Source organism: Ornithodoros turicata, unplaced genomic scaffold (assembly GCF_037126465.1).
Source record: "Ornithodoros turicata isolate Travis unplaced genomic scaffold, ASM3712646v1 Chromosome42, whole genome shotgun sequence".
Taxonomy (NCBI): domain Eukaryota; kingdom Metazoa; phylum Arthropoda; class Arachnida; order Ixodida; family Argasidae; genus Ornithodoros; species Ornithodoros turicata.
This window is the reverse complement of record NW_026999372.1, coordinates 594,654-666,742: the sequence shown is the minus strand read 5'-3', so window position 1 is coordinate 666,742 and position 72,089 is coordinate 594,654. Positions and strand designations below refer to the sequence as shown.

The window sequence follows — 72,089 nt, the reverse complement described above, 5'->3', positions numbered from 1 at the left end:
CACCATGCCAAGCCCGAACGGAGTGAAGCATCTTCCCCGAATCGCCATAATCGGTAACTCCCTAATCAAGCTGGTACCCAAGTTCCTCAGCTCTCAAGACATCATCATCAAAGCCTTCCCAGGAAGAAAGATTCTGTATTTCATCGCCGTCGTGGCTAGCCTCCCCCAATATTTTGACGTAATTATTCTTCAAGCTGGATCCATCGATGTATAGGTGAAGCGTCAGTGTTCTCGTGTGTGGAGCATTTTGACCTGCTACTTTCGCACATCAAATCTTCCCGACCACACCTTTTCGTGGTATCATCAAGCATCCCTCCTCGACTCCCATCGTGGTACGTCCACCAGGACCAACGAGCCTTTATCATTGTTGCCAACTACAAAATCCGACTCCTGAACCAACATTTTTGGTACCTGTCGATCGTAAATAACCACGTAGGCTTCATCCGACACCGCAGCTTGGATCAGTCCCCATGGGATCTACTTGCGCTGGACGGCCATCATCTGAATCTTCGATGCGCGAAAGTCCTAGCTTCCCATTATAGGAGTGTAATGAAGCTGCAATTTGCTACCACCGCTGTCGCCTCTGCAAGCGCAAATCGCAACTTGAACAGTTTCAGCGGCTTTCATTACCGTCCCGAAGACTTCCCTCCCATCGGTCAGCCGTCTGCTGCCCCTGTTGTACAAATGGGAGCTCCAACCCTGGTCAATCATCCTTCTTCTGATACCCCTTCGTTTGTATGTATGTTCTTTTCATTTTTACCTGTATTTTCACCCTTTCCACCACCTTGTTACCCTCTCATACGAAAACTCCTTCGTCAACTGTATATATGTTCCTGTACGATGTTCATATTTTCGTTACCTGAAGAAGTGTAGTCTCGTGCACGAAAGTCTCGTTAGCATGTGTAAATAAATAAGTTGTTCCTACCGTTTAATATCACTCTTTCATCTACTCATCACCGGCAACTTGACATCGCCTATTTTTCTGTCGTCGTATCTTTTATAAATCACTAAGACCTTAGCTTATTTCAATTCTGCGGGAAAAGTTCCTGTTTGGAGGGATGAATTATAAATGTGTCCTAGAGCAGGAGCAATCGAGTCTATACCATATTTAATTTCGGGAGTCTTTAGTGCAAATTTATCTGCCTCGTCTCGCGTTCATGGTAGTCTCGCCACGAATAAAGCCATGAATCTATCAAGTATGCCGACGAAGGGTATGCGAAACTAAGGAAACTCGCCGGATGCACAGAAACTGCGCAGACATCCACAGTTCTGATATCGAATACGCTTGAACGTTGCTCGTTATTTCACGGAAATGGGCGCCTACTTTAGGACTGCTTATTCTTGTAAACTGGGTTGAGAGCTTATCGATACAGCCGGGACGTTATAGTCTGTGTTCTGGACGGCTACTCTGCTTCCTGCTTCTGAGGTCGTAGCAAGGAAATGGCGCCCAATTAGTGTTGCCATGCAGGGTCGCAATAACGAGTGCGGTATGTTAAAGTCAGTAAGAGAAAAAAAAAATCAACACTGTGTCTGAGCTCAGTGGCTGCGGCCGCCTTCATTAACAGGAATATGAGGCCTGGCATGCGAGAACCAGTGTTGTACCCGATAAAAAAGAATGGTTTCAAGTTACTGATGCTCGTTACTTGAATAACAAAAAAAAGCGAAATACCGTTGTCGATACTGTCGAGTAACCTAACGATGTACCGCTACTGTTATATAACAAGAAGTAACCCGGTACTATGCCCGACACCTTCGCTGAAATCCAAAGAAGTTCCGAAAGCACGGGAAACTGAAAACAGAACACTGAAACGGCGCTCCACTGAAAGGGATTGTTGTGTTCATTTGTTTTCAGGACTAGGTGGAAGCTCGGTACACTGTCAGAAATATTTTACTTTTTTAGGTTATAAATCGCCCGTGCAATAACTCGTGCCTTTTAGGGTATAAATTTATGCCGTCCGGAAAGGTATCTATATAGTTTATACCGTAGTGGAGGTATATAATTTATACCTTTTCTTCACATAAACTGTACCTCAGCAGAGGTATATTCTAATCCAGTTTGCGACAAAATTTTAGGAGAGGGAGTTGAAATAACATTTGATGAGAAGAAAAGCTTTTCATTTTCTTTTTCACCACACTCACCCATGCAAACTATTCGAGAGCAACACTCAAGTACGCCATTCGAGTTCCCCATATAACAAGAAATATAAAATAAAACAATATAAAAGATAAAAGTTTCAAAGAGGAATACCCGTTCACGCGAGTTTGGCAGTTTGGGTCGACCAAATTCAGACATCGACATCTGCGGGACAACGAATACTGATATACGGCTGGTGACTTGGCAAACTGTCGAGCATCCTTCGCCTGGCGGGCAACCATACGGGTGAGAACGGCAAGATTTAAAGGGACCGAAAAGTGAATATAAACCTATCGAAACTTTATGTTCAGCGAAAAGCTTGAACCTTCAAAAGTTCGAATATCAAAGAACTCCGCTGAAGTCGCTGTAGTTTTTCTGTAATCGAATTTTCCATAATTGCATGTCCAGGGACCTAGTAGGAAACCGTGCAGTCTGTCAACAATTGCATGACCCCGCGCCATCTGTCGAGGACGCATGTAATACGCGCACTTCCGGGCGCTAAGCCGGCGAAAACGAAAATGGCAGTGGGCATTTGTGACCACTTTCTACGTCGAGAATGTCGAGCCTCTTGAACATGAGTGCGCATGAATTTCGCATTCGAGAACTGTCGCTCACACAGAACTGTTGTTCGTGCGTTAGCGTGCTGGAAAGTGTATTCTTCGCAGCAGAAGACCCCTCGTCCAGAGATCAATCGGAGTCACATTCGTCCTCAGCAGTATCTCACCGTGCCGTGAACATGGACTGCATTGTGAAATTTCCATGTATCGGGGTGAAGCACTTGTGTAAGCCGAAACAAGCGCTGGTTTTTCGTCGTGCAGGTGTTCATGTGTGAAATGCAAACCGACGGATACTACGGATGGATACTACGGTTTTTGCTGCCCAGAGGTAGAGAATGCGTGTGAAAAGCAGACAGACAACTGCATCAGAACTAACGAATATTTCGAAATACTGTGCCTTGACACCGAAGTACTGCAAGTGTCTTTTACATACGTCCGAGAAACCGAAGAGCATGGCAACATACACGGCAGCGCCGTGTGGTCTTTACGTGCTACTTGAACGGCAAACTGGACGGAAAACTCATATTTCTGCAGGATATTCCGCTATACCACCTGCCGGCCATTCACAAGAAGGATATGGGGTGCTCCGAGAAACTACAATAGAAAGTACTCCACTGGATCTCGGATCTGCGTCATGCATGCTATGAGGGATGCTTTCCCATCAGTGCGCTGACCTGTAGAAATGTTATCAGCATATTTTCATTTCTTGTTTGCTGCAATTTTTTCTCATTGCTTTTTGTTTGCTGTCACAGCATATTATAATTACTAGTTTGTTCCTGGAGGGTTAAATAACCTGTGGGCATAGATGTGTTTGTAGGTTATACTCATGTCTCAATTGTATATGTGAGGAGTAAGTAAGATAATTTTCATCAGTGTCATTCGGCTGAACTGTGTTCATAACCTTTTAGTATACTTCTTAGTGACCACGTTTCCAAATGAAAACTAATAATTGAACCAAGATTGGGATTTAACACTTAATTAACTCTGTTTTGCCAAACGGAGTACTTGTAACTGATTCATTATCATGTCACCAACTAACATTTGTAAAGGAGGACTTGAAGGCTGACTTCAAGTATTATTAACCCTTGATCCGGGTTCAAAGTTAATCATGCACCATTGGTGTGCATAGTACTTCAAAATGGCTAAATAATTTATTGCATAAGTTCTCTGTTACTGTAATTGAGATGTACTTTTGTAAAGTACTTTTGACAGCCCTGCAAATTGAAACTCGCTTCAGTGTACACTACAAATGCATCGTAACATTTAATTGAAATATAATATAAGAGCAGAAGAAACATTTTGCCACAACTCAAACTATATCTTTCTTTTTTATTATCCAGGGATTTAGGAAACAGAGTAGGACTTCCTGCCCTCTGATGTTTTGACGTACTTGATAGAGTTGTAAAACCTGCAACAAAATAAACAAGAGAAGTATAAACAGCTTTGTCTTTCCCTTTTGAATTTAACGAGCTAGTTATATTTTACCATTTGTTCACTTTTGTATTCTCCGTTGGTGAAAAGATTACAGGAACAATAATGCTGCAGATCGAACAATGACCTGTCATCTTGATGAAGATCAGAACATTTCTTCAGGCATGCTAAGTGAGACAAAAGAAATGTACAATGAAGGTTGTACAAAAACAGCAAATCTCCGTCGACTAAAACTTTCTATATGTGGATGTCACCACATCGTGTAGTTTCCATCCAAAAGTAGGACTAGGCAAGGTTGTTTGGTAGGTTGTTGGCATGTTGATGTGCTATACCGTTACAGCACATCAATATTGGTGAGGGGCAAACACAGTAGACAGCGTGATGGCTGCAAACTCAAGTAAAGATTTATTCAACAGAACAAGAAACCGAAAGCATGAGTATAGAGAAAGGCAGTGCCATGCAGTGTATGGTGAACCACATTAATCTGTGAGAAGGTAGGATCGGAAAAGCAATAAAGAGAAATGACAGTTGCGTCCTAGGTAGGGGAACTCTGCAAATTTAGGACCAATATGATGTGGTAACCTTGCATGGCTCACTGCAGCTCTGACACACATTGAACAATTCCAGTAGTGGGGCTTCAAAGACAACGAACGTTTGCTGTTTCACTGGGCATTCAAGTGTAGAGTATGCATCTCTAGAAAATTAATTAGCGTTCCTTAGTCATAAAGTCATAACTACATCTCAACAGGAAGTATTCTTGTATCCTTCAAACAAGCTAGTAGTTCTGATCGGTTTCTTCTCCCCTTGTTGACGTCATACTAATGTTCTGCACCTGTCCAAAGACTAAAAAAAATGTCGCAAAGTCTGCAACACGTAGCAAATCTAGTGCTTCCATCTATGGACTTTGCATACCTGCTTTCAGCTATTTCTGTCATGTCAACTTGAGTGCCTGGATCACACACACACGAAGCAGTCTTGCGCCACTTCAACACTGGAAGGCCCCTAAAATTAAATTTGTTGATGTTGACAATGTTGAGTACGGGACAAGTAGGATAACATAAGTGAAATGGAATACGTCGTCGCTATATTATAATTTATACATGTGTGACGCCTGTACATACCTAAGACGTTGTGTTGAACCCGTCACCTCGGTGAAGCGAAATCAATGGGTACTGAGCATCAGTGTGTGCTTCGGACGTCTTCGCAATTCGCCTTCTACGGCATCTTCGTAGTCATCGGCAGCAAAATGAGAACAGCACACACGACACGACTGCTACATCTGCTAACCGAGTGTTTCGAACCACATTCGCTTTGGCGCACTCTCCTGTTGAATCTTGTGGTAGAAAACGCCCGCCGCCGATGGTGAACGAACACGATTTTTGCATCCCCCAACACCAAAACTACACCAGGCATATGTACGTCTCTCGAATAATTGACACAACAACCACGAACATGTCATTCACTTCTCTTCGCGCGACCAACACGACCACCCACGACGTAAACAATAAACGCGATAACACAGACGGCCTTGCAGATGGCGCGGCGGGTCGTAGCTCGTAGCGGCGAAGTAGCTGAATGCTTTATTAACGTAAAAGCTATGGAAGTGAGCGTCATTTTTAAAATGGCGTTTAGCTGTAAGATAATGTGCGTCAGCTTTGTTCTCTACAAAATTAACTCTCACGTGGTAAGGGTTGACCAATCCCTGGGAGCCCTGGACCTGAAACCCAAGTTGCCCTTTTTCGCCGTTCGCTGGCAGCACCGTCCATGTTCCGGCAATCTTCAAAATATTTATACATAAAAAATATGCCGAATTGAGAAGTAATGCTTTCTGTATCTAATCAAACAACGATGTTGTGCACGACAGTGGGCAAAAATATGGGGGTTATTTTTCACTTTTCGGTCCCTTTAATTATTTCAGGTACACATATAAGAGTCATAAACTCAAGCTATAGGTTGTAGATGCAACTCTAACGAAGTCTGTGTTTCTTAAACAAATTACTGTTTAGCTCAAAATGACACCGCTTCACCAAAAGAAAATTATGTGATCCAACACGTGATGCAAGTAAAGGTATAAAAACGATGAAGGTATAAACAGCCTGCAGCTATATCTTAGCAGGTATAGCCTCGGTTGTATGTTATACACGAGGTATAAACACGTGAGGATGGGGTATAAATATGTTACGTTATCCCTGCTTCATATCTCTTTTATACCCTTGTGCATGGTTGGAGGTATAAATCGGCACTTTGTACCTTTTCTATACCCTCCAAAGAACAACAGAAGGTATAAAAAAGGTACAATAGCCCATTATTATACCTTCTTTATACCTTTTTTTCTATCAGTGTAGGCTGTCCTCGTCACTCTCCGCAAACGAATATATAACACGCGGGAGATCAGAGAATGGTCGTTTACCTATTACCACTTAAAGGAAGGCTTCGGAAGGATGCGAAAAAATTAGGTGAGCATCATACCGTACACGAACAGCCTCCCTTGGTACCGAATACAACATTTGCGTTCATTTTGTGCAAGCAATTAATTCGTGAATGATGAAAATACCGGCCCCTTCACACAAGGAGCGGCCCCTTCGGCAGTTTTCCATAGAGATGTGCGTCGATGCTGTTTTTATCGGCGGCGACGTTGGACCAAATTTTTGGTTGGCGGCGGTGGTGTGAATAGGCGCAATTCGGCGTTACGCTGGTATCGGCGGCGGCGGCGGCGTGATCAGAACTCCCGCGCTTTTCGAAAATTAAATTTTCTGCGAAACGGCCGAAATATTAGTGGGCCTCATGACGGTGTCTGTTTCAGTTTCTTGATAGAGTGTTTAGAAAGGGCCTATCATACCTACAGAAAGAAAAATCTGAGTCTGGGAGCGGGAAAGCACAGACAACAAAACATTTTTTGTGCGCATCGTTCTTATGTTGACGTGCGTTCTCACGATGGGAGGTACGCAACTTTAACGTGAATACCGTCGACACTGAACCTTACGTTTGAAAAACGTTTACGTCTGCTATCCCAATTACGGCTTGGCTATGCAAGCTTGGCAGCTGGCTGCAGCTAATCAACATTTCACGGCAAAGGAATATGTTAGTAATCATGTCAAAAATAAAGGGAAAAGTGGGGAAAATATGCAGGAATATATTCATCTTTAGAGAACTTTCGCCATCGAGTTCTTTTTTTTCCCCCTCATTTTAACAAATCTCTTCAATCGCGTCAACTCAAGTCCGCAGCGTGTAAAGTGAATGTAACGTTTTTCACATAGACAGAAAGCGCATCTGACATTTATCTCATTTTACTGGTCTATTCCCGACTTCACCTGATACAATGGTAATCGCTGAATCGGACACAGAGAAACTCGCAGATTCGGTAAAGATACAGACAAATTACCATTGTACTTATCATTGTATTACCAACTTGAATACCATTGTAGTAGGGAATGTACTTCGTAATGAAATGGGGTAAATTTGACACGAAATATTTCCCCTTTCTGGCAAACAATATTACATACCATTTGCAAATTTCGTAGTTACATTCAAGAAATTAAATTTCTTTCAAGTAAGACGTCATAAAATTAATTATAATACATGGCAATAGCTCTCTACGAATAAATGTCGTTGATCGCATAGCGGAAATAAAACCAAAAGGGCGTGCTGTTTGAAACATACTGGCTGTATTGAAACATACCTGCTAAACACAGAAACGCGGAAAAACACAGGATTTTTCGTACACTCTAAATCGTTTTACACCTTAAAGGGTGTATATCAAAATGTTCGTGGCGCACACCTTTAAAGGTGTATTTTGACACTCTCGTGGCAATTAGGGTGTAAAGGGTGTAACGCCGAATAAAACTGCTGGGTTCGTGGCAATATGCTGATAACTGTGTATTCACAATTACCAGCATATTGCATATACTCACATTGAGGTCCATATATGTATGCACATTAAGGTGATTAAATATGTGTGTAAACATGCACAGCCGACATACAGGCAATCATTTATAAAAGTTCTCCTTTTATTAAACATAATGAAAAATACATGTGGATGTATAATGACTAGAAAACTTGAATGAGCTATGAGCTGGGAAGTTTAACAGTAACAAACTTTAAATATGTTGGTGGTCAACACTTTGTCACTTAACTCAGTGCCCTGTATTTTTTCAGAAGAGACGCTACAGCCACCCGGAGTATGGTTGCTCGTAGTCCAATTGCATGTTCAAAAAACTTAGCGTTTTCATGTGTTGTGCGCAGTAGGAAGCATTGAAGATCCAGTATGCCGCCAAAATGCTGCTGACTCCTTCCATTCCTTCGACAACGTGAAACAGGGGGACGTTCTCGACAACAAGTTTTAATAGGCTTCCGTCCTACAGAGAGGTCCCAGTGTAGGAGATGTAGGGCGTCGCAGGAACGTTCTCAGCCTGCGATGGTAAATGCCACAATGTCACTAACAGGCAAGCGATACAATGTGACCGGGCTGTTTTTCCATATTTTTATCACTTCACATGTACAGACTGCGTCTGGAACGAATACATGCAAATATCTCGTCCCCCAGTGTTTGCCTGTAATCCAACTTAATTTTATAACTACCCTGACCTCATTGTTATAAAACGCAATGCTTACCGACTCGTGAGCAAATAAGCTCCCCATGGCTCTCTTCTCTTTGAACATCTCAGCCAGGGCTCTTGCAACAAGCAAAGCTTGCAGATCTGAATAGGAGAATGGAAACAATACATTAAATCAACATTCTCAGTTGAATCATTCCATAGATGGAAGAGCAAATAATATGACCAACATTGTTAAATCTGTACATGACTTTAATTTAGCACTTATAACAGTGCAGCAACTGTATCATAATGTTGTGAGGCAAATAGTACTTACGCCTTTTACGCCTGCGATATCCCTGGAACCGGTCCAGATTGAGAATGCTATTTTTGATTTCTTCGGAACAGCGTACGTCTTTTGTTGCCACGATGTGCAGCACTTTGTATACTGCATCTTCTACGCCTTTCACAGCATCCTTTTGTGTGAGTAGCTCAAACTCGTGCATGAACTGGAAAGGCAAACCCAATGGCATTGGCCCCGTTTATAAGTATATTTACTTACCATTCTGAAATCCATGACATAAGGGTACTCCATTGTACAGTCTAAAACCTTGGCTGTTTTCATTTTCTTGGACCGCCCTTGAAAGCTTTCTCTCAAGTGCACAAGCATTTGAGAAATGTCCGGTTTTTGTTTGAGGTATTCATTTGAAAGCCACGATTCATGCTGACTGGTATCCGATGTATCAGATGTGCCGTGTGCATTATCCTGTGTAAAGAATTCAAGTACACGTGACAGAATTAGCTTACATGACTAGTGCTTACAGGTAGCCTGGATATGTTGTTGCGCTGCATTGTAGTAGTACTAGCTGTGTCCTTTGCAACATTTCTCTTCACACCATACTTAGCTCTGGATTGTTCTACCACTTCGTTGTTAGACAACTTGCGCCGCTCATTTTTGAACTTGTTCCTTAAGCCTATAACCCAAGAGTCCTGAAAACAATCAGCTTTTTAGACTGCATCGTATACAGATGCTGCGCCCTTCACAAACATTACTCTCAAGTAATAGTTCATTTCATTCCATCAGCAACTCACATAGCCACTGCCCTTAGTGTCGGCCAAGTTACTGTGCTCAGACACAAGTAGGCTGGCCACCTTGGAATAAAACTTGGCAGTGGGATATCTGCAAAAGTGGGAAAATTACTTTAAACATAATAGCAAACTACATGATAGACATGTGATCGATAGTGCAGATTGTTAAAAAGGGAAAAGGAGGGACATACAGAGTGCAGCAAATCATAGCCTGATACAGCTCCTCTATGATTTTTCTGTGCACTGATGGTGTTAACACAGCATCTTGAAGCTTCGTGTTCAGGCTGGAGAAGTCCGGGGCTGAATAACCTCTACCATCACGATCATCACTGGGACCATCAGAGTGGCTAAAAAAATGCTGAAGCTCAAGTCATATGAACTACATTACATACCAGATCAAATATAACCATGCTGTAGTCACCTCTCTGTGAGACTGGATGAGTGTATGTTTCCTTCTGGTTCCAAATGAACTGGGACGCCATGGAAAAAGTAGAAATGGAAAGCATGAGAAGGTGAAAGGATTCGTTAGTAGATGGGCAGCTTGAGACATGATCCTGTTTCGCTGCATCGAAGAAAGGTGAAAGGAAACCGTGTTGGCCAATAAAGAAATTCTGATATAGCTAATGCCAGGTGTGATCTGTTTGCAAGCGTATTAAAGATGTAATCATAAACATGATTGAAACATGAGAAGCCGGAATGCACTGAAGCTTTGCCATTAAGCAGTAGATGTGTCCCTGAAATGTAGCAGACAATGTACGTTATAAAAATTATTTACGAAGATTGCTTTCTGTTTTTTTGTGAACTATCATGATCTACGTTGTTAGAACGGAAAGAAACAATTCAATCATCTACCAATATGCTGTCATTCAAGTTACAAACCAGTCCGTTTTACACTTTAGTGACCAAGAAGAGGGCTCACAACATCCACCAACTGTGGAACAACTGAGAGGAAAAAAAACAACATAGCCACCGCTGATCAATTAACATTGATCCGATCCCATTTTCAAGACGAACGAAAAGTGTCTCGATATACTCACGGTTGCAAAGACAAATATTTGCGCCCGGTCTGGAATCAAGTCATCGTCCGCTAGGTCAATATTTCTTTTGAAAGTCTCGTCAAACACCTGTTGAAGAGGATACGATAAACTGATTACAGAGTTTCGGCTGCGGAGAAACAACGGGAAAGTGCGGCAATAAAACAATGACAGCCAGAGAGTCCTTGTCGGACTTCAACGTTTGTATTTACAATACCGGACACTTCCAGCAAAATTACACTGATCAGCACTCACATTCATCTGGCCTCAGGCCGCCGCTCTTGTTTTTATGACACGACTAAACTGCTGACGTGTGAAGTAGTAAAGCACGCGTAAGAAATACGTAATACCTGAAATCTGTCCGTTTTCACGTTGACATTCCGGGACAAGAGACTGCATGCCAGCACAGCGTCTTTCAAGGCGGAGAGACGCGGATCCTGAAGTGTTAGCTTCCGCGCTAAAGTTGCGCTTTCCACTACAACGAGACACGACACTGATGTCATTCGTAGAAACACGACGTCCTGTAAGCTGCACAGATCAACCTAGCAAAGTGAGAATCACGATAGCGGTTGCACAATATTTAGCTGCGTGCGTTCAAATTCAAGCGGTACAAATGATCGTCACATGTGAGCAAGAGAAACAGACTTAGCACAAAAACTCACGTCGATCCCGGCACATAGTACGTAGGGGGCGCTATAAGCCTCCTTGACTAAAATACGGATTGTAGATTTCATTGTAATTGCTTTCTAGATCAGTGAAATACGAGTTCAGTATTTCGCTTTTGGATATTTTGTAAATCACAAAACGTAATAGGCAGCGCTACAGGGAGCATACAAAATTACACAAAGTGGAGAAAGTGAAATTATAAGGACACGCCGAAACCAACATGGCCACATGTCACTGCCTATTCTTCACTTCTTGAAAGCATGATTTCTTGTCTCGTTCAATTTGTTAAACTGGCACCACCATGACAAATGGCAACGGAACGTCGTCATGCGCGGTATTTCTGTGGATGTGAGTGAGAGAACTGTGCCTCCGCCGAAGAGTTTACGACAAGAAGCTATGCCTGCATCTGATTATCGTTTGCGTTAACAGAAACATGAAAGCACCCTTTTGTAATTATAGTATCTTTGTGACTGCTGTTGTTCCTGCGTAGCTACATTGCCAGGTGATAGCACGCAACATACACCTGACCAACAAAACACACGGTACGTATTGCAAATACGGTTGCCTTCTTGGCTTCAAAGTGTTAGTAGAAGGATTCGTGATTGACGATCGCATGATTCGTGATTTGGGGAAATGAAACCTTTTGTGAGAAGTTCAATGACCATCTATAATTCAGAAAGTATATAAAGAAATTTGAATATGTAGTTGACTAAAAAACAAAAACGAGCTTTGGGGCGGAGTCCGTCCTTCTTCGGGCGCTATACATTTAACACTTGGTACAGATATTTATAATGGTGTACACCAGAGAAAGGGGATAACGAAGGTGGTGAGAAAGTACAATTTCTTGTTGGAGAGGATTGGGCGCATGGAAAAAAATCGTAAACACCAGTAGGCAATGTACAGTATGAGTGTCTTACATACTCCCACTGCACATCGCCTTATGTTTATTACCTAATTGCTGTTACTTTCTAAGTCACTTGCAAGTGCTAGGTTTTTAACATTATTTTTTCCTTGTTAGTTTCATCTCGAATTCCAACTATTTTTTACAGATGCCTAATGTAAGGTATTTCCAGTGTCCCAGATGTCATCACAGAGCCTTTACGTTGAGCTCATTGCTGCACCACCTCAGTTCATCTCATGGCCGCGAGGGAGACTGGGTTTGTGACCTTGGAAACTGCGCAAGAACCTATAAGTCCTTATCTCGTTTTCGAGCACATCTCCTGACAAGTCACAGTAATGAGCAGGCCCCCTTGGTCACTACAAGCAGCACGCAACCAGAATTTCCTCACCATCTAGACGCTACTGACACTTCTGAGGACAATGATGCTGATGACGAGGTAACATCTGTTACCGCCCAACAAAGCCAAGAGGATGCACAACCATCATCATCCCAACATGGCACGGTGAACTTGCATGCGAGTTCTCCAAGTGTAAACACTGCAAAAGAGTTTGCATTATTGCTCCTCAAGTGGAAAGAGGGAAGAAGGCTACCGGAGTCAACCCTCAACGAAATTGTGAATGACGTGTTCTCTTTTCTTCGCACCTGTGGGGCACAGCTTTTTTCAGCGCATGATGATGATGTCGAAGAGCACGTACGTAAGGAAATGGCTGACTTGTGTACTAAGAGTGGCCGTGAACGATTTTGAACAGCTACCTTTCCTTATGTGGAGCCTGTCACTGTGGTTCTAAATCTAGCACATGGGGGCTGTGAAAGCTTCCAGTATGTTCCGATCCTAAAAGTGCTCAAACATTATCTTGAGTGGCTTCACTACTCATTCATAACGGGCACCTCCAACTCCACTGAACACTTGAGTTCCGTGTTTGATGGGTCTGCGTTCACAAACCACATATATTTTCGTGGTGATCGAAGAAAGTTATGTATCCAACTTTATACAGATGAGTTTGAAGTGTGCAACCCAATAGGTGCACAAAGACAGAAACACAAGTTAATGGCTGTGTACTACACCCTCTTAAATGTGCCATCGAACTTGAGGACACTCCTCCCGCATATTCACTTGGCTCTGATATCCAAGGAGAAGCACACTGAAAAATACGGACTTGATGAAATTCTAGCGCCCCTACACCGTGACATTGCCCTACTAGAAACTGAAGGTATAAGTGTGTTCTCGGAACAACTAACCAGCAGTGTTTTCTGCATTTCGGGTGATAACCTTTCTAGCCACAGAGTTGGAGGTTTCAAAATGAGTTTCAGTCATGGACACATTTGTAGGTTCTGTATGGCTATACATTCTGAAATAAGGAACAAACACAGGGAAGTCGACTTTGTATTGCGTACCCCAGAATTACACAGATACCACCTTGACATGCTCAAGAGTGGCATTGCAACATTGTCTTTGTACGGGGTGAAAGCACCTTGCGCACTGCACACATAAGGATTTGACCCAACTCTCCACTTGCCACCAGACATAATGCATGACCTCCACGAAGGCATGATACCATTCCTTTTGCGTCACATTATTGTAGATCTCATTTCCAAAAAGTTCTTTACTCTTGATGTCCTCAATGAACAGGTACAAAACTTCAAGTACGACTAGTGTGACAGAAAAAACAAGCCTGAGTCTGTCTCCCAGCATTTCTTGTCAAAGGGGGGCGTAATGAAAGGGACTGCTTCTCAGAAATTTTGCCTCTTTCGACAGCTTGCACTGTATGTTGGACATACTGTTCCTCGTGAAAACGAAGCATCGCAGCTGTATATAGCTTTTCGCGAAATTGTAGGCCTTCTCATGAGCAGGCATCTCCCCCATATGCATGTTCATTACTTAGAACGTTGCATTTATTTGTTTCTTCAAGGCTTTGCAGTGTTGTACCCACAAATATCTATCCCCTGTAAAATGCATTACATTGTTCATTATCCGCGACTCATCAGGATGTTTGGTCCTCTTCTAGCTATATGGTGTATGCGTTTCCAAGGGAAACACCAGCATTTTAAAGATGTTGCTAGAAAACCTCGGAATTTTAAGAACATAGCCCTTTCATTAGCAACAAGACATCAATTTTATCACATGTATGTATGGTCGCAGCCCTTCATCCGAAATGCCACATCTACTGATGGTTCCAAGGATATACTACTTCAACATGCCCCAGAAGCAATCCAGAGTTACATTCATGACCGTAATATTCACGCAGAATCAATAGTCTATGTGAAAAGTGCAGTTGATAATGGTAATACATTTGCTGTCGGCTGTGTTGTTGCCAAACAATCGTCCGAGGAGGACTTGCCCGTGTTCGTTGAGATTGGAGGCATATATGTTATTAACTCTGATACCATTTTTCTTATACAAACATTAACTACAGTTGAGTATGATGAGCACTACCATGTATTTGTTCTCTCTTGCAATGGGGAGCAACGTGTTTTAAGAAATTTAAGCACTATATCGACAGATCTTCTAAATGTGCATACATTACCAGATGGCAGACGTGTTGTAAATCCACGCCATGCACTTTTGTAATGTTACTTCCTGTTTCCTTTTGTTGTGTATACAGTCGACCCACGTTTATCCAGACTTCATTTATCCGGATCCTGCGCTATCCGGACAAAAAAGCATGGGGACGGATTTCTCCCTATGTATTTCGCCCTCGTTTATCCGGACTTCAGCTTCCGGACTCTGACGAGAATTCCAGGAAACAGGAGTGACTAATACCCAACTATCGGCTTCAGTTATCCGGTCATTGTCCAGGAACAATTGGCCCACACCTAGTCAAGCGAGGTCGAGAACCGTGGTCGTGGCTTTCTTTTTACTGACACAAAGACGGTGTTGCTAGGAAGAATTTTCTCCCTTTCCGACTTTGCACGTTACACAAAAGTAATCCACTCAGCAGTCTGGTCATTTCAGGCTGAGAAGGTCCGCAACGAGGACCCTTGCGCTGCAATCATAGATGACGACATCGTCAGTGTCGTCGCTTCCGATAGTGTTCAAGAAGAATCTGGCGATGAAAGCTTGGATGGCACCAGCTGTGACGGTAGAAAATGCGCGGCCGGCACTGAGAACAGCGCTATTATTTTTCGAGCAATTTAATGCTAAATGAGCTAAATGTCCTTTTAGGATCACTCTGGATTTTCGTGTTTCACTTATCCGGTTCCCCCGCTATCCGGACATTTTCATAGGAAACGAAGTCGTCCGGATAAACGCGGGTCGACTGTATTTACTTTTGTTCATGTGACCGAAAATAAACATACTCCCTTTCTACACCCAGGCCACAGACTTATCACTGTATTTCACCTGAGGGTGTAGTACACCATTGTTACACCCTCAGGAACTCACGAAACGAAGTTGTAGGGTGTGAAAGGGGTGTGGTCTTTGTTAATACACCTATTTTACAACTTTAAAGGTGTGAAACGATTTAGAGTGTAGCGTACCTGCATCTCATTTCTTTTCTCACAGTTACTGAAACACCCTGCATGCAGTACACCCCCCGTATGAATTCCAGATGTACACGAACTACTGGCGCGTTCACATAGAAACAACCAAAACCAGAACGTTTTCTAAAAAGTGGTAAAAATAAAAGGTGTAATGCACTAGCGAATAATGGTTTTATTCGAAGAGGTTTTAGAACAGTTTCACATCACCCAAAATGTGTTTGATTCAATGTATAATATCACGCGTCAAGATGACATTTTGGGCGGTGTGAAACTGTTCTAAAACCTCCTCGAATCAAACCATTATTCGCTAGTGCGTTACACCGTTTATTTTTACCACTTTTTAGGAAACGTTCTAGTTTTACAAGTAACGAGTTACTTTCAGGGGAACTCGTTCTTTTTTTAGGTAACTTTGCCAGAGTAACTTAAGTTCCAAGTTACTTTTAACTTGCTTTTCACTCACGTCTACATATTTTCTTGCTTTCTCTCCGGTTCCTTCATGGCTTTTTTTTGTCATAAAAAGTGATATTCAATCAATGGCGGTATTTTATTCGGGAAGTAAGAACCGCTGCCATTGAAATGAAGCTGAACCATTGTGTGCCCACATGGAGTAAGATGCCAAGCGTTCGGATAGACCTCTACCACATAAACGTCATCATGACATTGGTAGACAGACTGAAACCGAAACAAAAAGGGGAAGGAGAGGGCTGGGTTCCACGTACAGGCACTTGTTCGTTGCCTCCCACTGAACGAAAAGCAGGACCGAGTGTCTCACCCCTTTAAGGGAGCCTATCGTAATCCCTTCAAGACCGTGGCTTTCGGACGCGATCTTGTTCACCTCTAGCTCCGAGCGTACTTCAATTCTACCAAATTTGTGGCGCTGTCGAACACTATGACGTCATTTGTTTACATACAGGGAGAGGACTACTGTTGGACATAGGCTGCGTTCCAATACCTCGCGCGCGCGAAGCCGCCTGACGAGGCAGCTGAGTAGACCCCTTTGCTTGTCACTATTGGAACAGGCTTGCCTAGCCGAGGCGCCTGTGGCGCCATCTCGTTGCTCACGCAAGAAATGCGTACGGCGCGAGCGCAGCAGGTACTAGCGTTTCCCGCTGTCAGCCATCCCGGCTGTCAGATGGTCAGGCGTATAACTAGACTGCATCGACGCGCACTAGGCGGTAGCCGACTGAACATGGCGGCACTTCCGGTTAGACCGCTAGGCAGTCGACTAACCGGGGTATTGTAACTCAGCCATAAACGAAAACGATCTAAGCCTGTTGCACTCCTGCACAGCCAACTCAAGGTCTAACTCAACTGGTCACGCGCGCTGCACCTGCGTAATGCTATTTTGTGTCCGAAGTAACTTGGAAGTAACTCGTTCTTTTTTTTAAGTAATTCATTTACTGCGAGTTACATTTTAGGCTGAAGAACTTTGTTATCAACTTAGTTATATTTTGCACATGGTAACTTAACTTGTAACGAGTTATTTTTGGCGGGTAATTTCTCAATCTATGCACACACTATCCCAAAGCAAGGAACAGACGTCTATCAGCGTTACACCCTCAATGAAACCACAATACTCCTGCGGCAGTAAGTTAATGCGAACCAGTTCTGAAGTAATTCCGTTATTTTATCCGTACTAAAATGTATAATTTTGTGACAGAAGTGCTGTAGTGAACAGCAATTACTCTCATACCCGTGAGTGGATGTATCCGTTGACTTTGTTTGTGGTTCACAACACCTTTTCATCGTGAGTACTGGCCGCACAGACACAAATGAATTTCATAGCAAGCAGAGACAAGGGAAGGTACTATCAACAATTCCTCAAAGCCCTAGCAAGATTCCTCGTGGTACTGAACTGGAAGAAAGTTGCAGAAAGTAACGACAACACCATTTTCTGAAAGAATGAGCCAGACACATTACTCGCCACGAAGTCCGCGAAAATCGAGCATCTTTTCCCCTTCACCTCTGGCACGCGCCAGTAGGCTCGCCCTCTCCAGAGACTAGTACGCGCGTGCGATCCGGGTTACTCCAGTTTTCGCGCGCTTTTGCATCGATGGTTATCCGCAGTTTGCTTCTTTGTTTGATCTCCTTACTTACATACCCCTTTCTTTGGAACATAGAACAAGAATCGGAACAAAAGACGATTTTCGCGTTGAGACGGTGCCCGGAGCGGTACCAACGCAACGGACTCTCTGTATGTAGGCCTTTTGAAATCAATACTGCGTCTGAAGAGCTTTCCTTCTTAAGACAAACGCTGCTTTAGTTAGCTAGCAATACAAATATCTGGGCGTCATGCGAAAAACGAGTAGAAGTCGACGGCAGCTAGCCCGGTCACACTGAAAGGCGAGATAAGCAGGAAGACCCCTGACTGGACAGCTGGTATGCCGCATTGCGTTGCATTTTTATTCGTCCTGTTCATTCTGTTTGCGTTGTGCCCAGTGCTGTGTGAACTGTCTCAAACTATGTGTTCCATGGGGAGCTGTTATTACCAAAGCCGTACTGCATTTTTTTGCCCCGCCATGAATTGGACGAAGTGAATTGTGAAGGATTGTATTAATTATTTAGTATTATTTATTTACATATTATATATTATATATTCATAATATTTAGTATTGAATATTATTTAGTCTGGAAAAAATGAGCACTGGGCACAGAGGGTTCCGATAATAGGCTCATTAACGGTACCTTCGTGTATCTACGGTATCAACGCAGCTTTGAATGCTCAATGTAGCTATCGTTCAATCTTTGATGACGGTCACGCAAACGAAGAACTCGAAGCCGTAATGTTTTTATACGACTTGGCCAAATTGACGGGCATTTTATGTCCGGATTACACCGTCACCATGACACCGAACGCAAGCTATTAATTTCCGAGCTGTACCGGTGAAACCCGGACAGGTGCGAACCCTGAATTGATACAACGTAAGAATACGTAAGCCCATTCATACTCATTCTAGCCTCTTTGTCTTTTTTTTCCCACCCACAGATGTCTACAAGGTAGATTCCCGCAATAAATATCTCCCTTCCAAGACAGGTTCCTCAGTCACGAACAACAATGCCTATTTTATGCAATTATTATACCTGTGACGGAAAGTAGATCACTCTTCTTAAAAACAACGGAACGGACCTGAACGGAGCACGTTAAAACAAAAGAAGAAACAAAAACATTTTCAGACAGCGGGATCTTTCGCATCTTTAATTATAGCGGTCTTTGCACCTGGCACACTTGACAAAAACTTGGCATGCAATTTGGCGTTAAGCCAACATCACCTTATAAGTGAAATAAGTATTGATCTTTTACGGAGCACATAGTCATCTGCGAACGAAGATCCCATATTGTTGTTGTTGTTTGTATTTATTTATTTTAATGATTGACAGTTACCCGAGAATTCTGGCAGAACTGGGGCCGGACAGTAAGGTTGCTCATGCATCAATTGGATACGCACACGACCTGACATGTGGGGTAGACTTTTATTTTATTATTGAACTGTTTTCTTCCTATATTTATTTTTGCGTAACAGCAGGCAACCTATTGTAACTTTAACACACACTTATAGTCACAGGTAGCACCAGCATTTCTTCCGTGGAGACATTTTCCCTGTCAAGCAAACTAAGTGAAAAACATAACTTGCCGATTCTCACCCGCGTTCTTGCTTTTTGCAGGGAGTTTGTCAAAACCACTGAAGCATGGGGTCGAAAGAAGGGATGTACTATACCATGAGGGTGTTTTCAGCGCGAGCAGTACCATTTTAGAGGGTAAACAAATTGGTACAGCGAAACCGAAACTGCCTGCTCCTGTCAGACATATGACACTTCTCCTGTCGTTTTCATAAAAGAAAAACAAAAACACCACTTTTGGGTGAGTTGAGATCTACTGAGTGCTTATTTGGACATTAAACATTACGGATTTGGAAGGGCTACGTCTCACAGCAAAATCGTCCAGTTGACTCAAAATATTGTATTTTTCGTAAACGCCGCCTCTGTACCCGTAACACCAAAGAAAATGACTTCCAGTTCCCTTATTTGATAAATATAATTTTTTTTAAATGTAAATATCTTGTTTATTTCTGAAACATTTCAGAACACGTTTCCCACCCAACGATAGAGTATGGGCAGGATATGACACACAAACACATATTTTAAACCTCCGATTTTCCTCTGTGTTTGTGAAGCCACGTAGTCGCTGATCTTCCATTTTTGAGCGTCATCCTGTGGCCGAAGCTACAGTTTGCTACAAAGGTCTGGAAAATGCAGGGAGCAATGCAAACGGAAAGGTTAAAACTTCGCAACTCGACAGCGGCGCGCCGACCGACTGAATCACCTGTGCTCCCCTCACCCCGGTTCTCCCCACCTAACCAAGTACCTCATCCTTCGTCATGTCCTGCGCTTCTCGTTTGAGGTCACAGTGACCGCCTCAGTCCCACCTGCTCACCTGGAACGGCCAGTTCCCCCGAAGAACATCAACATGATCACAGACACCAATCCGTGGACGACAACGCCACAGTGCCGCAAAACAGTGTGAACGCTTCAGTGAACTCAGTTGAGGCCACCATCACCTCCAGAACCACATCGGCTCTAAGTGCGCGTAGACAACCCACCAAGAAACTTCGGAACGTCACCAGGAGGTATAACACCAGGAGCTCTCGGTGACTGGACATGGACAATAACAGGTCTGCTTCCTTCCTCAAAGCACGTAAATTAATCGATAAGAAAGCTCGATTTGTGTCTTATCTTCATTACTATTCCGACTGCATAGCACAGAATATTGTTCCCAAAGGTTTGCTTGTTCATACGTCCCCAGCATTTACATTCCGCTCTCCTCGAAGTTCTAGAAGATGGTCTAGCTCATTAAAGCATGCATCCATAGAATTGTTAAAAATTTTGCGTACTGAGAGTTCGTACCGAATTAAGGATATTAACAACCAACTCCGGCAACTAGCACTAACACTACGGCCCAACGAAGTGACGGAACTGAGAGTCTTTGCGTCTGATAAGCTCTCCAAACTACAATCTGTAAAATCCAAGAAAGCTACACGTGACAAGCTAGACCTCACACCCGTTAATGATCTGAATATCTGCAATATTTTAGTTGATATTACATATCCCACGGCATGCTCAAATGACATAGTTTTTAATTTGTTCAGTGTCACGCTCAATCAAGCTGATATTAGTGTTTTGTCTAAGGGTCTTAGCTTTGTCCCCACCCCACCTTCTATTGATGAGTTCGACATACTCAATTATTTACAAAGCTTAGGTAGGAGGATGCATTTGCAGACATTTTTTCATGGCAGCGCAATTATCAACACGAACCCTTTCAAGAAGCCCTCCATTTGGACCCCTGACGCATCACAAACTACACTGTTAGAAGAAAAGGTATATAAAAGGTATAAAAAAGGTCTAGAGTACGACATTTACACCTCATCACCACTGTCTATACCATGTGTAAGGTATAGATCTCTGATTCTATACCTTCCGCGGCAGCTGAGGGTATAAAAGTACTTATATGTTACGATTATACCTTCAGCGTTTTGTATACCTTTTCTTCCGCAACATCTGGGATCACATTAATTTGTGACGGCGACTATATCATCTCAGTTAAACAATAAGTTGATTTAAAAACATAGTAAGTAATACAGTAGCATTCTAATTATATTGGGTAGTGACATCTGGAATCCAATTGTTTGATCCCAAAATAAATAAATTTACACTCCCTCACTTCTTAAGTTGCTTCCCGGGCGAAGGATGGTCTCTGCCATGTGTAGCCGCGGTGTGTTGTATATATGTATCTGTTCTCCTGCAAATGCTAACTGCTCCTGGAAATATTTTTCCTAATATTTGTTGGTGTTGCTTCTTGGTTTCCAATTTAATGCTAATTGTTACTTAATTTATTTCCTCTCCAATTCACATCTATGTTTTGTGAGTTTGTGCGCGAGAGTCTCCAGGTATTCTTTTTCGTTTTTTTTTTGTTTTGTTATCGTTCCTGTGGTCCTTTTTTTTTCATTATTTGTGGAAAGCTGCGCTGGGAAGCCGCCACTCGGATATGACGCTCAAACACATCGAATATTACCGTTTTCTTCAATTATACCCACAAGGTCTTCAACATATACCCTCAAGGAGGTATATCTTTATACCCTGCGGTGCAAATAATATACCTTCAGGGAGGTATAAAGATAGTATACCTTGAGGAAGGCATAGCGTTTATACCTCAAAAGGTATGCGCCCTGGGACAAGCCGTTTATACCCCAAAAGGTATAAATTTTTCTAACAGTGTATCCCATAATCAACACCTACATCAAGGCGGTCTATAACGACATCAATAAGCGACTCGGTGAGTCAATTAACGCTGAAAATCCTAACTTATCCAAAGCTGAGAATTGCTTTACGTAATCTTAAAACGCGGGATGACATAGTGATCAGGCCTGCGGATAAAGGAGGGGGAATTGTGGTCATGGACACTTACGACTATATTAATGAGGCGAATAAACATCTCAACAACACTACTTTCTACAGGGTTCTTGATAATGATCCTACACCCTTATTTTGTCAAATAATCAACAAAAAGATTTCTGCACTCGTCAATGACAATTTAATTCCACGCCACATAACAGAATTCATCAAGCCTAAAAACGTTAATCCTGGTTCATTTTATCTCCTTATAAAAGTACACAAGGAAAATAACCCTGGCAGACCTATAATATCAGGCTTTCACACACCAACAGAAAAGATTTCCCTTCTGATAGACCATTGTATAAAACATGTACCTCCGCTACTTCCTTCATACGTCAAAGACACAAATGATTTTCTCCTTAAAATTAATTCTATCAACAACCAGTTCTCAGATCTGACCAATATGACACTGGTAACCATGGACGTAAAATCATTGTATACCAACATCCCCCACGATGAGGGCCTGAACGCAGTGGAATCCTTTCTCCTTTCTTTTCCCTCCGACATCCTCCACACTTCTGTGGTCATCCCACTACTTGAATTGGTCCTAAAGTATATAATAACTTTGAGTTTAATGGCAGACATTTTGTCCAAGTACATGGCGCAGCGATGGGATCCCTCGTGTCACCTAACTATGCAAACCTCTTCCTGGGTCAATTTGAAAAGAGGGCCCTTGAATCCTTTCCCGTACAGCCGCTCATTTTCCTGAGATACATCGACGACATTTTTGTTGTGTGGCCAGGTTACAACTCTTCCTTGTTGTCTTTCTTTGAACACTTCAACTCCTTGCATAGCACTATCCAATTCACCTGCAACTATTCCAATGTTTCAATCAATTTTTTTGATGTCACTGTCTCCATTCGGTCTGGAAACCTAGTCACCGACCTTTATAAGAAACCAACCGATAGACGCCAGTATCTTCATTTTAATAGTTATCACCCCAATGTCCAGAAAAGAAATATTCTTTTTGGGCAATTCACACGACTCAAGCGCATATGTTCCAATACCAACGATTTCCACAGACGCGCTCACGAAATGTCTGCTGATTTCAGGAAGCGTAACTATCCCAGCAATCTAATTGAAAATGCTTTCACCAAATCATGCTCGCAGGACAGAGAGGCACTTCTTTCCAGCCAACCTAACGAGGAACACAGAAATATTACATTCGTAACCACCTACAACAAAGCCCTTCGTAACACGAAAACTATTTTTCAGCGCCATCTTAACATTCTACACAGTGACGAAAAACTTAAAGAACTATTTCCTCCTGCCCCCATTGTCACATTCCGCAGGTCAAGGAATATCCGGAATATCCTTACTTCTTCGCGTTTGCGCCGTACTACAACACCTGGTTCGTGTCCCTGCAATGGCACACGCTGCCAAATTTGTACTCTTATTTCTACCTGCACCTTGGTCTCCAGTAGCATAAACAACTACACCTTTCAAATTAAACAATATTTGCACTGTAACTCCTTTAACATTTGTTATCTAATAACATGTATGAAATGCAATGTTCAGTACATTGGTGAAACCTCTAACACCATGCGTCAGAGGTTTTACGGTCATAAATCCGACATTGTCAATAATCGCCCCACTCCCGTTGCTATACATTTTAATCTTCCCGGGCACGACATGGATACACACCTGTCTATTACTATTCTGGAATCTGGCTACACCACCGATTGCAAACGCAAAAATCGCGAGTCCTTCTTCATTTCTAAATTTTCTTCTTTAAAACCACGGGGACTAAACGTTCATGGCGATCCTCTGCAGTTGTTCAACCCATCATCCAGCTAAGCTACTTCATTCACCTTCTGTTCTTAGCATTCTTAACTCCATTTTCCCTTCAGCCCATAAGGTCCCACGCAGTTCAACAAAAGCTGTGTTCTCCTCGTACGCGGCTAGACATCCACCTGTGCCCCCGTTTTTTCACCACCAAATCTTTTGAACCACAATTCTCCGAATGTCTCATTTACCCGTACACTTTCTCTTTCCTGATTCTTATGTGACGGTTGCTCACGTGATGCATTGTATTACTGTCTGGTTGTTTACTTAGTTCTGGAAACCTGTTTTATTGTATCTGTTCTCCTGGTATATATAGTTGTGTCGCACTTAGTTGTGTAACCTGAAGAAGTGCAGTCTCTTGCACGAAAGTTCTTGTTCAAATAAATCTTAGTTGCTCCTAACCGTTTTTCATGTTACGTGTGTGATTCCCTCTTCGCGGGCTCCTTGACAGTGTTTCTCTTTTTTTTTCCTTTTTCGACGTATATAGTAAATAGTTGATGCTCTTAAGATGCCATACCAGTCGGGGAGCAACTCCGATTCACGGTTTTCCCGATTCTAGATGGCGCCATGCTCGCAGTCCTTATCACGCCGTTCGCCTCCGACTCCCGAAGTAATCCCCATTGTGCATGGTTGACCTCGCGAGTTTAAGGCGGCCCGCACCCTCTGAAGTTGTTTGTCGAGTGGTAAAGTGTCGGACTTTGCCACGAAAGGTCCGCAGTTCGATTCGAGACATTCACGACTTTTGCTTGTCTCCTATTGCTACATGAGTACTATATTTTTATTTTTTTGTTCTTATATATTTATGCTGCAATTATTGTTTTCACAAGTCACTACCGCCTGTACTGACTGATTATGGAATGTTTAGTTGCTCTTCGTATTGTTTTACTAGTGCATATTTACTGTATGCCGAGTTGCTGACGTACAAGTGTGATCGGATAGTACGGATGCCAGTATCTCGGAGGCTCTCAATTGGATCTACCAGCGGCTATAAATTAGGCTATAAACATTGCGCTTACAATGCCAGTCTTGAGAATCTAGTGCTCGAAACGGTATTCCCTTTTTTTGCACTCGCTTACATAATAATAATAAATAATAAATAATAATAATAATAATAATAATAATAATAATAATAATTTCATTTCATTTCATTTTTATTTAGAAATCATCAAAACATACATATACCAAACGGGCCCCCTAAGCCTGATGGCTTGTGACGCTGTGCCTGGCGTCGGCAGCAGGATTTACATTAACACAGGTTTCTACTGGAATACATATTCGAGGACAATTTATAACACTACAATAACGAGATTCAGTTAAAACAAATAACTACAGGTTCAAACAGAATTGCCATGGTGCGTATAGTATTTGTCTCTTAAAGCATGTATTAGCTCAGACTTTGCTGTGATATGAAAGAATTCTGGAGGGAGCCTGTTAAAGGTCAAAGGGATGTAATAGTTCCGGTGGTACGATCCGTACCTTGTGTTGACCCTTGGTACAATAAAAGGTGCCCTATGGTGCCTTAATTGTCTCGGCGTGTCATGCTGCACTCTGTAGTTATTCGTCCAAAAATATTTTAACAGAACAGTATATGTGAACAAATTCTGAAAACACGGAAGCCTGTTCAGGGTCAATAAATCGACCAAATCAGGACCAGGAGCGCCACACAAAGATTTTAAGCAGCCTTTTAAGATAGCTTAACCTTGCTTTTCCAGGTCTCGCTACAGTGACTGAACAATGTAATTCCGTACAGAAGGATGCTGTAGCCAAGACTATCCAGGATAGTTCTTCTGATCCTGATTGGAGTAATATGACGCAGATTGAACAGGATGCAGGATACATGCCTCAGCCTTCCGCACACATAGGACAGCTGGCTATTCCAAGACATATCATAATCAAACGTAATACCAAGGTACTTCACAGAGTTACTGTATGACAAGTAACTGCAGCTACAGTGAACACATCGTGACGAATGTAAAATGACTGGAGTAGGATCTAATATACGTTTGAGCGGGTTGTGAAAAGTTATTAGCTGGGTTTTTTCCTGATTAATATTAATTTGATTATTATAGAACCAGTCCCACACCAAACAAGTCTCGTTCTGAAGGAGCGCAGCCGCATCTACATGATTCACGTCAACTGATGCCAGAACCGTGTCGTCAGCATATTGAAATAGATGACAGTGTGAAACAACGCGAGCTAGATCATTCACATATAAATTGAACAGTAAAGGAGCGAGTATAGAGCCCTGTGGCACACCTGAACGAACCTGTACTAGTCTGCTACGCTCCTCGCAGATGGAGACGTACTGTGTCCTATTAAACAAATAATTTTCCAGCCATTTATAGATTCGACCACGAAAGCCGTATGCATGGAGCTTCTGCAAGAGGATAGAGTGTGAAAACGAGTCAAAGGCCTTTGTAAGGTCTAATAGTAAGCATATAACAAATTTGTTATTTTCAAAGGCGTTATACAACAGATCTGAGAAGTCCTCGAGCAGGGGCGTGGTTCCTTTACCAGCGATAAAACCGTACTGCGACTTAGAAAAGACATTGTTCTTATCACAAAACGAAGTCATTATCAGGAATACGTACTTCTCCATAATACCAGCCAAAGCTGGGAGTAAGGAGATTGGTCGATAATTTTCTATTTGATCTTTACGCCCCTTTTTGTAAATTGGTCTAATAATAGCCCGTTTCAATGAAGCAGGTATTTTTCCGGTCGCAAAAATACCATTGAGTATCATGAGTAAACTATCATTAATTAAGCGATAGTTTCGTTGTAGATCACAGATTCTGATACTATCACAGCCACGTGACCTAGACGATAGTCCGTTAATGATGCTACGTAATTCCGGTTCCAAGAGTTCGGGAAGCGCACATGAGTCTGGTGCATTGGAAGGGACGTCAGGAATTGTAGTCCTAGACATAGTATGGTTATAGATGGAGGCAAAGAAATTGCTAAATTGTTCAGCTAGTCCCTCCGAACTGGAGAAATTTGGCTTTAATGTCTCATCCAAGTTCAGCTTACTTGGGTGTCCCCTAATCTCATTAATCAGGCTCCAGGTCGCTTTGTGATTTCGTTTATATTCATCAAATTTATTGAAAAAGTAGTTACGTTTAGAAAGACGAATTGAGGCAGTTACTTTGTTGCGTAAGATTCTGAACTGCGTCTTAAGACTCTGGTCAGCTGGGTGCCTACGGGATTTCTTCCAAAGATGTTCTTTTTGAATTATCAAATTCAAGATTTCACTATTAAGCCATGGTTCAGGTCGTCGTTTATGCAACTTTTTAATCGTTGTAGCTGCTTCGTAGCTTTCCGAAAAATAGGAGATAAATTTGTTGAAAGCTTCAAGATGGTCACTACACCCCAACAGAGACTGCCAATCACAAAGACCAAGGTTGTTGTCGAAAGTCGCTATGTTGATGAACCTTATGAACTGATCAGTAGGTTTCTTTGATGTCGGTGAAGAGCAATGATAGGTAGTGGTCTGCAATCTTGTGCGGTATAACACCAGCCAAGAGTATCACGTCACGCGTCCTTACATTTATGTGGTCTAGGCAGGAAGACACAAAGCTATTACCTCTATGCTCTTCACGCGTTGGAATGGTTATTGTGGCCTCCATTCCAAACTCTGCTAGGATATTCAAGTAGTCTACCACAGCGGATTTGTTCGATTTCATGATATCGATGTTCATATCGCCCAACATAAATATATCACTAATTTGATCTAAGGCTCGACAAAATTCTCGAAGTTCCGACAGGAAGCTAAGAATGTTTAAATTAGGCGGACGGTATATAGCTACTAGAGAAAACGATCGGTGAGCGTCAAATATCCTTAGCGCCAAGCATTCAAAGTTCGTTGTTCTGGTCGTTAACCGTTCCACTGACCATCGTTGTTTTACAAGTACCGCGATCTCACCTCCCCTACGATCCTCACGTGTATGAAAAAAACAGTTAAAGCCTGGTGGTTGAATAATGAATGTTTCGTCCTCGGCAATATTTATTTCAGTTAAAACAATCACATCAAAAAGAGAAAGATCACTCCTTAGGTAACAAATAAATTCGCACCAGTGCTTTCTTGCACTTCTAAGGTTTACATGCAGAAACCCCAAAGCATCACGGCTGGAACATAAGTTTAAAACGTCTGACACAGAAGAGAGATTATCAAGTAATACAGTCATGACATTGTCAAAACTTATACAATGCGGCTGATATCGTCAGTCGAGATAAGACGCAAGACAGGTGCATCCTCGTTTTTCTTCACAAAGATTTTACCATTTTTTATCCATACAAAGCGATAACCCTGGGCTTTTGCTTTAACTCTAGCCTGCCAGAAGAGTTGTTTATTCGAGCGAGTTAAATTTTCATGAAGGAAAACACCTTCCGGGACAAGGCCTTCGATTGATAGACTACGAATAGACATCCTAGCCTTCATCCATCGTTCTCGAGCTTCCGCGTGCTTAAACTGAACAAGTATCACTGATGTTTTGTTGGGCTTTCCCGCGAGCCGATGAGCGATTTGCACGTCCTCTCTGTTAAATACTATGTGCGCTTTCTCGGCCAGGTCCGCCAGTACAGCAAGGACGTCTTCTCCGGGTGTAAAGGGTAAACCCTGAATTTCAATGTTAAAGCGTCTGCTGTACTGCTCACTGTATTGAGAGAAATATGCATGTCCTTTAACTCAGCAGCTTGATCTGCAACCCTTTTTTCGAGTACATTTGTCCTTGACTGCATCGCAGACGGAGCAGTTTCTTTATTACGTAAATCTACTAGAATAGTATCATATTTTTCAGACAGAAATGAGACTCTGTCGCGAATTTCGTCCACGGTTTGTTTAACTGGTAGCAGTGACTCCACGGTGGTCTTAATTGCTGAAAGTTCATCTACTTTGGATGGAAGTGAGAGAAGGCTACCAATGCTTTCTTTTAACGAGCCTAGTTCGCTCATGACTTTCGACAAGATAGCGCTTTCTACTTGATTGGGCTCTGCTGTTTTAGTTGAAGTAGACCGCGCCTCAGACGAGCGGCATGTTTTGCATTGCCATTCCTGTTTCTTTGCCGCGCTCATAGATCTGAAGGTTTTTTCGGCAATCCCAGCACATTGGGACCCTAAGTGGTATCCAAAATTGTATATGGAACATTGAAGAAACGCGCCGTCAGCAGGTAGAAGCTTCGAACAAACTAGACAATCGGACATAATTACAGTGCAGTCAGCAGCGGCAGTATCGACTTAGAAAAAAGAATACACAGAGTACGGTTGGATTATTACCTGTTGGAAGATATCAAGCTTAGCGTAAAACAGTCAAGAATCCGCTGCCGACTGCGATGCGTAGAAAGGCTGTCGACGCTTAAGAAGGGTGTCACAGTGCTGCCGCCATGCAGAGGAGATGACGTGGCCAGCTTGAAGGAACCGGGCGTATCACTGTTATTCACCGGGCTCGACGGTCGATAATCAGGAATTCCGTGTAACGAACTAAGATCCTGTTGGACGATATCAAGCTTAGCGTAAAACAGTCAAGAGTCCGCTGCCGACTGCGATGCGTAGAAAGGCTGTCGACGCTTAAGAAGGGTGTCACAGTGCTGCCGCCATGCAGAGGAGATGACGTGGCCAGCTTGAAGGAACCGGGCGTGTCACTGTTCTTCACCGGGCTCGACGGTCGATAATGAGGAATTCCGTGTAACGAACTAAGATGCTGTTGGAAGATATCAAGCTTAGCGTAAAACAGTCAAGAGTCCGCTGCCGACTGCGATGCGTAGAAAGGCTGTCGACGCTTAAGAAGGGTGTCACAGTGCTGCCGCCATGCAGAGGAGATGACGTGGCCAGCTTGAAGGAACCGGGCGTGTCACTGTTCTTCACCGGGCTCGACGGTCGATAATGAGGAATTCCGTGTAACGAACTAAGATCCTGTTGGAAGATATCAAGCTTAGCGTAAAACAGTCAAGAGTCCGCTGCCGACTGCGATGCGTAGAAAGGCTGTCGACGCTTAAGAAGGGTGTCACAGTGCTGCCGCCATGCAGAGGAGATGACGTGGCCAGCTTGAAGGAACCGGGCGTGTCACTGTTCTTCACCGGGCTCGACGGTCGATAATGAGGAATTCCGTGTAACGAACTAAGATCCTGTTGGAAGATATCAAGCTTAGCGTAAAACAGTCAAGAGTCCGCTGCCGACTGCGATGCGTAGAAAGGCTGTTGACGCTTAAGAAGGGTGTCACAGTGCTGCCGCCATGCAGAGGAGATGACGTGGCCAGCTTGAAGGAACCGGGCGTGTCACTGTTCTTCACCGGGCTCGATGGTCGATAATGAGGAATTCCGTGTAACGAACTAAGATCCTGTTGGAAGATATCAAGCTTAGCGTAAAACAGTCAAGAATCCGCTGCCGACTGCGATGCGTAGAAAGGCTGTCGACGCTTAAGAAGGGTGTCACAGTGCTGCCGCCATGCAGAGGAGATGACGTGGCCAGCTTGAAGGAACCGGGCGTATCACTGTTCTTCACCGGGCTCGACGGTCGATAATGAGGAATTCCGTGTAACGAACTAAGATCCTGTTGTAAAATATCAAGCTTAGCGTAAAACAGTCAAGAATCCGCTGCCGACTGCCAGAAATACTAATAAAAGAAAATAAAGATAATAAAAATAATAAAGAAAAATAAAAATGAAAGACTGCCGAAATAATAATAATAATAATAATAATAATAATAATAATATTTATTATTATGTGATATAATAATATTATTATTATTATATTTATTATTAATATTATTTTTTTATTTTACCCAAGAAAGCAAACTCCAAACATAATAAAACAGGCACGTCTAAGCCGAAAGGCTTGTGCCACTCGCCCTGAAGCAGCCAGCGGCATACAGTTTGACGGTATATGAACATATAAAGGTACTACATCCGATGATAAAGTTGCTGTAGCGCTTTTTTTAGTTTGTACTTCGATTTAAAAAAAATGTCGAAGGGGAGCTCATGAAAGTTACGAGGTACATAGCATTGCCTGCGACAAAGTCTATATTTTGTGCGTGAGAAATGCACAACAAAGTTAACCCGCCTGCGTCTAGAAGGGCAGCATTCGCTAACAGGGGTCCCAAAAATGTTTTTACAACATCCAATTTACATTGATAATAACTCTATTATTCATGCAAAAATGACATTTTGATATGTATATTTCTGGTAAGTAAGCATTATCAAATATCTGAATTCATTTACAAGGCGTTGGTGCAAAAGACTTTTCAAAATTTCCGTCGTAGAACAGACTTCTTATTATTACCCGAAAACTTCAGTAACATATTTGAAAGGCTCCTTTCCTCCATGTTCTCCCTTCTTTTTCTTTTACCTTACACCCGCTCAGAAAAATGATGTCAGTCGACAACCCCAGTGAAAGAGGACCCCTTTTCTTCTGGTGTACCGGGTTGCAAAACCGTACAAAGGGGGTGAAGGGCGATAAAGGCTTCGGGTCGACACACGGAAACCAACCAAAAAAGATATGGGACGGTCGAGCGGCAAGGCCTCGCAGCGGGAGTCGCGATATTCCCTACACTTTCTTTTTTGTCCTCCCTGTCCTTTCCTTTTGTCCCTGTCTTTCTTTTTTGTCCTCAACGCCAAGAGGAACGACTCGACAAAAAATAAAAGCACACATTGGAGAAAAATAATAACTATGGTCACCTGACAACATAACAGGTTCTTGTTTGAGTGTGGCAAAAAAGTACAATTCGGCCTCCTTATTATGTGGGACAGGATAATATATGCATTCCTTCCTTTTTTTAGAAGCGTAAATTTTTACTCCAGATTTCGTTGTGTTGAATGCTGAGGTCTCAGTTAATTAAATCTAAACTTGAAAACGTGAAATTCGGTCGTGGAAAAGCTGAAGAACTGGACACCATGTGAGCCAAGTGTATGCGTATTTTAGGAAAATCACTATTCTTGAAAAGCAACACAGATGCAATTACAAAACTGGGGTTTCCAGAGATGAATATGAGCGCTAGTTGCCAAATGAAGGAATGATGACGGAGAAGTCGTTTCATATCATCAAAGCTCGCCCGAGATGCCAGATTTTCTTCTCCGCAAAAAAATGTCCCCAGGCAGAACCGCCCCCAGGGAAAAATGTCCCCCGGAGAAATCGTCTCCGCAAGAACGAAAGCCGTTTGATCGAAGGCGGGACATTTGGTCGAAAGTCATTTGATCGAACACCGTTTGATCGAAACGGCAGCGGTCGTTTGATTGATTTTTTTATTGCTTCGTTTGGGGCAGATGCATACTCTAAACAAGATTGAACTAAAGTTTTATATGGCTGTTAATACAATATCTGTATATTTATACTATGGCGAAATTTCCTTCTTAGCATTCAGACTTCGAGTGCCTTTCGTGCACATATCATTATATCATTTCGAATCCCAGCAATGAAAAGGGTGCCCAGAAGAAGCACAGACTATTGGCTGGTCCCAACTTGAAGACATTTTCTTCGGTATGTGTCCTACAGCTACGGGGGATGCTTCCGCATTGTTCTATTCAATTCAATTCAGTTTTATTCAATTTTATTTCCATTCGGATGGGAGAGAGTAAAAAGCCAGAAGGCTGTGCTGTTCGTAAATGACCAATAAAAGCTTTCAGCAAATGACCAGTGGTCTCCCCTCTTTAGCTGAAAAAAAAAAGCAAGAAACAAACAAAAAAGGAGAGGACACTCATTGCCTCATGCTCCATATGTTCGAATCAAAAGTGACAGAAAAATAGGTGCTAAGTACACGCTGCGAGCTTCGAAGTACCTTCGAAAAAACATCTTTCGAACAAACGGCGTCGATCAACCGGCTTTCGATCGAGTGGCTTGCGACCAAGCGGCCTTCGATCAAACGCCTTCTCGAAACAGCTTAGGATTTCGGAATAACTCCTTGAACGCAATCTTTATGTATAAATGGACAAGATAAAATGAAAAGAACTTGACGCGCGACGATGTCTCGGAGCACGATTTCCGTCTCATAACGCTCTGATTATTACCCGGAAACTTCAGTACTATATTTTTAGACACTCCTTGGTTTTCACAGGGTACTTCACATTACACCAGACCTTTCGTTCAGCGTAGACACTAGTTCAGCGGAGAATCCCCAGTGGCCCGGAGCTTTTCGTTATCTTCCTCAGAAGGCCTCCCTTTGTTCGCCGTCCAAAGACAGACGGGTACAGGTTTTGAGTACTCCAACATGCAACTAGCAAGGATTGTCGAAAGATGGAAAATCCAGGGAACCGGTCTCGAAAAATTGGCCGTATCTCAAAATAACGTGATCGAAGTCCCCGTTGCTTCAAAGTTATTAAAAAAAATCATCCCCAACAATAGTGCGGATGTGTATCATTGTTACCTCGTACACCTTTTTCACACCAAAACGATGTAAAAGGGCTGTGCAGAAGGTGTTAGAAAGCTCTAACACCCATTTAACACCCTCCAAAAGGTGTTCATTTTTTGAGAAGGTGTAATAAGGGAGTAAAAGAGGAGTATACACAAGTTTCCACCCTATGTACACCACAAATACACCCAAAAGGCAGTTTTTTTCAGTTTACAGTGTGGTTGCTCATCTTTGAAAGAAAGCAGTTATGTGGCTTACTTAGCTTGCACGACCCGAAAGAAAGGTATATTTGGGTATTATGACCAGTGTCCCTACATGGGGTCCCATTATTTGTTAAATGTTCGGTGGCCTGGTTATGGCTTTTTAAGAAAGAGAGAGAAATGGGGATGTTATGAGAATTTTTCCTTTCCTCGAGGAAATTAAGGTCTTCCTGGAACGGAGACAGGATCTAAGCGAAACATTTGTACTGTTCACTGGTTAGTCGAGTCCACTGTATTGTCACCAAACAGGAGAGCTACCTATGGAGGTAGGCTACAGGAACACTAGTGTTGCGGGAAAAATTAATTCATGGGTGGCCTAGGCTCACTTCCAAATGCTTAAATACAGGCGAGAGATATCTACAAATGGTATGTGGTATTATCAGTGGTATGTACAATGATACTCACAATAACGTTCACAGCAAGAAGTCATGGAAGAAAACAAGGCCGCCCCCATGTCAAGGTAGGACAGTCCCCCCCACCGTGCACCGATGTACTCTTCAACACTCGACGTCAACTCCTCCTCGACCACTGCCAGAACGAGACATCTGGCACGCTGCACAAGCGGCAGAATGGGGACATTGCGAAGATTTCGCGTGACAGCGAGGTGCCACGGCATCCACAGCACCGTGGCTCCGCAGGAGGTCAGAAGCATGCGGATACGGCCATCCGCCGAACGAAGACCGGTCGGAGCGGCACGGAAGTCACCTAGCACCGGACGCGAGTTGCCTTGCGGAGAACTTGCCAGAAGGCTCTGGCAACGCGGCAGTCGTAGAGGACATGATCGTTAGACTCCGGAAGGCGGCAAAAGGGACACGTGGAAAATGCAACAATACCCCAGCGGCCAAGGCGGTCGCGCGTTGGCAGGACACGCCAAGCAAAATTACATTCTATATGTATTGGCATCATCGTGGAAGACCAGCCATATTGGCTGGCTCCCTTTAACGCAACAAACGCACTAGTCTACAACCCTCGCAACGCCAACACCCGAAGACGAGCTCACGGCAGGTCTGGGATTGATGTACGTGCTAAATGCCACCTCGCAACAAACCAAAACTCGCGGAGAGTTGCTCGTGGGACAGCAGCACGAAGGATATTACAAGCGGATGACATACCTACCATTCGTTTCTTCGAAGAGGGTCGCTGATGTTTGCCACCGCCTACCAAACTGGACGGCCCCAAGGACTGCTCTCTCCCTGTATAGCACTCTACGGATGCCCGCTGTGACCCTGTTCAGTACCTCAACGGCGGTGCGCACCGTGCACAGCTATGCAGCGTGCTATCCAGACCTGGTAGTTGATTTCTATCGCCAGCAGTACAATGGCGTCTATCGCAGGCCGGAACTGGAAGCGAGCTCAGTAACTGGACCGTGCCCCACCGAATGAACGGAATGCCGTAAAGCACTTCAGCCTTGTGCCACAAAAAATCCGGGAGCAGACAATTGCGAAAAGCGTGCTCCGACGTTTCAAAGGTAGGGCAGAAAGGGCGAAAAGGCCTGGTCAAACCGAAGCGGGACAACCTGTCCCTGAGGGGTAAAACGTCGTGCGCAAGACGACACTGCAAGCTTGCACGGCGCGCATCCAACCAGCCGGCCGTAATACGACGCGACGCGATCGGGCGAGGCACAGCCGAGCTCGCCGTCGGAAGGAGCTTCAGAAGAGCGGCATAAAACTGCTTGACGGACTAGACAAAGAAATCCTCCGACGGGAATGATGCGCGTAGGCGACGGACGTTCAAAACGTACTCTCTCAAGTGCGAGTCCACAAACTCAGAGCGCGGTCTATTCGGCACAAGCGGGCGAAACAGACGTGCGTCTGGACCTAAGCAGTATCGCAGGAGATCGTGGGCGGGGTGGCCAGGGTCACTAAGGCCGTTAAAAAATGTCTTTATCCCGAGCGCACTTGACTCTTATGTGAGGAACGCGCAAACCGCCAACCTCTTTCGGCTGGTACATACGTGCACGGGATACCCACTCAGCTCCGTTGCCCCAGATGAACCGAAAGGCCGTACGAGTTGCTGCAAGGAAAACCTGACGAGGAGGAAGGCAAACTGTCCCGTGATACCAATATTTGCTCAGGAACCACGACGCAGCCAGGCGAGCTCTACAGGTGATAGGGAGCACTAGGTCCCTTGAACCCGTGAGAACCGAGACGCGCTCGTGAACACGCAACCAAGAAAGAGAAGAGACCCCAGCCCTGTTATATGGTGAATACCAAGAATCCGCACCTCATTCCTAACAGGGATCCCGAATGGAGACGGACAGGAGGGAGTGACATTAATGAACAGCGCAGCGCTTTTTTCTCTGTTGATTCGTGCATTCGATACTCGACCGTATCTCTTTAAAATAACGAGAGCACGACCTATGGAGTCCTCGTTACTGAGCATTATGGAGAGGTCATCTGCATACGCGAAAAGAGGGAGGTTCCACGAGCCCGGCAACGGAAACATAACAGATCGAAGGCAGGTTACTAAGGTTTCTAGGAGAGGACTAAACACCATGGCATACAACAAAGCACACCGGTCGGGGACAAAGCACAGCCTTGCCGCACACCGGTCATGACGGGGAACGTACCGGAAACGCCCCCATTCACGCCGGCAACGGCAGAGGAATCTCTGTATAGGGTCTTAATCCAGTCCACCACTACGGGAGGAAAGCCAGCCACCTCCAGCACACGGAACATATATCCATGATGCACCCTGCCAAACGCCTTATTCTGGTCGAAAGACACCAGTACTGCGGGTTGTTGACGGCTGTGCGCCCAGTAGATAGTGTCATGCACGGCCTGTGTGTGCAAGTTGATTGACCGTCCAGGAACAGCAGAGACCTGACAGGGGGGAACTACAAGACCCAGGACTAAGGAAACTCTACGCAGAATTGCGGTCGAAACTATCTTGTAGTCCGTATTAAGTAGGAAAACAGGCCGATACGCATTCGGGTCCCGCTTCCTAGACGGGTCTTTGCATAGTAACGTTACCACACCCTCTCGCATGGACGGGCAGAGGAGGCCGTCCGCCAAGCAGCGATTGAATAACGCCGTCAGCGGGCCAGAGAGCGTACGCCAGAATGCCTTATAGAATTCGGCTGGGAAACGATCGGAGCCGGGAGACCTTCCAGTTCGCAGGGCCCTAACGGCGGCCGTATACTCGCCCAGAGTAAACGGGTCTGCGCTAAGGACGAAGTGCTTGTGACTCGGCATAAAGCTTTGCGCTTCGGCATCAGCAGGCAGTGGTCGCGAAAAATTGCCCGAACGGCTTCAGGACTAGCCTGAACAGACCTGCAAGAGGTCACCAGCTCCGCAACAGCATTTGGAGAGCGACGAAAAAAGCGGCCAAGAAGAAGGCGTGAGCAGCAGGACTCCTGTGACCAGCGCTCAGCTGCCTGCAACGCCGCAAAATGTTCCCAGGCACGCATCTTTAGAGAGGCAAGACGCATCAGAACGTCCTGGATATCATCGTCGTTGCCAGGGCCCCTCGACCCCTGATGATGCAAAATTGAGAGCATTTGCCGAAGGTGTTGCATTTCCTCTCGGCTCTCGACCACGGCTCCATATAATCATTGGCAGTTATCCAAATTTGCCGGTGCGACACAAGCTTTAAGAAGGGAAGCGTTAGCCAGTCCCCCAGCTTAGCGACACGCGGCGACGACGACGATTCAGTTTTAAAACCCTAATACCCGGCTTGCTTATTCAAGGTTTGCTGAGGACCTCCGTAGTCGACTGGACATTGCAGCTCGGACGGCTCGGGAGAACATAGCAGATAGGCGGGATGGCCCCTTCCAGGTAAGTGCGTGCTCCTCCGGCCTCACTTACAGGCGTCGTCGTCGTGACGCGGACGAAGAGAGTGGGCGAGGACACATCTGGGACCTGAAGTCTTACCACCTGCGAGACCCGTAGGGAGATGAGCCCGATTTGCAACCTGCCTCCCTACAGGACTTAGACCCGGATCTCGTTCCCGGACCTCCTCCAGCCGCTATGGCTTGCGTCCCCGCAGGCGGCGCACATAGCTGCCACTCTCTCTATCGCTAAGCATAGTGCTTGTGATCTAGTGCTTCATTAGTGTGATTTCTATTTCACAGTTTTCTGCTATGTTCCATTTAGGGAGTGCCTCTTCAGGCATTCACGGCTTGGGGTTTTTCCCCCTTACCGTTTCCCTTTTCTCCTCTCGCAGATGCAACGTCGTCTACACCACAAGTCTCGCCGTATTTCTCCGGAACCCCACTGTACACCCTTCCGCTCTCGCTCTCGTGGAGGTCATCGCCCAGATCCGGGTCCGCCCCAGCACCACTCGGTACCCACTTGGACGGTGGTGTCCCAGGGCCAGCCGGTATCCAGGGCATCCCGCTCACGGTGGGCTACCCAGCCAAGGCCTCTCCGGGGGGACAACTCCACACACACCCCGGCCTCGTTTCCGGGAACTAACTCCCTCCGAGCGGCACCCGGCCAACCCCGTGTAGCCCCTGACAGCGGAAGAGAGGCGACTACTGTGTCCGGTGTTCCAGTTCCCGGACGTGCATCGAACCATCCACCGCCAGGGACCCCTCCTTCTGGACCATACTGAAGCTGTCCTCACGACCACACGTCAACACTGCACTGGCCACACTGAGGTGCCTCCGTCGTGAATTGCTGGCAGACACCCACCACCCTTAAAGTACTCCGGTACCGCAGGCACCAGGACCCCCCCCCCCCACACACACACACACGCGCGCGGAAGACATGCTCTTCGATCTTCCTGACGACTTAATATCTGCATAATCTTAAGGGGGGATGTGATATATCCAATCAGCCAAGGCAGGGCACGCAGTGCCGCGGCGACCAGGAAGGGGGCGTGGCAGATGAACCGGCTATAAAAGCGCGCAGGGTCTCGATAAACGAGGTTCAGAATCGTCTCGACAATTGGAACGCACAATAAACCTGGTATGCTGTTGGATTGAGTCTGTTGTGTCGCTTGTTCCTTCGCGCGCGGAACGGACGCGGGCTGACGCCCCGAGGTTGTGGAAACTGAGGTTTCCACAATGTCGACTATGGTGATGGGGATACCACATTGTAATGGCGTATTATGAGACAGCTATTGAATTATTGATACTGTAAAGCGATTAATTATGTAAACAACCATTTTAACTCCGCTTCCCAGTAAAGTGGCGTAGAAGTCTATATGCAACGAAAGGGTAATGATATCACGATAAAATCAACAGTTGGGACGTCAGCCGATGTCTCTAAGAAAGTGACACGCTGACACCAGAATATTCCAGTGTGTCATAAGAAGCCAAAATGAAGATGTAAAGAAAGAAGAAAACTAAAAATTTGGTGAAATAATGACGACAATAAGTTTCACGTCATGAAGGTGGTCTGACTGTGAATGGAGGGGGAATGTGTACACAGTCAGCACCACCTACACACAGAAGACTGAAATATGATGCATTAAACTATTATTATTATGTTATGTTATGTTATTTCACAATCAATTTCCCGCGAAGATTCAGAATATAAAAATCCGTCACTGAAAGACGCGCCCTTCCAGGAGTTTTCCAAACGAGCCGCAAAATTCCACAAATTGGGATTTTCAAAGTATAGGTGATGTCATTGAGAGCAGCTGTTTGTCTTCTAGTATCAGCGTGAGCGTCCTCGCCCTTTGTTTGATGACCTGACATCCAAAATTGGTTACTCATATTTTTTTGTAGTTGAATAACGCCCGCTTTCTTTATTTTCTTTGTTGCTTCTAAACTAATCACTGAATCGTGAGCTTATGGTTGGAGTACACTTATGGGCGTTTCAGGAGACTCCAATGAGCCGTCGGAAAATGTGTGAGGCTCAGCTCAAGAGTATGACAACTACATAATTTGTCTTTATTCGGTTTGGAACTATATCTGTGAGTGCTCTGGAGTAATTTGATGGACGCAGCGGACTGCACGTCCCAGGCAACACACATGACGCATGGAATGGAAATCCAACGTTAGGTATGGTTATGGAATCTGGAATACAAAGCTTCGACTTCAGATTTACGTAGGTAACGCGTGAAATTTTAACGCGTGGCCAGCACTGCTTAGATATACCGCACTTTCGTCGCTCACCGACCAACGGCAAAGAGAAGAACTTTAGCGCTACTACGATTCTGTGTACAAAAACTGCGACAAGGAATGTGCACTGCGCAACGTTTTCTCAGAATCTTTTACGTCCAGATTTCGCCTGGGAAATGGACTCATCAAAACAAACTTGATTTCTTATTGGCGAGTCAACGGCATTTTTCAGTTCACCATTCCAATTCAAGAACCCGCAAATGATCGCAGCTCACCTGGAACCGGCAGACCTAAAAATTTAGACACAAAGCGCAAGACGTTCTGTTTTCTTTTAACGTTTTCCCAGAACGCAAGAGGCGATAGGGCGCTTTTTCACCGTTATAGCTTTGAAATATATATTTTCATTTAGCTAGGACACCCTGTACATGCATGTACACGTTTTAGTACATACTTCGAATGTGGTTAGTGCGTAGTTGCCATGTACATTTCAATTTCAACATAATTTCCTTTCGGATGGGAGTGATTAAAAAGCCTGAAGCCTTCAAGAAGACTCTGCTTCCAAGAATACATCATACAACATCATTTCAGAGAAATTACGCAGAAGAAGCACACGAAAAATAGAAATTTACTTAATCCCTGGAAATAAACAAACAGAATTCCCGTTTAGAAAACAAGGAAGCGTCTACTGACGCATCTATAAACTGATTAAACAAAGACGCCGACATGTACGGTATTGACTGTTACGGGATCACTCTGGTATACACTTCGCAAAATAAACTTCGAGAATAAACTCGTCGAAATAAATCACGAAAAAATCCACGGCGTAAAGATAAAGCCGTAAAAATCAACGTTTGCGATACAAACGCTTCAGATTCAAACTTTCAAAATAAATCGTCTCTGATTGGTCGACAGGCACGACAGCCTCACAGCAGCGAAGGCTTTTCGCTCCCGCATCTCAATATAGTTCCCCGGAGGACGAGGGTTTTTCCGGAGGGCTGGGAACGAGAGTCTGGACGAATCATGGGACGAATCGTTTACTGTATTCTCCGCCGGCTATCAGGATTCTGTTGACACTGCAGTTAATGATTTGTTCTGCTGCTCGCCTGTCAAATTTGAGTATGTCGAACTCTGAATTCGTGTCGTGTCACCAAATGAGTCCCCGGTGTTGGTTTCAGCTATGGTGGACACCTGCTATATTATGAACATTGTCGCGAACATCGCCATCCTCCTGCAGGGCTGCCTTGGTTGTGAAATCGTAGAGTTGAAAAGTGACGATCGACGAAAAAGCCTGATTCCGATACCGTGTGGATGTGTTGTGTTTGTGTGTGCTCCAGCCTCAGAACCGCAGAACCGTGAAATCGGAACCTGCCTGTGGTTTTCCTTGTGAGCCTACGTTCTGATAAACGCAGGGAACAGGTACTGGACAGACTCCCGAAATGCATTTCTGCAAATAAGCTGCATATGAATGTGAAGAAATTGTTTGTTTGTTTGCAAGAAAAAAACTATTCTCTCTCGGATGAATAACTTGAGTCAGCAGAGGTGCCCTAATTTTTTTTTTAACCAGCATACGGTAATCTCAAAGTGTAACGGAATAAGATTCTAATTTCAGGAACATCCACATTGATTCGCGCACCTTCCTAGACAAACGATTTGCCACGCAAGAGCTGCAAAAGATGTATCTAGACATAATACTTCAAGCTTTTGTTTTCACTTGTCTTTAAATACCATGGAATCGAAGAATTGCCATTTTCAGGGTTTTAAAAACCATGAAATTTTTCATATTTTTTATTCGCGTGGATATACACTGCAAATTCTGGTTATCAAATGTCGGAACTGAAGAAAACCAAGCGCAATAAGTAACTGAAATCAGAAGTGCGAGAAATGAATGGCATGTATGTGTTTGCCTTCCTTTCTCTCCTATGATCTTCACATTCAGAAATCCCCAAGTACGTTTATTAGCAGGTCAGTCTTTTTGCCAAGCACCCTCGCCAAGAAGAGGTCTCAAATTTACGGTACCAGCTACTTCATTGTATCATGCCCTTGCACCTATTCTTAGAGCTTATAAATATTGTGCTGAAATATCAAATTGCTGTAAAACTTGCATCCTGCACGACATTACATTAAATATGCTACTTGCAGTTCTGCAGCGGTGTTTCTTCCTCACATTCAAGTAGAAAGGCAAAAAGAACGCTCCGAGACATACTCTCACACAACCATTGTTTCGGAGCCATGTCCTCACACTAAATGGTCACGAGCATACTTTTCAAAACTATAGCTGCACCGACCTTCTATTTCAAATAATTAAACAATGCCTAATTAACAAGACCTAATTTGTACATCCACTTCGGATGTTGAACATGTCATCCCTTATAACTGCAAAAATATGGTTCCTCTAAGAATAAAAAAATCAGTCCATGGACACGCTATGTGCACCGCACCTACTAGAACTTAACCAGTGGTTGCTGAAAATATACTGGTATTTGTGTTTTATGTGATGTATGGCCCACATTTTCTTCTTGACCAGCTATGCCAGTGTGAGAGCTCCTACGCCAGATTAGCTAACTCCTACTCTTTGTCCTCCATGCGGTCACATATATGTTACACTACAAGGAAGCTATCTGGTACCATAGTACCAAACAGGTGAATTAACATGAACACAATCACATAGCAGAGTGAATAAGAACGACCATTATTGACTTGCTTCGTCGATGGCAACTGAAAGTGGCATATTTCTTTCCTCTGATTTTTTATTTGTTTGGTCCAGCTAAAAACATAAGCCATACACTGAGCAGCAGGGCATAATAAAACCCTCCATAAGCATCACTTTGCCTCTTTGGCTTTGGCAAGCATGGCTTTGCCTCCACAAGCATGACTTTGACATAATTGCTTTGTGCCGTGATAAAGGGTACCATGACTGTGTTTGCAGTACCATTTAAAACGTTGGCACCTATAGGGCTAGATTGCAGCCCCCTATTGCATGCAGATATTCTGATGGCTGCAGAGCTGTAAGCTGTTCTTCCTGGTGAAAGAACGCTTGAAGACTGCTTACGTTGTGGCTCACTGCCAAAGAGATACGATTGGAGAAGAAATTACTGGACATGACGCACAGTGAAGCGTGCTCCACCTAGGCCACAAGGAGGTACTATTGTACTACGATGTACGGTACTACGATGTCGGGCCAACATCGGTCCAATGTGATTTTGCCGACACCTCTGATATCGGCCCAACATACATTTTGCAACGTCCCCCGGAGTCGGGCCGATGTCACGCTACGACATGATGCCGATGTGGTCTGCCGCAGTGTAGCCGATGTCACACCGATTTTATTTTGCTATTCGTGTTTTGTATACGGTGTTTTTGAATTACAAAAAGAGGTAACAGAAAGTTATTTCGAAAGGACTTTTATTGTTTGGAACTCCTTTCTTTCCGACCGCCTTCACAGTCACCAGCACAAGCCAAGTACCTGCTGATCCGAGCTATAACTTCTTTATCTGTGACCGGGATCTTCAGGATGTCCATTCGCTTGTGGACGGCACCTTTTAGAGAGTAGAGAGTACAAATGAAAACTTTTCAGACAATATGATGTACCTAACCAATCTCACATGCTTAAGTTTTGTGTATCCTTTCTTAGTTTTCGCCAACTGATGTAGATTTATTTCACCATAGATTGCAAGATACTGCATTTAGGATTCCTTTATTACGTTACTCGTAAGCAGACGAAGGCACTAGATGTATCTTCCATGAGACAGCAATTTACACTAGGTTTCACAAAATCAGCAATGCTTACATTTACTCTCAGTATCATGCTGAAATAATTATCTCTGCCTTGGTCAAGGTGTAATGATCTTGCAAGAACTGACAGAAGAAATTCAACCAGGTACTTACTCAGGACACAAGAGAAGAGTCGTGTGCCTTTAAATGCTTTCTTGCCATTCCGGCCTTCTACAGTTATCTGCTTCTGTAATGCTTTCCTAGTGCACGCTTCCATAACTAAACGTACTGCGTCGTTTAGTGAGCCACCTCCAAGGACTGCAATCCGATCAACCTAGTGAGAATAAGAAGAGCTTTGGTAACTAATATGGTCCCTCAGAGAAAGGTATTGCACAGCCTACAAGGATTGTTATTTGCAACAGCTAGCCTGAACCAAAAACCCTTGTTAGAAGGAAATCGCTTCTTTCAAAATGTCGTTTTATTCAAAGTTTACCGCAAGTCAACTCGACGTGATACTAAGAAGTCAACATCTGTGGCAGACATTCCAGCAGACATTTCAGCATTGCACTTAGTATATGCATGGTGACACAATACACTTTCTGGTCATGAAACTCCCGAATACAATGAAGCTGATCACTTAGACGCGTTGTGTCAATACACACGCCTCCGTACACCCACATGCTACGTTACACTTACAAGGTTTTTCCTTGCGGGACAGTCCTGGAGTTGCTCTTCCAAAGCTTCCCATTCTTGCATATTCGAAAGTGGCTCTTGGAGGAATTCCTCCAGGACATCAGAGGGTTCTCCCAGTGGTGCTGATCCACACCGTGCCTCGAGGACAGCCATCCTGGACGAGATATCACGCAATGCTGCTTTGATCTCGACCTGCATCTTGAGAGTTTTTTTCTCGTACGCTGAAATACAAGGCATGTACTTAAGCATGATGCAAGTATAGGTGACCACAATAGATGCTAACACATTCAGGTGCCCTGTAACTCAAACCAGGAAAAGGATGCAGGCCACCTGGTGTAGATCCATGAAGAATACAGAGACACGGACACTGAGAACATGTGCATGTGTCACCTTCTGGGTCCGTGGCTCTGTCTTTCTCATGGTACTGTACAGGGTGTTTCACGAAAATCCCTCGGATGAATAATTCGTGAATAGGTGGCGCCATCAAAGAAATTTATTTTTGTAAATATCCTTGGGACATCGACCATGAATTCAGTGTATGAATTCAATAGTGAGCGGCTCATTTGCATACACTCACTAATTAGATAAACATCTGAACTTTTACTTCCCACACTTACGGTACCTCTGTTTTACGCATCGGGACCTTCAGTGAAAAATATTGCAAGAAAAAAACCGCATCAACATTTAGTGATTTTTTCGAGTAATTGGTTTCCGTTTACATATTGCTTGTGCGGACCAGTGCACCAATGAGCTCTTTGGATCAGCTATCCGGATGTCAATGTTGTGTTCATCCGCCTAGTTGACACACCATCAATTGTGTGTACAAACTGGTTCACAGCGTTCGCGGCGCATTCGTCATCATCCATGATAACAGCACGCTATCTCACCTACGGAACGACAGAACCGGCTGTGCTGTGTCTCAGTCGCCTTGAGAAGGAGTATCAAAGCATCTCTTGCAGCTGTTCCTAATCCTCTGTCACCCCCGTGTGTCAGCCAGGTGAATGAACACGAAATTGACAGCCGGATAGCTGATCCAAAGAGTGCATTAGTGTACTGCTCCGTGCAAGAAATACGTAAACCGAAACTGATTAATTACTCGAAAAAATCACTAAGTGTTGATGCGTTTTTTTTTTCTTGCAATATTTTTTGCTGAAGGTCTTGATGTGTAGAACAGAGGTTCCGAAAGCGTTGCAAGTAAAAGTTACGATGTTTAATTAGTGAGTGTATCCAAATCAGCCACTCACTACTCAATTCATGGTCAATGTCCCAAGGATCTTTACCACAAAGAAATTTCTTCGATAGCGCCACCTGCTACAAATTATTTAGCCAGGGGATTTTCATGAAACACCCTGTACACTGAACTGGCTTATTTTCACACATAGCCATTTATAGCCTCCACACACCCATGTGTCCTCATAAGGCCGCGGAAACTAAACAATAACTCACCTGTGAGACCTACTTCGGCACCTTCTGTTGACACACGACTTCCATTTTCACTTTCTGCAGATGCCGAGCCTGATAAGAAATGAGCACATTGAACAAAAATTGTTTCGGAGCTGACATCCAGGTAGTTTGGTTGTCACATGAGACTTACATTGTGATGACGAAAAACCATACCCTCTGCTCCCACTGCTAGCTGGTGGTGAGGGCTCTGCAGAACCTAAGTGTTCAAACCAGTGCAGATTAAGTGACTACTTGTTGTTGCACGTTCTCCACTCTTTTCGTGTGTGTGCACATTGGTGATATACCCATTACTCTTGATTTAACTAGATGCTGACCTCTTTAAATATTTATTTACATTTGATTACTTACCAGCAGGACTATGAGGTGCACTTCCAATGTCACTAGCTGTGCAACCAAAATAGTGGTATTATGATTTGTGAGGCACCTAAATCAAGAAAACTGCAGCTTACGTGGTGATGGAAGAGTTATCCTCTTCATTGCTCTCTGCAACTCTCCTGCAAAGAAAACAGGCATTTAATACAACACTACACTGCCATCGACTAGCGTACCCGTCGGTTTAAGGATATCAGTGCCAGCTCCGTTGTCTTCTCCCTCACTTGAGTCGGATTCCAGATGTGAAGTATACTCAGCGTCCCGAGCATTCTTTTTTGCCCTCTTGTAGCTGTCTGATGCAAAGAATAACATGAAAGGCACAATAACTACGAATATTCCTCACTACTTCACATTTTGGCAACAACTGCAAAAGCAATCATTCAACTTACTGAAGGACGCCATGCGCACACAAGAGCACAAATCCCAGTCCACTTCGGGGTCCCAACGTTCTTTGACCATCACCGCGATCCTCGAATTCGGAGTGTTCTTCGGCCAAAGGCATAGCCTCCCTGCAACAATCCATTTCGTCGGCACAAACTCGACAGTGTCGTTTTCAAATTTTACGACTGTGTACCGCTTGCTGAAATGCGGAGGGAAAGAAAAGGAACGGTTATGAAAGATAGATAGGTACGCCACGGATGAACTGTTAGAGCAAAAAATCTAAAACTGGCTGAACCTAACGCAATTGGGACGAAAATGTTTTCTGAAGCTCACCTTGTGTTCCCTTCGGCTTTCTGCTTCGATGCTGTAGGCGCCGTAGGTGCCATCACGACCAACACACCACTCTCACACTTCACTAGGGTGTAACAAAAATGGAACACCAGAGAAACAGAAATTCAACAGACGGAAAAGGGAAGCAGGTAGGACGACAGTAGATTACCAAACTGCAAAAGAGAGGGACCGAAAACTTCAACACAAGCGAGCACTATCTGTCACTGACCCAAACCAAACTGGAAATCCACATGTGACTTCCGAATCAAACAAAAGACGCGGGCAGCAAAGGAAAACCGGAAGTAGCAGGAGGAACCGGAAACAACATGATGATGAAATTGATGGCACCTAAAAAGTCTACCTGACCATTTCCTTAACAAATAAAATGACCAAACTGTAAGAAAAGAACAAAAATTCTAAACGTTGATCGTTTCGCAATTTCTATGTCTGCGTCGGGTTTTAAAGTTTTCGCAACAACCTTGCTTTGTATCTGGTTCTGGTATTTCTCCTTCGGTTTGGTTTGCATCGTTGCTGCGCTTCTGCCTTGTGCTTTCTTTTTCCTCTCAATTGCGTTTTGTTTTCGTTTCCCTGTCACGCAAAAACCGAAGTTGTTTTAATCCAGATTGGGTTTGTCTGTTCTTTTGAGCTGCCGTGTTTGTGCCAGCGAAGGTCTCCGCTGCACCATGTCGAGATGGAGACGTTATCGTGAACTGCGAAAGGAATTTGAGAACATTGTCAACGAAATAGTGAACACTGACACGCAGTATTTACACCCCTCGAACACGACAGCTTCTCTGGACGTTGTACCCCTTCCTCAAGATGAACGCGGTGAATGCTTCACTGCTGACGACGAACACACTACACCACATTTCATGGCTGATGAAACAGCATCTGATCTATCGTGGGAAGAGACAAATGATGAATTGGAAGTTGAGGAATCACAAGACGAAAATGATCTTTATCGGGAAAATTCCGGAAACGATCTCGTGGTACAACTGGCCAGGCTTTCTCTTAAGCACAATCTAACTCATTCATGCATCAATGACATTGCCGCACTCCTTAGATCCTGCGGCCACGATGTTCCAAAGGACGCTAGAACAGTTTTAGGGACACAGAGGAAAGCCCCAGTGGAACAGGACGGGACATTTGTCCACTTTGGATTGAAGGCTGGGATATTGGAGTCTCTGCAATTGGGCATGCCACCCAGTGAGATCAGCCTCCAAGTGAACATTGATGGTCTTCCATTGTACAAGAATTCGTCAACGTGTTTTTGGCCAATTCTTTGCATGGTGACGAACCATGGGGCGCGGGAGCCATTTTTGGTGAGTGTGTACTGTGGTGAAGGAAAGCCACCTGATTTGAACTCATTCTTAGAACCATTTCTGGAAGAGGTCAAGGACCTTACCGCACATGGTATACCTGTCAAAAGAAGGCATGTGACCGTAAACCTCACAGCCATAATTTGTGATGCTGTAGCACGAAGCTACCTGAAGCGCATCAAGGGCCACAGCGGGTACTATGGCTGCGAAAGGTGCTCACAAAAAGGAGTTCATCAAGAAAGCAGAATGGTGTTCTTGGACTTTGATGCTGCCTTGCACAGTGATGAAAGTTTCCGTGCACAGACCTGCCAGAGTCACCATAAGGGACAATCTCCCTTTGTTGAATTGGATATTGACATGATTTCCATCTTTCCATTGGACTACATGCACCTTCTTTGCCTAGGTGTCATGAGGAGGCTGCTACATATTTGGACGGGAGGAAAATATGGAAGAGGGAAGTTAACAACTGAACAGCAGCAGACTCTGAGCGAAAGGTTGAACTCTTACCGTAAGGACTTTCCGCCTTCATTTCAAAGGAAGCCGAGAGGCACTGACGAGTTAGAAAGGTGGAAAGCCACAGAATTTCGGACATTTTTATTGTACACTGGACCAGTTGCCCTGAAACATTTGTTACCCGACAAGCTGTACAACCGTTTCCTTCTGCTCCACGTAGCTGCACGAATCCTTGTGTCGCCGAACCTTTACAGGACACACAATGAGTATGCAAACAAACTCTTGCGGTTCTTTGTTCGGGAGATGGGAGAGCTGTATGGGGTGTCACAGCTTGTGTACAATGTGCATTCACTCATCCACCTTGCACAAGACAGTTTTCGTCATGGCCCCCTGGACTCATTTAGTGCATTTCCTTTTGAGTCCTACCTGGGGAAGCTCAAGCAATTGCTACGGACTACAAGCAGCCCCTTGCATCAGCTGAGTCGAAGAATTTCAGAAATCAAGCACACTGCAACACCTGTTGCACAGAGAAGTGTAGGAAGCGATGTCAAGTTTGGTTTCGCGTACATTCTGAACTCTAACACAGTTGTGCGTGTGAATGAGGTACGTGCTGCACATGTTCGGGTCAGCGTTTTCTCAAACGAAAGAGACTTTTTTGTCAACCCACTGCAGTCATCGTTGCTGGACATTTTTCGTGTTGATAATGTAAACAACCGCAGTGAAAGAACAATCCAGCTCAGTGCCGTAACCAAAAGCAGACAGTGTGTGCTATTACAGTACAAGTGCGGATATGTCGTTCTACCACTGCTCCACCAGAAGAAAGTCCACTAGGACATGCTATATCACTCACAAGATCACTCAAACCATCAAAAGGCCCTTCTCATGGCCACACTGCATGACTGCAAGGAGGCAAGCAGATGCGGCAGACAAATGACATCATACATTACAAATAAAACTATTACAGTTTTTCAAACTCATGTTTTACATGAACTTGGAGCAATTCTTTGTGGTCCTATAGATACAACTATTTGATCATGAATGTTGTTCATTCTCAATCGTGCTAATGTTTAATGTGCTAATTGTTTCATATTTCTTTGCTACTCTGGTAAAGTACACCGTCCATTTGTGAAAACGTATTTGATTGCAACGTCTATTCGCAAACTGATAAATTGGACTTTCTGGCATCCCGAGTGACACAGTAAGACGTGTCAAGATACGCTTTACCGCTGTGTAAATGCACCAGGTATTTTTTTTTCAAAAACTGCGAAGAGCACTGCACACTAATTTCAGAATGTCCTCCAATGCTCACGCAGTGTAACTTACGAGTTTAATCATGGATGTTGATTCTCAATCAGTAACATGTGCTAATTGTTTCATATTTCTTTGCTACTCTGGTAAAGTACACCGTCCACTTGTGAAAACCTATTTGATTGCAACGTCTATTCGCAAACTGATCAATTGGACTTTCTGGCATCCCAAGTGACACAGTAAGACGTGTCAAGATACGCTTTACCGCTGTGTAAATGCACCAGGTATTTTTTTTTAAAACTGCGAAGAGCACTGCACACTAATTTCAGAATGTCCTCCAATGCTCACGCAGTGTAACTTACGAGTTTAATCATGGATGTTGTTGATTCTCAATCAGTAACATGTGCTAATTGTTTCATATTTCTTTGCTACTCTGGTAAAGTACACCGTCCATTTGTGAAAACCTATTTGATTGCAACGTCTATTCGCAAACTGATAAATTGGACTTTCTGGCATCCCGAGTGACACAGTAAGACGTGTCAAGATACGCTTTACCGCTGTGTAAATGCACCAGGTATTTTTTTTTCAAAAACTGCGAAGAGCACTGCACACTAATTTCAGAATGTCCTCCAATGCTCACGCAGTGTAACTTACGAGTTTAATCATGGATGTTGTTGATTCTCAATCAGTAACATGTGCTAATTGTTTCATATTTCTTTGCTACTCTGGTAAAGTACACCGTCCATTTGTGAAAACCTATTTGATTGCAACGTCTATTCGCAAACTGATAAATTGGACTTTCTGGCATCCCGAGTGACACAGTAAGACGTGTCAAGACACGCTTTACCGCTGTGTAAATGCACGAGGTATTTTTTTTTTCAAAAACTGCGAAGAGCACTGCACACTAATTTCAGAATGTCCTCCAATGCTCACGCAGTGTAACTTACGAGTTTAATCATGGATGTTGATTCTCAATCAGTAACATGTGCTAATTGTTTCATATTTCTTTGCTACTCTGGTAAAGTACACCGTCCACTTGTGAAAACCTATTTGATTGCAACGTCTTTTCGCAAACTGATAAATTGGACTTTCTGGCATCCCGAGTGACACAGTAAGACGTGTCAAGATACGCTTTACCGCTGTGTAAATGCACCAGGTATTTTTTTTTCAAAAACTGCGAAGAGCACTGCACACTAATTTCAGAATGTCCTCCAATGCTCACGCAGTGTAACTTACGAGTTTAATCATGGATGTTGATTCTCAATCAGTAACATGTGCTAATTGTTTCATATTTCTTTGCTACTCTGGTAAAGTACACCGTCCATTTGTGAAAACCTATTTGATTGCAACGTCTATTCGCAAACTGATAAATTGGACTTTCTGGCATCCCGAGTGACACAGTAAGACGTGTCAAGATACGCTTTACCGCTGTGTAAATGCACCAGGTATTTTTTTTTTCAAAAACTGCGAAGAGCACTGCACACTAATTTCAGAATGTCCTCCAATGCTCACGCAGTGTAACTTACGAGTTTAATCATGGATGTTGATTCTCAATCAGTAACATGTGCTAATTGTTTCATATTTCTTTGCTACTCTGGTAAAGTACACCGTCCACTTGTGAAAACCTATTTGATTGCAACGTCTATTCGCAAACTGATCAATTGGACTTTCTGGCATCCCAAGTGACACAGTAAGACGTGTCAAGATACGCTTTACCGCTGTGTAAATGCACCAGGTATTTTTTTTTAAAACTGCGAAGAGCACTGCACACTAATTTCAGAATGTCCTCCAATGCTCACGCAGTGTAACTTACGAGTTTAATCATGGATGTTGATTCTCAATCAGTAACATGTGCTAATTGTTTCATATTTCTTTGCTACTCTGGTAAAGTACACCGTCCACTTGTGAAAACCTATTTGATTGCAACGTCTATTCGCAAACTGATAAATTGGACTTTCTGGTATCCCAAGTGACACAGTACGACGTGTCAAGATACGCTTTACCGCTGTGTAAATGCACCAGGTATTTTTTTTTTCAAAAACTGCGAAGAGCACTGCACACTAATTTCAGAATGTCCTCCAATGCTCACGCAGTGTAACTTACGAGTTTAATCATGGATGTTGTTGATTCTCAATCAGTAACATGTGCTAATTGTTTCATATTTCTTTGCTACTCTGGTAAAGTACACCGTCCACTTGTGAAAACCTATTTGATTGCAACGTCTATTCGCAAACTGATAAATTGGACTTTCTGGCATCCCGAGTGACACAGTAAGACGTGTCAAGATACGCTTTACCGCTGTGTAAATGCACCAGGTATTTTTTTTTCAAAAACTGCGAAGAGCACTGCACACTAATTTCAGAATGTCCTCCAATGCTCACGCAGTGTAACTTACGAGTTTAATCATGGATGTTGATTCTCAATCAGTAACATGTGCTAATTGTTTCATATTTCTTTGCTACTCTGGTAAAGTACACCGTCCACTTGTGAAAACCTATTTGATTGCAACGTCTATTCGCAAACTGATAAATTGGACTTTCTGGCATCCCGAGTGACACAGTAAGACGTGTCAAGATACGCTTTACCGCTGTGTAAATGCACCAGGTATTTTTTTTTTAAACTGCGAAGAGCACTGCACACTAATTTCAGAATGTCCTCCAATGCTCACGCAGTGTAACTTACGAGTTTAATCATGGATGTTGATTCTCAATCAGTAACATGTGCTAATTGTTTCATATTTCTTTGCTACTCTGGTAAAGTACACCGTCCACTTGTGAAAACCTATTTGATTGCAACGTCTATTCGCAAACTGATAAATTGGACTTTCTGGCATCCCAAGTGACACAGTAAGACGTGTCAAGATACGCTTTACCGCTGTGTAAATGCACCAGGTATTTTTTTTTTCAAAACTGCGAAGAGCACTGCACACTAATTTCAGAATGTCCTCCAATGCTCACGCAGTGTAACTTACGAGTTTAATCATGGATGTTGATTCTCAATCAGTAACATGTGCTAATTGTTTCATATTTCTTTGCTACTCTGGTAAAGTACACCGTCCACTTGTGAAAACCTATTTGATTGCAACGTCTATTCGCAAACTGATCAATTGGACTTTCTGGCATCCCAAGTGACACAGTAAGACGTGTCAAGATACGCTTTACCGCTGTGTAAATGCACCAGGTATTTTTTTTTTAAACTGCGAAGAGCACTGCACACTAATTTCAGAATGTCCTCCAATGCTCATGCAGTGTAACTTACAAGTTTAATCATGGATGTTGTTGATTCTCAATCTGTAACATGTGCTAATTGTTTCATATTTCTTTGCTACTCTGGTAAAGTACACCGTCCATTTGTGAAAACCTATTTGATTGCAACTTCTATTCGCAAACTGATAAATTGGACTTTCTGGTATCCCAAGTGACACAGTACGACGTGTCAAGATACGCTTTACCGCTGTGTAAATGCACCAGGTATTTTTTTTTCAAAAACTGCGAAGAGCACTGCACACTAATTTCAGAATGTCCTCCAATGCTCACGCAGTGTAACTTACGAGTTTAATCATGGATGTTGTTGATTCTCAATCAGTAACATGTGCTAATTGTTTCATATTTCTTTGCTACTCTGGTAAAGTACACCGTCCATTTGTGAAAACCTATTTGATTGCAACGTCTATTCGCAAACTGATAAATTGGACTTTCTGGCATCCCGAGTGACACAGTAACACGTGTCAAGATACGCTTTACCGCTGTGTAAATGCACCAGGTATTTTTTTTTTCAAAAACTGCGAAGAGCACTGCACACTAATTTCAGAATGTCCTCCAATGCTCACGCAGTGTAACTTACGAGTTTAATCATGGATGTTGTTGATTCTCAATCAGTAACATGTGCTAATTGTTTCATATTTCTTTGCTACTCTGGTAAAGTACACCGTCCATTTGTGAAAACCTATTTGATTGCAACGTCTATTCGCAAACTGATAAATTGGACTTTCTGGTATCCCAAGTGACACAGTACGACGTGTCAAGATACGCTTTACCGCTGTGTAAATGCACCAGGTATTTTTTTTTTCAAAACTGCGAAGAGCACTGCACACTAATTTCAGAATGTCCTCCAATGCTCACGCAGTGTAACTTACGAGTTTAATCATGGATGTTGTTGATTCTCAATCAGTAACATGTGCTAATTGTTTCATATTTCTTTGCTACTCTGGTAAAGTACACCGTCCATTTGTGAAAACCTATTTGATTGCAACGTCTATTCGCAAACTGATAAATTGGACTTTCTGGCATCCCGAGTGACACAGTAAGACGTGTCAAGATACGCTTTACCGCTGTGTAAATGCACCAGGTATTTTTTTTTTCAAAACTGCGAAGAGCACTGCACACTAATTTCAGAATGTCCTCCAATGCTCACGCAGTGTAACTTACGAGTTTAATCATGGATGTTGTTGATTCTCAATCAGTAACATGTGCTAATTGTTTCATATTTCTTTGCTACTCTGGTAAAGTACACCGTCCATTTGTGAAAACCTATTTGATTGCAACTTCTATTCGCAAACTGATAAATTGGACTTTCTGGTATCCCAAGTGACACAGTACGACGTGTCAAGATACGCTTTACCGCTGTGTAAATGCACCAGGTATTTTTTTTTTCAAAACTGCGAAGAGCACTGCACACTAATTTCAGAATGTCCTCCAATGCTCACGCAGTGTAACTTACGAGTTTAATCATGGATGTTGTTGATTCTCAATCAGTAACATGTGCTAATTGTTTCATATTTCTTTGCTACTCTGGTAAAGTACACCGTCCATTTGTGAAAACCTATTTGATTGCAACGTCTATTCGCAAACTGATAAATTGGACTTTCTGGCATCCCGAGTGACACAGTAACGACGTGTCAAGATACGCTTTACCGCTGTGTAAATGCACCAGGTATTTTTTTTTTCAAAAACTGCGAAGAGCACTGCACACTAATTTCAGAATGTCCTCCAATGCTCACGCAGTGTAACTTACGAGTTTAATCATGGATGTTGTTGATTCTCAATCAGTAACATGTGCTAATTGTTTCATATTTCTTTGCTACTCTGGTAAAGTACACCGTCCACTTGTGAAAACCTATTTGATTGCAACGTCTATTCGCAAACTGATCAATTGGACTTTCTGGCATCCCAAGTGACACAGTAAGACGTGTCAAGATACGCTTTACCGCTGTGTAAATGCACCAGGTATTTTTTTTTTAACTGCGAAGAGCACTGCACACTAATTTCAGAATGTCCTCCAATGCTCACGCAGTGTAACTTACGAGTTTAATCATGGATGTTGTTGATTTTCAATCAGTAACATGTGCTAATTGTTTCATATTTCTTTGCTACTCTGGTAAAGTACACCGTCCACTTGTGAAAACCTATTTGATTGCAACGTCTATTCGCAAACTGATCAATTGGACTTTCTGGCATCCCAAGTGACACAGTAAGACGAGTCAAGATACGCTTTACCGCTGTGTAAATGCACCAGGTATTTTTTTTTTAAACTGCGAAGAGCACTGCACACTAATTTCAGAATGTCCTCCAATGCTCACGCAGTGTAACTTACGAGTTTAATCATGGATGTTGATTCTCAATCAGTAACATGTGCTAATTGTTTCATATTTCTTTGCTACTCTGGTAAAGTACACCGTCCACTTGTGAAAACCTATTTGATTGCAACGTCTATTCGCAAACTGATAAATTGGACTTTCTGGCATCCCAAGTGACACAGTAAGACGTGTCAAGATACGCTTTACCGCTGTGTAAATGCACCAGGTATTTTTTTTTCAAAACTGCGAAGAGCACTGCACACTAATTTCAGAATGTCCTCCAATGCTCACGCAGTGTAACTTACGAGTTTAATCATGGATGTTGTTGATTCTCAATCAGTAACATGTGCTAATTGTTTCATATTTCTTTGCTACTCTGGTAAAGTACACCGTCCATTTGTGAAAACCTATTTGATTGCAACTTCTATTCGCAAACTGATAAATTGGACTTTCTGGTATCCCAAGTGACACAGTACGACGTGTCAAGATACGCTTTACCGCTGTGTAAATGCACCAGGTATTTTTTTTTTCAAAAACTGCGAAGAGCACTGCACACTAATTTCAGAATGTCCTCCAATGCTCACGCAGTGTAACTTACGAGTTTAATCATGGATGTTGATTCTCAATCAGTAACATGTGCTAATTGTTTCATATTTCTTTGCTACTCTGGTAAAGTACACCGTCCATTTGTGAAAACCTATTTGATTGCAACGTCTATTCGCAAACTGATAAATTGGACTTTCTGGCATCCCAAGTGACACAGTAAGACGTGTCAAGATACGCTTTACCGCTGTGTAAATGCACCAGGTATTTTTTTTTCAAAAACTGCGAAGAGCACTGCACACTAATTTCAGAATGTCCTCCAATGCTCACGCAGTGTAACTTACGAGTTTAATCATGGATGTTGATTCTCAATCAGTAACATGTGCTAATTGTTTCATATTTCTTTGCTACTCTGGTAAAGTCGTGTCTTCCCATTTCGCCTATTCCCATTTTGCCTAATGCTTCTTAGCGGATTATCTCGCCATCCCTTAGCAGGTTCACCGACCTCGAACTGCAGGGGGTCCCATTTGGCCTAATGTATGCTGCAGACAGTCCCACTTCGCCTACTAATCCGTGTTACGTAAGAAAGAAGGCGGTCCTCTGGCATGCTGCCAAAAGTCAATTTCGGATCTTCATATAACTTTACATGCAACCTTGTTGGTTTCACTGAAGCATGAGGTCTGTATTTATAATTCATATTACACTAGGGTTTCTTCCCTCATCTGTTGGTTCACTAATACATAGACTGTGCAAGAGTGAAAACGTAGTTTTCATTTACAGTTTTTTTTTTAATTGAAAGGGAAGCTTTATTTTCTGCACTTCAAAATTCTTCCAAATTTGCAGCTCTACTCAATATGCATTAGATGTCCCACGGCATCGAGGTACGACACCATGTCCCGTTCGCCATTCTGAATTATTGACTGCTCAATGACATTCTTAAGTATCATCACAACTTTTTATTAATTCCAACGCCCTACGCCGGCTTTTTCAACTGACCCTAAGTGATTTGGGAGAAATTCAGAGCACACCCTGGGGGAGACTAGAATTTGTACGACACCGACCAGAAAAGAAATTCCTGTCGGAAAATATTTCCGTGTATAACTCCCACCGTTAGATAATGCGCAGGCCCTCTTCAGAGCACCTTTTTACCGAATAACGCGCGCGTTATACACCGGAAAATACGGTAGTTAGGTTGAACGTTGGTTAAGGCGTCTCGCTCGGTGGTGTCATGCTAACTGGGAGGCGGTGGGTTCGAATCCTACCACCGGTTGTGCTGTCTGAGGTTTTCCCTGGGTTTTCCGATGACTTTCGAGACGAATACCGGCACAGTTCCCCCTGAAGTCTGCCCAAGACGCATATTAACCCCCTATCCCCCCGCTCCTTCCTGCTGTCCTCTCTCCATCTGTCCTCATCAGTACGTCGCTCATAGCCACCTCTCATCTCCAAATAGCCACATCTCGCTCATAGCCACCTCGCCGTCGCTCATAGCTTCGCGGCACTAACACGAAAGTAAAAAAAAAAAAAGAGTTAAATTAAACACGACTATAGTGACACCAGTTTCCATATTTAACATCGCTCAGGTGACACTGAACATGGCTCGAAGCCTTGTTTCATTCGTCATGCTGTCCATCAGGAGTCACCGTGTAAAATGTTTGTAAAATGTTTGTTGTATTTGTACATTATATTTACACCTTATATTTGTAAATGTAAAGGGTCTTTGTTTCGGACGACGTAAGGTAGTTGTCCGACGAGCACATTCATTTCTTGCACACGTCACCATCGGGAGTCGGGACGGAGCGTGTAAGTAACGCCCACTTGCCGACAGTCCCGTTTTGCCTAATGAGATTGCACGGCAGTCCCATTTCGCCTAACGGCTGTTAGCCCTCCCGCCTCTTTAATCCGATAATCCGGGTTAGGCAAAATGGGAATAGGCGAAATGGGATGTAACCGGTAAAGTACACCGTCCATCTGTGAAAACCTATTTGATTGCAACGTCTATTTGCAAACTGATAAATTGGACTTTCTGGCATCCCAAGTGACACAGTAAGACGTGTCAAGATACGCTTTACCGCTGTGTAAATGCACCAGGTATTTTTTTTTTTCAAAAACTGCGAAGAGCACTGCAGACTAATTTCAGAATGTCCTCCAATGCTCACGCAGTGTAACTTACGAGTTTAATCATGGATGTTGATTCTCAATCAGTAACATGTGCTAATTGTTTCATATTTCTTTGCTACTCTGGTAAAGTACACCGTCCATTTGTGAAAACCTATTTGATTGCAACGTCTATTTGCAAACTGATAAATTGGACTTTCTGGCATCCCAAGTGACACAGTAAGACGTGTCAAGATACGCTTTACCGCTGTGTAAATGCACCAGGTATTTTTTTTTCAAAAACTGCGAAGAGCACTGCACACTAATTTCAGAATGTCCTCCAATGCTCACGCAGTGTAACTTACGAGTTTAATCATGGATGTTGTTGATTCTCAATCAGTAACATGTGCTAATTGTTTCATATTTCTTTGCTACTCTGGTAAAGTACACCGTCCATTTGTGAAAACCTATTTGGTTGCAACTTCTATTCGGAAAGTGATAAATTGGACTTTCTGGTATCCCAAGTGACACAGTAAGACGTGTCAAGATACGCTTTACCGCTGTGTGTTTTTTTTTTTAACTGCGAAGAGCACTGCACACTAATTTCAGAACGTCCTCCAATGCTCACGCAGTGTAACTTACGAGTTTAATCATGGATGTTGTTGATTCCCAATCAGTAACATGTGCTAATCGTTGAACCGACACAATGCCGATACTGCCAACTTCTTAGGGCACGTCGGGTGCAAGTTGGCAGTGTCGGGCAGTCATGCCGACATACCCAACTTGCTACCGACACTGAGCCAGTGTATGGACACAAGTGGCATTACTTGCAATTTATTACTTATACTGTGTTATGCGGTTATACGTGAGCATTATAAGGGCTCCCAAGTACAAAGTTGTCAGAAGAGAAAGTTTATTTGTGAAAACCTTTGATCCGATGCCATGCCGATACTCCCAACTTCTCTTGACATGTCTGTTGGAAGTTGGCAGTGTCGGGCATAGTCAGGACGACATGCCCAACTTCTTACCGACACTGAGCCAATGCATCTACATGTGATATTAACTTGCAACAAAGGTACGTGTACTTAATCCTGCGGCTATGCATGAGCATTGTGATGATTATTGACTACAAATTTGTTGAAAATCAAACCTGTTTTATAAAAAAATTTGAACCGACATCATGCCGATACTGCCAACTTCTATATGCATGTCGGTTGCAAGTTGGCACTGTCGGGCCTGTGTTGGGCTGACATGCCCAGCTTGCCACTGACATCGGTCCGATATCATGTGCTGCCTGGGAAGATAAAATGAAAAGAACTTGACGCGCTACGATGTCTCGGAGCACGATTTCCGTCTCATAACGCTCTGATTATTACCCGGAAACTTCAGTACTATATTTTTAGACACTCCTTGGTTTTCACAGGGTACTTCACATTACACCAGAACTTTCGTTCAGCGTAGACACTAGTTCAGCGGAGAATCCCCAGTGGCCCGGAGCTTTTCCTTATCTTCCTCAGAAGGCCTCCCTTTGTTCGCCGTCCAAAGACAGACGGGTACAGGTTTTGAGTCATCCAACGTGCAACTAGCAAGGATTGTCGAAAGATGGAAAATCCAGGGAACCGGTCTCGAAAAATTGGCCGTATCTCAAAATAACGTGATCGAAGTCCCCGTTGCTTCAAACTTATGAACAAAAAATAATCCCCAACAATAGTGCGGATGTGTATCATTGTTACCTCGTACTCCTTTTTCACACCAAAACGATGTAAACGGGCTGTGCAGAAGGTGTTGGAAAGCTCTAACACCCATTTAACACCCTCCAAAGAGTGTTCGTTTTTTGAGAAGGTGTAATAAGGGAGTAAAAAAGGAGTATACACAAGTTTCCACCCTATTTACACCACAAATACACCCAAAAGGCAGTTTTTTTGTTTGTTTTTTTTCAGTTTACAGTGTGGTTGCTCATCTTTGAAAGAAAGCAGTTATGTGGCTTACTTAGCTTGCACGACCCGAAAGAAAGGTATATTTGGGTATTATGACCAGTGTTCTTACATGGGGTCCCATTATTTGTGAAATGTTCGGTGGCCTGGTTATGGCTTTTGAAGAAAGAGAGAGAAATTGGGATGTTATGAGAATTTTTCCTTTCCTCGAGGAAATTAAGGTCTTCCTGGAACGGAGACATAATCTAAGCGAAACATTTGTGCTGTTCACTGGTTAGTCGAGTCCAGTGTATTGTCACCAAACAGGAGAGCTACCTATGGAGGTAGGCTCCAGGAACACTAGTGTTGCGGGAAAAAATTAATTCGTGGGTGGCCTAGGCTCACTTCCAAATGCTTAAATACAGGCGAGAGGAGATGACAGGTGACAGATATCTACAAATGGTATGTGGTATTATCAGTGGTATGTACAATGATACTCACAATAACGTTCACGGCAAGAAGTCATGGAAGAAAACAAGGCCGCCCCCATGTCAAGGTAGGACAGTCCCCCCCGCCGTGCACCGAAGCGCTCTTCAACACTCGACGTCATCTCCTCCTCGAGCACTGCCAGAAGGAGACATCTGGCACGCTGCACAAGCGGCAGAATGGGGACATTGCGAAGATTTCGTGTGACAGCGAGGTCCCACGGCACGCACAGCACCGTGGCTCCGCAGGAGGTCAGAAGCATGCGGATACGGCCATCCGCCGAACGAAGACCGGTCGGAGCGGCACGGAAGTCACCTAGCACCGGACGCGAGTTGCCTTGCGGATAACTTGCCAGAAGGCTCGTAGAGGACATGGTCGATAGACTCCGGAAGGCGGCAAAAGGGACACGTGGAAAATGCAACAATACCCCAGCGGCCAAGGCGGTCGCGCGTTGGCAGGACACGCCAAGCAAAATTACATTCTATATGTATTGGCATCATCGTGGAAGACCAGCCATATTGGCTGGCTCCCTTTAACGCAACAAACGCACTAGTCTACAACCATCGCAACGCCAACACCCGAAGACGAGCTCACGGCAGGTCTGGGATTGATGTACATGCTAAATGCCACCTCGCAACAAACCAAAACTCGCGGAGAGTTGCTCGTGGGACAGCAGCACGAAGGATATTACAAGCGGATGACATACCTACCATTCGTTTCTTCGAAGAGGGTCGCTGATGTTTGCCGCCGCTTACCAAACTGGACGGCCCCAAGGACTGCTCTCTCCCTGTATAGCACTCTACGGATGCCCGCTGTGACCCTGTTCAGTACCTCAACGGCGGTGCGCATCGTGCACAGCTATGCAGCGTGCTATCCAGACCTGGTAGTTGATTTCTATCGCCAGGAGTACAATGGCGTCTATCGCAGACCGGAACTGGAAGCGAGCTCAGTAACTGGACCGTGCCCCACCGAATGAACGGAATGCTGTAAAGCACTTCAGCCTTGTGCCACAAAAAATCCGGGAGCAGAAAAGCGTGCTCCGACGTTTCAAAGGTAGGGCAGAAAGGGCAAAAAAGCCTGTTCAAACCGAAGCGGGACAACCTGTCTCTGAGGGGTAAAACGTCGTGCGCAAGACGCCACTGCAAGCTTGCACGGCGCGCTTCCAACCAGCCGGCCGTAATATGACGCCACGCGATCGGGCGAGGCACAGCCGACCTCGCCGTCGGAAGGAGCTTCAGAAGAGCGGCATAAAACTGCTTGACGGACTAGACAAAGAAATCCTCCGACGGGAATGATGCGCGTAGGCGACGGACGTTCAAAACGTACTCTCTCAAGTGCGAGGCCACAAACTCAGAGCGCGGTCTATTCGGCACAAGCGTGCGAAACAGACGTGCGTCTGGACCTAAGCAGTATTGCAGGAGATCGTGGGCGGGGTGGCCAGGGTCATTAAGGCCGTCAAAAATTGCCTTTATCCCGAGCGCAAGACACTTGATTCTTACGTGAGGAACGCGCAAACCGCCAACCTCTCTCGGCTGGTACATACGTGCACGGGATACCCACTCAGCTCCGTTGCCCCAGATGAACCGAAAGGCCGTACGAATTGCTGCAAGGAAAACCTGACGAGGAGGAAGGCAAACTGTCCCGTGATACCAATATTTGCTCAGGAACCACGACGCAGCCAGGCGAGCTCTACAGGTGATAGGGAGCACTAGGCCCCTTGAATCCGTGAGAACCGAGACGCTGCGCTCGTGAACACGCAACCAAGAAAGAGAAGAGACCCCAGCCCTGTTATAGTGAATACCAAGAATCCGCACCTCATTCCTAACAGGGATCCCGAATGAAGACGGGCAGGAGGGAGTGACATTAATGAACAGCGCAGCGCTTTTTTTCTCTGTTGATTCGTGCATTCGATACTCGACCGTATCTTTTTAAAATAACGAGAGCACGACCTATGGAGTCCTCGTTACTGAGCATTATGGAGAGGTCATCTGCATACGCGAAAAGAGGGAGGTTCCACGAGCCCGGCAACGGAAACATAACAGATCGAAGGCAGGTTGCTAAGGTTTCTAGGAGAGGACTAAACACCACGGCATACAACGCCGGGGACAAAGCACAGCCTTGCCGCACACCGGTCATGATGGAGAACCTACCGAAAACGCCCCCGTTCACGCCGACAACGGCAGAGGAATCTCTGTATAGGGCCTTAATCCAGTCCACCACTACGGGAGGAAAGCCAGCCACCTCCAGCACACGGAACATATACCCATGATGCACCCTGTCAAACGCCTTATTCTGGTCGAAAGACACCAGTACTGCGGGTTGCTGACGGCTATGCGCCCAGTAGATAGCGTCACGCACGGCCTGTGTGTGCAAGTTGATTGACCGTCCAGGAACGGCACAGACCAGACAGGGGGGAACTACAAGACCCAGGACTAAGGAAACTCTACGCAGAATTGCGGTCGAAACTATCTTGTAGTCCGTATTAAGTAGGGAAACAGGCCTATACGCATTCGGGTCCCGCTTCCTAGACGGGTCTTTGCATAGTAACGGTACCACACCCTCTCGAATGGACGGGCAGAGGAGGCCGTCCGCCAAGCAGCCATTCAATAACGCCGTCAGCGGGCCAGAGAGCGTACGCTAGAGTACCTTATAGAATTCGGCTGGGAAACCATTGGAGACGGGAGACCTTCCAGTTCGCAGGGCCTTAAGGGCGGCCGTATACTCGCCCAGAGTAAACGGATCTGCGCTAAGGACGAAGTGCTTGTGAGTTGGCAGAAAGCTTTGCGCTTCGGCATAAGCAGGCACGACTGCGCCGTACAAGGCGGCGAAGTGGTCGCGAAAAATTGAACAGACCTGCCAGAGGTCACCAGCTCCGCAACAGCATTTGGAGGGCGACGAAAAAAGCGGCCAAGAAGAAGGCGTGAGCAGCAGGACTCCTGTGACCAGCGCTCAGCTGCCTGCAACGCCGCAAAGTGTTCCCAGGCACGCATCTTTAGAGAGGCAAGACGCATCAGAACGTCCTGGATATCATCGTCGTTGCCAGGGCCCCTCGACCCCGGATGACGCAAAATTGACAGCACTTGCCGAAGGTGTTGCATTTCCTCTCGGCTCTCCCGCGCCCGCCGAGCCCGCCACTGTCGAAAAAGCCTCCCGCTTCCAATATCCCAAATGTTACTGCGAATATCGCTATAAGGACTGCGTTGCAGAGTGACCACGGCTCCATATAATCATTGGCAGTTATCCAAATTTGCCGGTGCGACACAAGCTTTAATAAGGGAAGCGTTAGCCAGTCCCCCAGCTTAGCGACACGCGGCGACGACGACGATTCAGTTTTAAAACCCTAATACCCGGCTTGCTTATTCAAGGTTTGCTGAGGACCTCCGGAGTCGACTGGACATTGCAGCTCGGACGGCTCGGGAGAACATAGCAGATAGGCGGGATGGCCCCTTCCAGGTAAGTGCGTTCTCATCCGGCCTCACTTACAGGCGTCGTCGTCGTGACGCGGGCGAAGAGAGTGGCCGAGGACACATCTGGGACCTGAAGTCTTACCACCTCCGAGAGCCGGAGGGAGATGAGCCCGATTTGCAACCTGCCTCCCTACAGGACTTAGACCCGGATCTCGTTCCCGGACCTCCTCCAGCCGCTATGGCTTGCGTCCCCGCAGGCGGCGCACATAGCTGCCACTATCTCTATCGCTAAGCATAGTGCTAGTGATCTAGTGCTTCATTAGTGTGATTTCTGTTTCACAGTTTTCTGCTATGTTCCATTTAGGGAGTGCCTCTTCAGGCATTCACGGCTAGGGGTCTTCCCCCCTTACCGTTTCCCTTTTCTCCTCTCGCAGATGCAACGTCGTCTACACCACAAGTCTCGCCGTATTTCTCCGGAACCCCACTGTACACACTTCCGCTCTCGCTCTCGTGGAGGTCATCGCCCAGATCCGGGTCCGCCCCAGCACCACTCGGTACCCACTTGGACGGTGGTGTCCCAGGGCCAGCCGGTATCCAGGGCATCCCGCTCACGGTGGACTACCCAGCCAAGGCCTCTCCTGGGGGACAACTCCAAACACACCCCGGCCTCGTTTCCGGGAACTAACTCTCTCCGAGCGGCACCCGGCCGACCCCGTGTAGCCCCTGACAGCAGAAGAGAGGCGACTACTGTGTCCGGTGTTCCAGGTCCCGGACGTGCATCGAACCACCCACCGCCAGGGACCCCTCCTTCTGGACAGTACTGAAGCTGTCCTTACGACCACACATCAACATTGTACTGGCCACACTGAGGCGCCTCCGTCCTGAATTGCTGGCAGATACCCACCACCCTTAAGGTACTCCGGTACCGCAGGCACCACGACGCCCCCCCCCCCTCCACATACACAAACACACACGCGGAAGACATGCTCTTCGATATTCCTGACGACTTAATATCTGCATAATCTTCACGGGGGATGTGATATATCCAATCAGCCAAGGCAGGGCACGCAGTACCGCGGCGACCAGGAAGGGGGCGTGGCGGATGAACCGGCTATAAAAGCGCGCGGGGTCTCGATAAACCAGGTTCAGAATCGTCTCGACAACTGGAACGCTCAATAAACCTGGTACGCTGTTGGATTCGAGTCTGTTGTGCCGCTTGTTCCTTCGCGCGCGGAACGGACGCGGGCTGACGGCCCGAGGTTGTGGGAACTGAGGTTTCCACAATTTCGACTATGGTGATGGGGATACCACATTGTAATGGCGTATTATGAGACAGCTATTGAACTATTGATACTGTAAAGCGATTAATTATGTAAACAACCATTTTAACTCCGCTTCCCAGTAAAGTAGCGTAGAAGTCTATATGCAACCAAAAGGGTAATGATATCACGATAAAATCAACAGTCGGGACGTTAGCCGATGTCTCTAAGAAAGTGACACGCTGACACCAGAATATTCCAGTGTGTCATAAGTAGCAAAAATGGAGATGTAAAGAAAGTACTAAAAATTTGGTTAAATGATGACGACAATAAGTTTCATGTCATGGAGGTGGTCTGAATGTGAACGGAGGGGGAATGTGTCCACAGTCGGCACCACCTGCACACAGAAGACTGAAATATGATGCATTAAACTTAGTTATTTCACACCAGAAATCAATTTCCCGCGAAGATTCAGAATATAAAAATCCGTCACTGAAAGACGCGCCTTTCCACGAGTTTTCCAAACGAGCCACAAAATTCCACAGATTGGGATTTTCGAAGTATAGGTGACGTCACTGAGAGTAGCTGTTTGTCTCCTAGTATCAGCGTGGGCGTCCTCGCCCTTTGTTTGATGACCTGACATCCAAAATTGGTTACTCATATTTTTTTTGTAGTTGAATAACGCGCGCTCTCTTTATTTTCATTTTCTTTTTTTTTTTTTTTTTTTGCTTTTAAACTAATCACTGAATCGTGAGCTTATGGTTGGAATACACTTGTGGGCGTTTCAGGCGACTCCAATGAGCCGTTGCAAAATGTGTGAGGCTCAGCTCAAGAGTATGACAACTACATAATTTGTCTTTATTCGGTTTCGAACTATATCTGTGAGCGCTCTGGAGTAATTTGATGGACGCAGCGGACTGCACGTCCCAGGCAACGCACATGGCGCCTGGAATGGAAATCCAACGTTAGGTGTGGTTATGGAATCTGGAATACAAAGCTTCGACTTCAGATTTTACGTAGGTAACGCATGAAATTTTAACGCGTGGCCGGCACAGCGTAGATATACCGCACTTTCGTCGCTGAGCGACCAACGGCAAAGAGGGGAACTTTAGCGCTACTACGATTCTGTGTACAAAAACTGCGACAAGGAATATGCACTGCGCAACGTTTTCTCAGAATCCTTTACGTCCAGATTTCGCCTGGGAAATGGACTCATCAAAACAAACTTGATTTCTTATTCGCGAGTCAACGGCATTTTTGAGTTCACCGTTCGAATTAAAGAACCTGCAAATGATTGCAGCTCACCTGGAACCGCCAGACCTAAATATTTAGACGCAAAGCGCAAGACGTTCTGTTTTCTTTTAACGTTTTCCCAGAACGCAAGAGGCGATAGGGCGCTCTTTCACTGTTATAGTTGCATTTTCTTATAGTTGCGTTATAGTTGCATATAGTTGCAAAACATATGTTTTCATTTAGCTGGGACACCCTGTACATGCATGTACACGTTTTAGTACATACTTCGAATGTGGTTAGTGCGTAGTTGCATGTACATTTCAATTTCAACATAATTTCCTTTCGGATGGGAGTGATTAAAAAGCCTGAAGCCTTGAAGAAGACTCTGCTTCCAAGAATACATCATACAACATCATTTCAGAAAAATTACGCAGAAGAAGCACACGAAAAATATAAATTTACTTAATCCCTGGAAATAAACAAACAGAATTCCCGTTTAGAAAACAAGGAAGCGTCTACTGGCGCATCTATAAACTGATTAAACAAAGACGCCGACATGTACGGTATTGACTGTTACGGGATCACTCTGGTTTACACTTCGCAAAATAAACTTCGAGAATAAACTCCTCGAAATAAATCACGAAAAAATCCACGGCGTAAAGATAAAGCCGTAAAACCCAACTTTTGCGATACGAACGCTTCAGATTCAAACTTTCAAATGAATCGTCTCTGATTGGTCGACAGGCACGACAGCCTCAGAGCAGCGAAGGCTTTTCGCCCCCGCGTCTCAAAATAGTTCCCCCCAGGACGAGGCTTTTTGCGGAGGGCTGGGAACGAGAGTACCGAGTCTGGACGAATCATGGGACGAATCGTTTACTGTATCTCCGCCGGCTATCAGGATTCTGTTGACACTGCAGTTAATGATTTGTTCTGCTGCTCGCCTGTAAAATTTGAGTATGTCGAACTCTGAATTCGTGTCGTGTCACCAAATGAGTTCCCGGTGTTGGTTGCAGCTATGGTGGACACCTGCTATATTATGAACATTGTCGCGAACATCCCCATTCTCCTGAAGGACTGCCTTGGTTGTGAAATCGTAGAGTTGAAAAGTGACGATCGACGAAAAAGCCTGATTCCGATACTGTGTGGATGTGTTGTGTTTGTGTGTGTTCTAGCCTCAGAACCGTAGAATCGTGAAATCGGAACCTGCCTGTGGTTTTCCTTGTGAGCCTACGTTCTGATAAACGCAGGGCACAGGTACTGGACGGACTCTCGAAATGCATTTCTGCAAATAAGCTGCATATGAATGTGAAGAAAGTGTTTGTTTGTTTTCAAGAAAAATCTATTTTCTCTCGGACGAATAACTTGAGTCAGCAGAGGTGCCCTAATTTTTTGTAACCAGCATACGGTAATCTCAAAGTGTAACGAAATCAGATTCTAATTTCAGGAATATCCACATTGATTCGCGCACCTTCCTAGACAACGATTTGCCATGCAAAAGCTGCAAAAGATGTATCTAGACATAATACTTCAAGCTCTTTGTTTTCACCGGTCTTTGAATACCCTGGAACAGAAGAATGACATTTTCAAGGTCTTAAAAACTATGAAATTTTCTCACAGAAATGTTTTCATCTTTTTTAGTCGCGTGGATATACAGTGCAAATTCTGGTTATCAAATGTCGGAACTGAAGAAATATTGTGCTCAAATATGAAATCGCTGTAAAACTTGCATCCTACAGGACATTACATTAAATGTGCTGCTTGCAGTTCTGCAGCGTTGTTTCTTCCTGATGTTCAAGTGAAAAGGCAAAAAGAAAGCTCCGAGACTTACTCTCACACAACCATTGTTTCGGAGCCATGTCCTCGCACTAAATGGTCACGAGCATACGTTTGAAAACTATAGCGGCACGTAGGGAAACCGACGTTGCATTTGCACCGACCTTCTATTTCCAAGAATTAAATGAGACGTAATTAGTACATCCACTTCGGATGTAGAACATGTTGTCATCCCTTATAACTGCAAAAATATGATTTCTATAAGAATAAAAAAAACAGTCCATGGACACGCTATGTGCACCGCACCTACTAGAAATTAACCAGTGGTTGCTGAAAATATACTGGTATTTGTGTCTTATGTGATGTATGGCCCACATTTTCTTTTTGACCAGCTATGCCAGTGTGAGTGCTCCTACGCCAGACTAGCTAATTCCTCCTCTTTGTCCTCCATGCGGTCATGTGAATGAAGATGTTGCACTACAAGGAAGCTAGCTGGTACCACAGTCCCAAACAGGTGAATCAACATGAACACAATCACGTAGCAGAGTGAATAACAACCACCATTATTGACTTCATCTGCTTGGTCGATGGCAACTGAAGGTGGCATATTTCTTTCCTCGGATTTTTTTATTGGTTTGTTCCAGCTAAAAACAGAAGCCATACACTGAGCAGAAGGGCATAATAAAACCCTCCATAAGCATCATTTTGCCTCTTTGGCTTTGGCAAGCATGGCTTTGCCTCCACAAGCATGACTTTGACATAGTTGCTATGTGCCGTGATAAAGGGTACTACAACTGTGTTCGCAGTACCATTTAAAACGTTGGCACCTATAGAGCTAGATTGCAGCCCCCTATTGCGTGCAGATATTCTGATGCCTGCAGAGCTGTAAGCTGTTCCTCCTGGTGAAAGAAAGCTTGACAACTGCATAGGTTGTGGCTCACTGCCAAAGAGATACCGTTGGAGAAGAAATTACTGGACACAAAGCACAGTGAGGCATGCTCCACCCAGGCCACAAGGAGGTACTATTAGTTTGAGCCACCTTCTGTTAATGCAGCAAAAACACCTATTTCCACTGAAAGAAAGACTGTGGGCTTTTTTTTTCTGTTGTGGCTGAAGGGCACACGAGATCATAATAAATTGTTTCCAAAAGCTGTTACGTCGCATTCTGACATGATCTGAGCCAAAATGGTCAGCTGATGCTATAAGATCTACAGAAAACACATGCCAGCAGATTCTGAACATGCTATAGGAGAGGGTATGCCCCTGAAATGATTAGATTTGTTCACTTTCCAGATGACTTCAGGTATGTGAAAACAATCATAAATGTTGACAAAGCTGTTATGAATCAGCGACTGCAACTAATCTGTAGAACTGGGCAGAACAGTTGAATGCAAAATTTGTTCAAAGTGTGATAGCGTCATACAAATGGGATATGAATGAGCTGACGAAACATTTTTCTTGCGTAAGAACAAATACACTATAGGTTCTCAAAATGGAAAAGCAGAGCGTCGATTTTCGCCGGACATAGCCACATAGGCATCTCCTTTATTTATTTTTTTTCTTCCTAGATGGCCTCAACTGACGAACAAGCTGCAGCACATTATGGTGACAATTTTTTTAACTTTTTTTAAAGAAAAATAAACCTGTAGATTTTCAATATGTTGCAGGAGAGGACTAGTTATACAAATAAGGGAAGATTTCTTTTGGACGACCTATATGTGAATATACTGTCTGAAAAAAAGTAATTTTTTTGCACGTGCTTGATGTTCTCAAACACATGGTTCAACAATGAATATAGATCAGCTTGATATTTTTATGTGAAGCTAATCACAAGCAATCAGTTACAAACATAAATAATCTGGGGCTCCTTCAAGAATGCTAATTTGTCAGAAATTTATTGCAAACTTGACCCCATATGTGCTCCGTTCTTGAGTTCTCACCACGTCACCAGATTTATTCTCGTTCTACATACGCTTTGGGATGGCAGACCCGTGCTTCCCCTCTAACCCAAGGCAAAGAAAGCGCACAAATGATGTATATGTAGATGTCAGAAGGAAGCTCGTAAGGGACAACTTCATATTTCGGCACAGTTTAATGTGCCCCCATTGTTCAAGAATACAAAATGATGATTTACATTCGATATATACATCGTCTAAAAAATGCACACAATTTTTTTCAGTGATATCTGAGAGAGTCAAGCTTCATCTCTGGCTGGTTTTGGCTGGAATAGCCCAGGTTGACAGTTACACAAGCTGATCTTTGTCAGCATTCAAAATATAAAGGAAAAAAGGCAATTTAAAATGCCTCACTCAATTTACTACTTTTCATAGCTTACACCTTGACAGGTAGGAAGGGAGTTGCCTCAGGCAACTGTCCTGAGGCAACTCCCTTCCTACATTCTACCGGTTCGCTGGATTTCTACCCATCTACCTTGACAGGTGTTTTTTTTTATCCTAAAATGGTTTCAATGCCGAAATCAACGAGAATGACCGTCATCACATTAACAAGTTTCAACTGTATACCAAATAATAACAAACATGTGCTTATTTTTCTGCAATCAAGATGTGAATTGCATCGTTGAGTTGCAGGCCTCAGTGAAAAATCACTGATTGTGATGTCACTGCTGAGTGAGTACGGCACTGCTAGTGACGCAACATCTGATTCCAGTGTCTTTCACCCCACCCCACGTTATTTCATGAGCAATTAGCATCAGAATCAATGAGCTTGCATGATGCACTTATGAAGTGTAATTTCATGTGTGCCGATAAATATACTGCAGTGCTAATTTACAATGTAGTTTGTGGCTGTGGAGCACACTCATATTCAGTATGCCACGTGAACTAGAGGAGCGTTTTCTGCCATAAACATTGGATGAGCGAAGACCCCAAAAAATGTAAGCACTGTTTACGTGCATTTGACAACCTGCATTTTTATTACTGAGAGGCTTTCTTCGTAGCTAGAGGGAAAGGGTGCTGGCAATGTGGCACATGTTCATAAGATGTAGAACCAGAGACACAGAAATTGACAGCATGTCATGATCTCAATCATGTCATTGTGTCCGTGTTTCTGTTTCCTGTTTTGCATTTCTTAATCTTTTTGCGTAATTGCTGGATTTTAGCCCAACAGCAGGGGTCAGCAATTAGAGAACATCCAGAACATGCAAGGCATACATTTCCTCATTCTCAGCATTCCTGATTCAAGTAACGTTGAAGAAGTAACCATGCGAAGAAACAATACAACAGTGAAGCTGGCTTCAGTACACTACAACATGTCACATGTAACAATATACAGTATGCCTCAGTGTTTCCCAAACCATGTGTCAGGACCCCCATTGACGCCGCGATAGCCCAAACGGGGCCCAAGAGAAAGCAGATGAAGTGAGCGCAATATGCCATAAAACCAAGGAAACTATCTCTCTACGACTGTATTATATTGAAGTTGTTTTACAAAAGTGCAAGTTCAGTTCAGCGCACAATCAGTCGGGGAAACAAGCTAACTCGGAGCAATGCTTTCAATCAAGTATGTCGCAGTATTCCTAACTGTAACATGACGAGAACCTGGACCTACATCAGACGCTACTTGCACGCACTAGTATAACATTCATATTTATTTATTTCGAGAATCCCAAGGGCCCGGAGGACATTACATGGGGGGGGGGGGGGGGGACTGGAGCAAAAGATGCATTTACAGCAACTTGATAGAAACAAACAAGCAAGCAAAAAACAACGACACAATTACCAGTAAGTAAACAAGAAAATAAAGAAACGACGACAGTACAAACTTATATGAAAACAAGTATTAAAGCGTGAAAGAGGCAGTTCGTTCACATAAGATAATCACATAAGATAATTAAGAAATATGATAAGGGGGAGGTGAAAATTTTCATAGCAAAAACACACAAGCGTGGTGGTCTTGTGGGTGGAGTGAACGGGAGAGGGTGTTACAAAATATTGTATGCTCTATAATAGTTGTGAGAGGTGATGGGAGGTTGTTCGATTCGATGGCAGTTGAACAAAAGAATGATCTGGACAATGAAAGCGTGTGACCTTATTAGTGTGGTCGATGCGAGGAAAAATAACACTCGGGCGGGTGATGGGCGATTGGTGCCGTGGCAAAGATGGCAAAATTGGTAGATGAAAAAGAACCTATGGAAGAGGGCTAACCTGGCAAGACGGCGAC

At 44.0% G+C, this 72,089-nt stretch overlaps 3 protein-coding genes and 1 long non-coding RNA gene across 4 annotated transcripts; 1 reads left to right on the top strand and 3 right to left on the bottom strand.

Moving 5' to 3' along the window:
• Positions 1-4,091: 4,091 nt before the first annotated feature.
• LOC135374077 (uncharacterized) lies at positions 4,092-5,626 on the bottom strand. Its single transcript, XR_010416744.1, has 3 exons — positions 5,244-5,626; positions 5,035-5,124; positions 4,092-4,289 (listed from the first exon to the last, which is right to left on the bottom strand). It is a non-coding gene; the product is annotated as an uncharacterized LOC135374077 (long non-coding RNA).
• A 2,482-nt stretch (positions 5,627-8,108) lies between these two features.
• LOC135374093 (uncharacterized) lies at positions 8,109-11,398 on the bottom strand. The gene is made up of 10 exons (XM_064607089.1): positions 11,128-11,398; positions 10,781-10,867; positions 10,165-10,213; positions 9,935-10,090; positions 9,747-9,834; positions 9,477-9,644; positions 9,217-9,420; positions 8,992-9,163; positions 8,734-8,819; positions 8,109-8,531 (listed from the first exon to the last, which is right to left on the bottom strand). Exons 4-10 carry the CDS (start codon positions 9,949-9,951, stop codon positions 8,478-8,480), a joined length of 789 nt encoding a protein of 262 aa, XP_064463159.1. The 5' UTR covers positions 9,952-10,090; positions 10,165-10,213; positions 10,781-10,867; positions 11,128-11,398; the 3' UTR covers positions 8,109-8,477.
• A 31,660-nt stretch (positions 11,399-43,058) lies between these two features.
• LOC135374073 (uncharacterized) lies at positions 43,059-48,256 on the bottom strand. Its single transcript, XM_064607074.1, has 10 exons — positions 46,611-48,256; positions 46,286-46,476; positions 46,073-46,189; positions 45,974-46,018; positions 45,873-45,908; positions 45,655-45,720; positions 45,507-45,575; positions 44,064-44,281; positions 43,542-43,701; positions 43,059-43,192 (listed from the first exon to the last, which is right to left on the bottom strand). Exons 1-10 carry the CDS (start codon positions 46,661-46,663, stop codon positions 43,059-43,061), a joined length of 1,089 nt encoding a protein of 362 aa, XP_064463144.1. The 5' UTR covers positions 46,664-48,256.
• On the top strand, positions 47,092-49,383 carry LOC135374080 (uncharacterized). The gene has a single exon (XM_064607078.1). It carries the CDS (start codon positions 47,291-47,293, stop codon positions 49,208-49,210), a length of 1,920 nt encoding a protein of 639 aa, XP_064463148.1. The 5' UTR covers positions 47,092-47,290; the 3' UTR covers positions 49,211-49,383.
• The last annotated feature ends 22,706 nt before the right edge of the window (positions 49,384-72,089 follow it).

Coding starts and splice junctions, on each gene's coding strand:
- LOC135374093 (XM_064607089.1), bottom strand. Junction 8,820..8,991: donor ATATCGCAGGCGTAAAAGGC/GTAAGTACTATT, acceptor TCTCCTATTCAG/ATCTGCAAGCTTTGCTTGTT. Junction 8,532..8,733: donor GCTTATTTGCTCACGAGTCG/GTAAGCATTGCG, acceptor TTACCATCGCAG/GCTGAGAACGTTCCTGCGAC.
- LOC135374080 (XM_064607078.1), top strand. CDS start 47,291: ATGTCGAGATGGAGACGTTATCGTGAACTGCGAAAGGAATTTGAGAAC.
- LOC135374073 (XM_064607074.1), bottom strand. CDS start 46,663: ATGGCACCTACGGCGCCTACAGCATCGAAGCAGAAAGCCGAAGGGAAC. Junction 46,477..46,610: donor AAAGCCGAAGGGAACACAAG/GTGAGCTTCAGA, acceptor TCCGCATTTCAG/CAAGCGGTACACAGTCGTAA. Junction 45,721..45,872: donor TGCACCTCATAGTCCTGCTG/GTAAGTAATCAA, acceptor TTGAACACTTAG/GTTCTGCAGAGCCCTCACCA.